We start from the raw sequence: 72089 nt of genomic DNA on the forward strand, positions 1-72089 counted from the left end.
GTGCATAAAATAATTTCTTCCATGAAACCCTAGGTGCAGCAGGATTTATATAGACCCTGTATGCTGCGCAGTACCACATCATTCAACCAATCAAAAAATTTCAATAAATTTTGAAAAAAATTTGATTAGTGGAGTGATGTCATCTGATCACATCAGATAAGAACATCTACCCTCTCTCCTAAGTTGGCGTCAATAATGGATAAGCTCAATCAAGGTGGCGCCAAAGAGTCCAAGTTTATCAGGACTCTTTGGTTCTTATCCATTTGGGGCGCCCACTTAAATCTAATTGGGCTCATGCCATAATCTAATTATGGCACCCAATTCAATTAGTTTTTGGCATGTGGACACTCCACAAAAATTCTCCAATGAGCCCTTTTCAGTTTAAGATCCATATGTCAACTTTTGACAGATGTTTTAAAATAAAATTGGCAGGTGCTAGAAATTAACAGGTGTTGTCTTAAATTCATCTCATAAATTAAGACAAGGCTTTTCTGAGCTGAACAAGCTTCATTTAGACTAAGAAAAACTTTCCTAAGGTTCTCTGGATGAGTCAAATCATATTTGGCTCAGTAGAGACAAAAGATTACACGAGGAGAAAGTTAGGCTCAATCGTGTGCTAGCACGATTTTCTTGAACCTAATTGGATCTAATCCAAATCAATTGAGTTAGCCCAATTGATGACATCCAGACCCTAACCCTTGTTTGTGTGACCCAGTTAGGTTCAATTCTATATGGTAATGAGATATGTCGTGATCTTATCATCGACATCATCAAAACTCCTTTCGATGGATCAGAACTCTTTTGATTCAGATAATTAGAATGATCGATCATCAATATCATTCTAATTGCTCCCAAAATCCATCAGTGACACCTAGCAGTATGTGGTAGCAATCCATCAGAACTGAAGATGAACCTCTCGATGCAACTATCTGTGTGATTAAGTTCCTCTATCATGAGTTCCGACTGAATTAGGGTTAAGGTGAACTCATCAAACCCAACATCAGTCATATGAATTAATCGATCGATCCAAGTCCGATGTAAAACTCCAATGAAAAATTTTTTTCCATTATTTCACTCTGCCATGGCCATGGGCTTAAGGACTCGATCTTTCGATCATCATAGGACTACTCCTCTCATCTACCGAGGTTGATAGATCCCATCTTGGTGCGACCTAGTTCCTACAATGAATATGCTACAGCCAACATACATCTCAGAGTTTCGAATGACTAGGAGATCGAGTTATGGTGTAGTCAAACTATAACACACTCAAGATGAACTGTCGATGCATCTCAGGTCAAAGAACTGGACACACAACTGCAGCATCGAGCTAGTCATCGACGAGAAGGTAGACTTCCTTATGACTGCTTGATATGGTCACGCTCAGTACTCTCGTTCTCAACGAATATTTATACTCTCGCTCCGATGTCTCCATACCATAGACTCAAGACACATTTACTCTAAGAAAGCGATCATACACCAACCTTCCGGATCGATCACCATCCTCGTGATGATCCTATGGTCAGGAGCTGTTTATGAGTTAGTTATGTAAATTCATACCTTAAATTTTTAACTCTTGAAAATATGAATTTACATTCCTACTAACTCAAAGGATGTATCACAGACACAATGTACACAATGTGATAGAAGAATAACCCTTTTATTCATTTATAATCAAAGTTACAGATTTATCCTTAGATCTGTACAGGAATGTGTCAGCCGATCTGGCATCTAGGGCACATATCTAACAATAATTAAATTCTTTAATTTTTTTAATATAATTTAATATGACTTTTTTGATCGATTTTTGTCAACTTCTGGCATCAGAAAGTTGTATATAATATACATGTGATGTCTTATTTCTTACCGGTGGGATAAAAGATATAGAGAGAGAGGAGGAAGGCCATGCAATTGTAGGCTTGATTGAGCAGAGATAATGGCAAGCTCTAGCAGCGGGCTCAACAATGGAGGAAGGGCAAGGACTTAGTGGAGGAGGTTGGGGCAGAGTGAGTGCAGCACCACGATGAAGATGAAGCGAAAGGAGGAGGGTCAGACAATAAGGACCAGGGGATAGGTGGTGTTGGGACTCAATAGTCACCAAGGATGAGGGGGCTTGATTGTCATCGAGAGCGACAGAGGAGGAGTTGGGGGGGTTAGGTCATCTTAAGCATGGAAGAGAAGACTGGATTTCAAATAGGGGTGCAAACGAGTCGAACCACTCGTAAGCTCCTCGAGCTCGACTTGACTCGATTATTATCGAGCGTGAGTCAGATTTGAGTAGTTTGAATAATTTTTTGAGTCAAATTTTTTGAGTCGAGCTTGAGTAGCAAAATGCTCGACTCGAAAGCTCGCGAGTCTACTCGAATTTATATATATTTTTAATAATATTATTTTTATTTATAATATATATATTATTAGTAGATTAAGACTTGATTTCAAGTTCGAACTCAAGCTCAAGTATAGCTCGACTGATATTTGAGTCCAATCAAGTCGATCTCGAATTGTATCTATTTTTCATCGAGTCGAGATCGACTTGAGATATTAAAACTCGATCAATCTTGAGATGAGTTTTGAGTTTGAGTATTTTGAGTTAAGCTCAAGCTTCCAGCTATTTAACTTGGCTTAATTGCACCTTTAGTGCCAAAGATAGGAAGAAGTCTCAAGAGGAGAAGTGGGGGAGCATATGGATTAATTAAAGGTGTTTGATCATTCTTGGTGTCAAAAACTAGATGAAATCTATCGAAAAGGCTACATTAAATCACACTTAGAAATTGAGGGATCTAATTATAGAATTTTAAACTGCAAGGATGGTTTAAAAATATTTGTAAAACTTAGAGAACTGGAAATAATTTATAGTATAAGAGTGACGATGTGGTATGTGGATGATGATGTAGCATGTGGGTAATGATATTCCACTCATCACTAGATAGTTTTGATGTAAAAAATTCTACTATAGCATATGTCTCTGCCATATCATCACCAATGTATTGCACCATCCAAATAAAATTTTCATCCATTATGCCATGTCATCACCTATATGCTAATATTGGTGTCAGTAAGGGAAAGAATGCCACGTGTGCATAGCGTGCATCTTTTCGATGCTAAGAATGGTTGAAAAGACAACATTAAAATACTAATGAAATCCTAAAGACCTAATCAGAGGCTTTTGAAAATATAACTTTACAACCCCCCTCCCCACCCTACACACACAAAAAAAGGAGGGATAGGACTATTAATCTCAAGTAAATTTGGTCATGCAATGAAAGAACGGGGGTCAATGATATCACAAGAAAGCTTTCGAAATTCTTTAAATCAAAGCTTTTTTTTTTGGATAGAACAAAAGGACTATGCCAGAACTAAGATTTGTAATGCATTACACTACCGGAATCATCAAACAAAAACTTTAAAAACTCAGCTAAAAGCATGATTTTTGTTAAAAACTAGTATAATACTGTAAGAATACCAATAAAGTATCAGACTAGAAATCCGATGATGGTAACCATAGCATTTAACTATTCTATCGGTAATAACCATAGTGTCTAACTTATCCAATGGCATCAATCATGCTATCTAACTTAGATTGCAAAAATCATACTGTTAAGTTCAATTTGAGTTTTGGATGCTTGAAAATTATCCCACTTAAGTCCAAGTCAAAATAATCCATCTTACAATATCTAGCATGTTGTTTGACTCCTTGGATGACATAAAGTTTGTCTAATTAGTTTTTTTTTCATATAAACACCCTTGAAATGAGGATTTGTTTTAGGTTGCTTTGCTTTGAAATTATTTGAGTACAATCAAAGTCCATAATGGTCATTGGTCCCTATCAATATTAAGAGGCCTTAAAGCTTTTAAATACCTCACATATCTACTTTAAATTTAATTCATGAAAGCTTTTGTGTTTGGATGCACGTGGATTCTAGGATTGGTGATGGTATTTTCATGGATCATGGTAAGTTGTGGTCATCTTCAAAAGTTCTTGATGAACTTCATGCATCAAAAGGGATCTTGGATAGCAAGATCTAACTATTAATCATCCTAATTAGTCTTTAGGTTGCATTTGATAGTTGACAATCTATCTAAATTATTGACAATTTAATATGATAATTTCAATTACTGCATTTGGTATGCTTTTTAGGTGGTAATCCATATTGCCTCATGGGAAGCAATTTAGATTGCCTTGGGGAGGGATAGCTATCCAGATTACCACTTCTTAGATAATGTTGTAATAAAAATTTTGAACAAAATTATCCTTCAAAAAAATCACACAAAACTCATTGCCTAACCATCCCCTGTCCCCCCAACCCATCTTCGCGTGCGCTCCTAGTCCGCAGCTCCTTAATCTCCCTTTGCTTGTCCGTAGCTCCTCCGTCCTTGTCCCCCACTACCCCCGGTGGCTCCTTCACGTCCGTCCCCATCACCTCCATAGCTCCACACGTGCCCGCCCCCTCTCCACCCCCCCAATGCCCATGGTTCCCCACATCCCCCCGACCTGCCACTTTTCCGTGCTACCACCACATCTATACTACTCCCGCCACTTCTCATCAAAGAAAAAGAAGAGCACCTAGATAAAATTATTGGAGATATTTGAAAATTTGATTTACATTACCAATAATTTAATTATCATACTAAATATGTCAATCAAAATTTTTAGTAATTTTACTACAATATTACCTGTGTGTACCAAATATAGTAATCAATATTACTGATAATTTAATGATGACAATCTATCCTAAAGGCAATCCATATCATCTTCCAAAATTTTCTGACGATGCATCAAATGCAACCTTACATCCATTGTAGATGTTCAATTTATCTATTGCTCAACTTTGTTCTACATTTATTGTGTTGCTTGAATTCACGTTGATACCTTGTGCATGGGCCAAACATATCATCATGAACTATAGTAACTATTTGATATTATCATAATCACAAATCATCAAAATAATAAATCTAGTCCAGAATATACTTATTTAGATAATAAGTATATCATCTTGAAATATAGTAAATTCATGTTGATACCTTGTTGCTTGAAATTCATATTGATACCTTGTGCATGGGCTAAACATATCATCATGAACTATAGTAACTATTTGATATTATCATAAACACAAACCATCAAAATAATAAATCTAGTCCAGAATACACTTATTTAGATAATTTACCGACATTTATTATCTTAATATTATATAATATTTAATTATAATCTAAATTCAGTTGGTGAGAAGAATGCAATATTGGTAAGATAGAATTCATAACTTAAGTTGCAATTGGTTGCGCATGATCAATCGTTTCCAGCCATGATACCAAATATAATTTTATTTTTATAATTAAATTTTTAAGTTGTTTTGAAGTGTTAGGTAACTAAATAGCTGCATTACATCCGGCGAGCTGCATTAACCCGTTAAGCATGCCACTTATCATGTCTTCGCACGTGTGAATGGGCTCAATCAGCATATTAATCCAGGTGGCACGTTTCTCTCACTCCCGAAAGGACATGGGCTGTTGTCGTTTGTTATCCGGGTTCGGATTGTATTTTTCTCACGAAATAACGATTGATCCTCTTTCGCGAATGTAACCGTTGGATTGCACACTCCACAGCTATTAAAGCACGGCGGCTCGTCTCGTCCGCGATCCAACGGTGGATTCGGGCAAAGGAACGTGAATCTTTTCTTTGGGACGGAAGATACACCTCCAACCCCTGCTGTCGGGCCCACTTCTTTTCTCCACTTCGTAGCAAACGAAACTCAAAAAGAAAGAAAAAAAAAAAAAGAAAAAAAGCACCCAGAAATAAAAAATCTTAGTCCAATCCGCGCCTTCGCCTCATCACCAGCAGCGAAGCTACCGTCCACTGCACCATGCTCCCTCTCCATTCCCAACCCTAACCCTAACCCTTACCCTAATCCTTGCCCTCCTCCGTCGTTTGCCATGGACGCCGCTCGACTTCTCACGCCGTGCTTCTCCTCTTCCATGCGATCCCCGTCTTCTCGACCTCTATCCCGTCTCTCGGGCGCCTTCCGAAGCCCCAGGCGGTGCGCTCCATTTCAAGCCAGCCGTCGCCGGAATCTGTGCCTGGCCTGTGCTGCGGAGACCCTGGTCGCCGGATCGCAGAGGGAGGAAGGGAGCTCGCATTCGCTCCGAGGCGAGAAGGGAGTGGAGGGTGGAGATCTCAAGTCTTGGTTGCACGCGCAAGGCTTACCGCCGTGCAAGGTTGTTGTCAAGGAGAGGCCTTCTCATGATGGGAAGCACCGGCCGATACATTATATCGCGGCAAGCGAGGATCTTGAGGTAGCTTGCTTGCATTAGAAAGATGCCTTTTGGTTAGAAATGTGTTATTTTCTTGGATTCTTGGGTGGTAAAATTGGGTTTGTTTGTCAGGCTGGTGATGTAGCATTCTCAGTTCCCAACTCTTTGGTGGTAACTCTGGATAGAGTTCTTGGAAACGAGACAATTGGTAAAGAATCTGTATTTCTTTGATTTTTCTCTATTCATTTAATCACTTTGTTTAGTCCAGTTTCGCAGCAGATGGTTGATAGAACTGAAATTTGCTCAAGAAGCACGGTATTATGTCGCAATTCAATGGTTGATATATTCACACCAATACAATACTTTGTTAACAGATCCTTTCATTGCCTTTATTTCATGACGTGTTCCCAATGTAAAACTTATAAAATGTTTCTGGTTTACAACGGTAAAATATTTATTGCTTGCATGTTCTATACTGACTTTTGTTTTCTGTATTAGATGTCATGTTGTCTTTTGTTTCATCGAGCCTTTCCTTGTACATCTTAGAAACCTCTTCCCTCTAAATATTCGACTCATATTCCTGAATAAAAGCCAAATCTGAGCTACCTCATTACTCCTATTTGCAGTTTTACAAAATTCCCAAGCTCCCTTGCATTGTAAAATTGTCCTGGTACCTCACAACTAGAATCATGGATCTGTTTAACTTTGAGGGCATCAACTAACCAGGATGGTTCTTATATACATATTTTTCTTTGTTTATTATGATCATATGTGTCTTAAGAGAAGAGTGTTGCCTTATAATATGTGAGATCTTGATATCTCGACACGATCATGTGACCATTGATGCGAATTGAGTACCACACTTGTTTTCATTCTATCTAAATGATGGATTCATGACTATTAGCTTACTAAGGATGAGAAATTCATATTTCAACAAATCTTTCCTACTTTTCACGATCAACATCATGACTATGAGCTGAGATCCATCTGTCAAGTTAGGTATTTTCACTTTCACAAGCCAATCCATCATGATCAACTTCTCTTTAAAACCCCACGCCAATTCTCTCCTCCTATGCTTATCGGTCTCTCACCCACGTAGTTCTTGGGAAGATGATTAAAATCAAGATTGGCGAACTCGGTACTGGAAATTGTGTTGGCCAACTGGCGGTGCGGTTTGGTACAGATCTGTACTGGATCAGACCGGCGCGAACCGATATAGAGGAGAAAGGAATCGGGAGGAGGGAAAGAGAGAAAGAGGGGAGGGGGAGGGAGGGAGAGGGTGGCTGGAAGAGACGCTAGCGGTGGCCAAAGGCGGGTCGCTGGCGCATTTGGAGGGCCATCAAGGCCTTTGTTTCCTTTGCCAATCCTCAGCCGAGAGAGAGAGAGAGATAGAGAGAGGGGGGAGGAAAAGAAAAGAAGGGAGGGGAAGCCATCGGAGAGGCTATCGGAGGGCCTCCGGATGGAGCAATCGTGGCCTCCAACATTGCGAGCATGAAAGAGGGGTGATTGCCCCTTGTTTCATAGATTTTTTTTTTTAAACCCTCATTTTTCCGGCTCCACTGTTTTTTAGATTTTTTTAATTACAACGATGAATAATGAAGCCAGTAATCCCATTGTTGACTTCACTGTTTCTTAGAATTTTTTTAAAAGAAATCCTAAAACAGTGAAGTCGGCAATGGGATTACTGGCTTCATTGTTCATCGTCGTAATTAAAAAAACGATGATGAATGAACATGGCTGGTCGTCTTTGTTCCGCAGTTGCAGCTCCGTCTGCGCATTTCCACCGTCTGGTGGCCACGACAGCCATTCGGTACCCTCCAGCAGCATCTCTGCTGGCTAAGCCTCCCTCTGGTATTATCACTCCCTCCTCTCTGTCTCTCGATTAAAAGTCCTATTGGACGACACCGAGACGTGGAGGCCTCTATGACCCTCCAACGGTCTTAGCGGGCCACCGGCGGCCTCTAGCGATGTCGTGCCCTGTCTCCCTCTCCTCCTCTCTCTTTTCCTCTCTTTCCCTCTTTTTCCTTCTCCTTCGGTGTTCCATTTTGCTTTATCGGACTATCCTGGTTTGTCGTCGGAATGGCTCGGAACATCCTGAACCATCCGATTTGGGACGGTTCGGCAAACCTTGATTAAAACAAATTGATGATGATTGACTACTACTCTTTTCTTTCTTTTTTTCTATTTCTCATTTTTTCCCTTTTAAATTTGGGGGTTTAAAATCTCTCCCTCTCTCATTGTTTAGTGACCCCTTTCTCTCTCTCTCACGTTCTTTCCCCCCTCCAAATATTCTCCCCTCTCTCTCATGATATTATAGGCTTCATGGAATGCTTGAAATCCCTAATTCTCCATCTTTCATCTGAGGATAACCACTAAGGCAATAATAGTTGTAACATCAAGCCATGACAAATCTCTAATTAGGAAATATGAGTTGGCTTTGGTTATTGTTTTCTTGTTCATTATACTTAGATAGTCAGGAAAAGATCATATAGATAACATTCTTATCTGCTGACTTTACTTTGCAAAGCTCACATTAATCAACTTCTTGGGTTTGTGCAGCGGAACTGTTAACAACGAACAAGCTTTCAGAATTAGCCTGCCTGGCACTATATCTCATGTATGAGAAAAAACAGGGGAAGAAGTCCTTCTGGTATCCCTTCATTAGGGAGCTTGACCGTCAACGAGGAAGAGGCCAGCTAGCTGTGGAATCACCCCTTCTATGGTCTGAAACTGAACTGGCTTACCTGAACGGCAGTCCTACCAGGGTAATTGTTGTTTGCTGGCTTGAACTATTCATAGTTACCTTCAGTCAGATGTTGAAAATTTGGACAGTGTTGCTTAGAGATTCTATTTTAAGTGACAAAGTTTTACAAAATTAACGCACTGAGAAAATTCCATGATCTTAATGATTTAGGCTGAAGTTCTCGAAAGGGATGAAGGAATAAAGAGAGAGTACAATGAACTTGATACAGTCTGGTTCATGGCTGGTTCATTGTTCCAGGTCTTGTCTCTTTCAAACTTCATGTCTGATGCTTTGATTTGGATTTTGAAACTTGAACTTTTGTCATTCTTAAAATTTTTAGTGCTATGCAGCAATACCCTTTTGACATTCCTACTGAGGCTTTTCCCTTCGAGATTTTCAAGCAGGCATTCGTTGCAGTTCAATCTTGTGTGGTTCATTTGCAGGTATTTGTTGTAAAACACCCATATTCTTTGAAAATATAGGTTCAAACATCACTTTCACATGATATGATGGTATATTTTTGTTTTTTATTTGCTGAAAAGTTTGGATGATTTATCTGGGTGATAGTTAGGTATTCGTGGCCTTAAGCTGTTCAAATGTTTAAAGGTCAAATTCACTAGTTAATCAATCTGAAAAGGAAACTTTATGTAACTAAACTCTTTAAAACCAGTAAATGCATAAAGTTGGTACCTTTATTCTCAAGATGCTTTGACTATTTTCTAGATCACCAAATCCTTAAGTCTGGAGATGGGTGTTGGTGATCGAGTCTGAGATTTCTTTTCTTCTTTCCTGCCCTTTTGTGTGTGGTTGGAGTGAGGTGGGGTTTGGGCGAGGGATGCTACAAGAGTTCAATTTGTATTCCCTTGCATTGTATTACAGAAGAGGTACATGTTTTGGTCATCAGTTTCTTTTCCCAAATAATGGTGCTTGTAATTCCTTATGGAAACTCATGAATATGTACTGCATTTCTGATGGATTTTGAACGTGCGATACTTATTTAGAGTATACTTGCAATGTATAGGATGACTTTACAATTCCTGTACAAAACAGTATACCGACTTTATGTGGAAGAGGTGAACATAATATTCCAGAGCACATATATTTCTGTTATTTGCATAAATCAGATTCTTTGTTATTAAGATCATGTTCAAGTCATAAATTGTAGAAGGGGCTAGATCGGATTGGATTCCAAGATTTTTTTTAATAATTTTTTTTAGAAATTTTTAAATATGAAAGAAATAAAAGGTGAAATATGTATCAACTATAAAGTAGAAGAATGGAGAACAAAAAAAGCATACATATAACAAGTCTAGTTTTCAGCAATATGGGCCCCTATATTGCATATCCGATGAAACAAATATTTTTTGGTTATTATAAAAATTATATGCTATCTGTCAATTTAATTATCCTCACAGGTAGAATATTTTGAAAGAAAACAAGGAAAATTTTTGAACATATGGCTGTAAAAAAATAAAAAAAATGGATCTTGTTTTTAACCCTACAAAGTCCAATTACAGACTTCCTAATTTTACTATTCAAGACTAGTTGATGATATTTGAAAGCTACATAGTCACATAAATTTTTTAAAGTGGACCCAGTTATGTTTTACTCTATCATTATAATAATCAACTTGGATCTCATGATCCAAAAGAATGTGCTACCCATCACATGGATCTAAATCTTGAGATCCTACATGATCTTGATCCAATAATTGGATCCGGATTGTGTAGGGCCATTTTGACCTGGATCATGAGATCTGGCTTGTGAATCATCAGATTTTTAACAACATTTATTGGAAAAGAATCATGTTTAAGTGCATTCTTGTTTTGGGGGCGGGGGGGGGAAGATCCTTTTCGTAGGTCATATATATGAAGGCACAAGGTTTTGACTTACATATACTTTATCATGTAATTTTTCTTGATAAACTGAACGCCGATAAAGGTGAATATCAGAAGAGGCATTAGCAATCAGGAAACTTAAACAAGGGAGACTTCAACAAATATAAGAGAGGCAAGATTTAAAATCAGATAGATACTCGATCATTATGGAGAACTATGGAAGGAACCTAATGGATTTATTAGACACTTTTTTTGTATGTGATCTTGAAGGCTAGGATATGCTTGATGAATGAAAAGTAGAATATTGTCACTATTATGATAAGGAAGACGTCCAATAAAAACTAATAGACTTGGTATTAACTCTATGCCATGTCAGGAGGCTTGGGAAAGGGTAATCTGGAAGAGTAGTTTCAATTATTAGAATTTGATTTTTTATGTTGGGCCATCATGGTCAGCCAATAATGTTGTTATTATTCTCTTTCTTGTTTGCTATGTTGTAGGACCCTGGAATGAGAATTCATCTTCTTCTGCTCATGGATTTGATCTTTCAACTTTATTTTTTTATTTTTTCCAGGTCACTGTTTGCATATTTTGAGGTCTCGTCGAACTAGATAAGATGTCTGTTTTTCATCTTCGAAAGACCTAATCCAGCACATGATATATGCCAGCTACCTTGATTCTATTAATCAGGAGAACTTTAAGGTAGATAATATGCTTAAATAGGTTTATGAATAGCAAGCGATCTGGAGCAGCACTCTTGAGAGTTGAAGATTTGATGAGGTAGTTATTAGACCTATTTTACTGTATGGATAAAAAAACTGGTGAACCAAGAAGGCATGTGAACTCAAGGCTAGATAAATGCAAATGGGGAACATGCGTTGTCTGCATGCATGCATGTTTCGCATGATGAGCTTCATTAACAATAGAGAAATGATAGTATCTCTAACAAAGGAAAAGAGGAAAAGAATATTCAGGATTTCTCCTTTACCTATCTAAATGTCAATCTGCAAATCCTAAATTTGTTCTCATCCTAAAGGGGCTTCTATCTAATGCAATATGACCATAAATTCACTATTTAATAATGATTACTTTCTTGCTAAAAAATAATGACACTTTCTTAAAGACTCTACCTATTTGACACTCATAGAACAGCCTTGGAAGACATTGCAAAACTAAAAATAAGATTTTCATGTCATAAATAAACTTCTAATTAATGCTAAACTGTCCATCCTCAATTGCTTGCCATGATTTTTTTTTTTTTTTTAATAAACAATATGGATTTTGAACTTCATACTGCCTTGCAAAAAAGGGTCCAAGTAATACTTTGTTCTTTGAAGTGGAGGTTGCTTGCATTAAAGGGTTCAATTGTTATTTGGAAGCAGTGAATTGTGAATCTAATGATGATGGAAAGATGTTAACACAAGAGTTAGGAAGTACCCAAGAATTACAAACCCCACCTGTTTCCTGCTTTAGGAGAAAAAAGAGAGATCTAACAGATTATAAATTGTGCTTGAGATCCCAATAAACTGCAGGCATGCTAAACATGACTCTTAGATTTGAATTCAGTCCTAAGGATTTTTTTTTTTTTTAAACTTCATAAGATATTGGAATTTTGTGGCAAAATGTATTTTCTTTAACATACTATCATGCCAACTCACAGTATTTTCTTTTCTTTGGTGGGGGATCAGATAAATTCTGCTTCCTAAAATAGAATCAAATGCTGATGTGTCTTTTTTGTTGGAAACAGAAAGTAAGTTTGGCTCGAAGGTTTGCCCTGGTTCCTTTGGGGCCGCCATTGTTGGCTTACAAGAGCAACTGCAAAGCAATGCTAACTGCTGTCAGTGATGCTGTTCAGTTGGTGGTTGATCGTCCATATAAGGCTGGGGAACCGATTGTTGTATGGTATTCTATTTATATCACCATAAAAGTTGCTTACTCTGCTGGTGGTAGCTTCTGTATCCATAGTTTACTAATGCTTTAAGACACCCACTTTCACATATACATATACAATATATCTTTCATGGACATCTCAAACTTTGTAGATTTTACAGGTGTGGACCACAACCAAATTCAAGGTTGCTTCTCAATTATGGTTTTGTTGATGAAGATAATCCATATGACCGTATAGTCGTTGAGGTGAAATCCAGGTTCATGCACATGTGAGTTTTACATTTTCTCACTTAGTTGGTTTGACTTTCTTTTATTTGTCATTTCTGATAAAGGCATCCCTGAATACGGAAGATCCTCAATACCAAGAAAAGAGAATGGTTGCTCAAAGAAATGGAAAGCTGGCTGTCCAAGTTTTTCATGTATGTGATATAATATTTTACTTCGTCTTATAGTTAGCAGTGAGCATCATAGTATCCACTCTTTTTTTGGTTCTAGGTGTATGTTGGAAGAGAAAAAGAAGCTATATCGGAAATGCTGCCTTATATGAGATTAGGGTATGTTTCAGATCCAGCTGAGATGCATTCGGTTATTTCTTCTCAAGGCCCTGTTTGTCCTGTAAGTCAACAAATCCACCTTTATTTGGTATCATTTTATATGCAGGAGATCTTTTTATCTTTTTTTTCTTCAAATAATAATAAAAAAAGAATGAGTTGGCAATTGCTCCTCCGATGTAGTGTAAAATATCATGACTAGTAATTCCACAATTATCAGGATTATCCTGTTTTTAAGCTTAAGAAAATAAACAATGACATGATTATTTTAATAATGTAATCTTCAATCTTTGTTTCACATATATGTAAGTAAAGTAGCTTTTTGTTTCACTTTTGTTCTTGGGCTTTTAATTTTGCGTTGTTATTGGCCACTTCTACGATAATGTTCTATTGGTATGTGATTCTGTAGCACATTGCACATTACAATATTTAGTCATTTATCACCTCATGTCCATCTTGAAGTATGCCTTCTATAACAATACTAGTTTCCTTGGGATTTTTCAAGGATAAGCAGCTGATTCATTATTTCCTTATTATTCTGCATTGGTCAATGTTGTATTCCCAAATACTGGGCCATGCACAACTTTTTTAGCTTTCAAGATTTGCAGCAGTTTGCTGCTTCGTGGCTACATTTACATTGTTGCATGTGACTAAACTTATCAAGTCATCTACTAATCTGCTCTTTTGTGTAGTTCATTTTCTGCTTCAGATTGGTTGGTAAGCTTCTGCATGCACTATTAGAGTAAATATTCTGAAGCGAGCTTACTTGTTACTATGAGAAGTATTCTGAGGAAGCTCTTTCTCCTGATCTATTGAAACCTTCCAGTAAGTGAGAATCATAGTATTCATGACTCATACAATTTTTTACTACAGGTAAGCCCATGCATGGAGCGAGCAGTGTTGGACCAACTTGTAGGCTACTTTGAGGCTCGGTTGGCAGGCTACCCTACAACCTTAAGTGAGGATGAAAATATGGTAACGGCTATGAGAGTTCACTACTTCTAGTTATATTTTCAATTACAGAATTAATTAGCCATTTGTCATTATATGAATTACCAGTTGAGAGATGGCCATTTGAATCCAAAGAAGCGAGTTGCTGTTCAGCTTGTAAAGTTAGAAAAGAAAATGCTGCACGCTTGTCTTCAGGCTGTATTTGAAGTCATAAATCAATTACCAGATCACACTGTATCTCCCTGCCCGGCTCCTTTTGCTCCTCAATTGAAATAATAGGTACCATTGATGATTTCCTCCTCTCTTCTCATCTATTCTCTTTACATTTAACTCTACTGAATGCAGTTCTTTTTCTTGCAGAACCAACCATCCCCATCACATGTCTAATATGATCATGTAGGCCAAGCAAGTCAGTCATAACAGTTTAGCTTTGATCGGTTGGGTTGCTTGTCAGGTGAACCATTCAGGTTAGCCTAGTGAATGGTGGAACTTCTCAGTTTACCCAATACTTTTGAAAAGGGTTCTTGCATATGTATAGTTTTGGTTTTTCTTTACTTCAAATTCCAACTAATTAAATCTTTACTTTATAAATGATCAATGGCTTATAACATGTTAGCTTTCTGATTTCCATACCTGTTGTGACAACTTGATACTTTGGCTAATGGCAGGACATGCTTTGATTAATACTGTGACAACTCTAGCGACGTATGTTAGTGCTTTATTTAACTAGCTGTTAAGGTTTTTCTCCCATCCTTCTTCAACATTAATAACTGCACCATGAGCCAAGTCTAAAGACTATACCACTTTAGAACATGTATTGCTTATATTTCTGTTTACAACCTATGGTTTTATATGTGGATAAGCTTAAAGTTTTTCTCAAAAAAAAAAAAAAAAAAAAAGAATATCAGATAGAAAGCTTTCATAGGTAATTGAAAAAGCTCACTGAAATAGGTGTGGTTGTTCCCTTGGAATAGTGAAATAAAACGTGTAAAACCAACACTGAATTAGAGGAGGGCATAATATTTGGTCAGATAGGGTGGATAGACTGATAGCAGACTTCTTGGTGCAATATGATTATTGTTCGTTAGTTAAAATTCAAAATTAAGATTATTGATTAACCATGAAGCACGGACACTGTTATGGGGTATGGATATGGGATGATACAAATATGGCGATGCAGCAAATCTTGAAAAAGTAGGATATGATATTACTATGATTCATCAGGGAATACACATAATATATGGATACAACAAATCTTGAAAAATTAGGATGTGATATGACTAGGATACATCAAGGAATATACACACATAATGTATGTGTGTGTATGAGTCTATGGATACATACATAGCATTGACTTTTACAAGCTAATCTTTACTCATTATTCCATAGACCATAATCCATATCTTTTTTAATTCTGAAAAATAGGATACTTAAACACAAGTATCAAACACGTATCCAAGAAATATTCATTATAGGGATAGATGATGTGGACATGGCATGTGATTTGAAGTATCTGTGCTTTCTAGTTTAGGCCTTATTGATCTGAATAGAAGGCAGTGAGGAGTATGCACGAGTTTATAAAGTCCCAGAATTTGACGACTTTAAACTGGATGTATGATGCAACTTGTGCAAGTTCTGAAATCGATATATTTCGGGAGCTTGGCTTGATAAGAGAGGTCAGTGGTTAACTAGTTCAAGAGAGTTTGGCTGTCTGCAGCAAAAAGTGAAAATCTTGTTGAGGTGGAATATTAGGTCTTTATTACATAAGTTGATTAAGAACTATTTCACTTCAGAAGACCTAGATGTAGGTGGTGAGTATACAATGGATTTGGAGTAGCTTCATAGGGATGGCTGGGCATAAGTTTGAAGTGTCGATTCATTCCTAACTATGGATTGCATGTTTAGATTGAAAGTAGGCTGATGTAGCATTGATGGGCCTATTTATGGGCCATAATTACTGTGTTTTTAAAACTTGGAGAGGTATTATATGTGTATTTTGCTGTCCTTTTGCAATTATTTTATGTTGTAGGGGTTTGCCATCTACTTTTTTGATTTTGGTTTGACTGCTGAGATTATCTCATCACATCCATTTGAATCTATTTGGTCCTGCTTTTAGATTTTGGTTTTATTACTAATTCTAAGTTAGGATAAACAGCTAATTGCCAGTGTTGGACCCATCTCCACTATAAATAAGGATGCACGACAGGCTGGTCGGGTGCCTTTGTGGGGGGGGGGGGGGGGCGGGGAGGGGGGTTGTGGTCTGGTCTTAGGCGTGACCCATGTTACTGGATATTTGGCTCAAGCTCAGTCTAGTATAATCAGCCCAACATGTGTAACCAAACTCGGTCACATGAGCAACAAATGAGCTTGATATAAATCAGGTTGCCCAAATTATAGTCGAGACTTGCTTGTCTGGTAACAAACCAAAGATTATAAAGAATCTCTTGAACACCTCTTCAATCATGATTCTCTAATAGGAATTTTTTTTTTTTAATAATTTGTGTGTATCATGTGATTGGAGGGATAATCTGCAAAATGGTATTAACTGTTGCTTATATTATATTGACAAGGTTTAGTATTGTATTTATATTATAGGTGTCATATGTTATAAATATTAGGCCAAGTTGGGTTGGGTTATGGGATTTGCAATCGGTTGGCCCAAGGCCCCAAGCTCTGCCAATGCAAAGTAGGGCCAAAATTTTAGGGCCCAAGTTCAGCCCAATTAATGAAGATATTGGTCACCCATGAAATATGGCTAGGTCAACTGGTCTATGGCTTGGCTTGGTCCTATGTGCATCACTATTTATGTAGAGAGTGGGGCTAGGGCTATGGATATCCCAAACCAGTAGTACTATGGCTAAGGGGATGGTAGTAAGGTACAAAAAATAAAAGGTGGAAAAGATGGCAGAGGAGAGGAAGAAAGAGGGAAGGACAAGGAAAGAGAAAAAAGTAGAAGAATAAGAAAAGAAGAAAGGAAAAGGTGAAAAGACATGCATAATTCGCTTGCCAAAAAGGAAGGTAATCGTGGGTCTTGGTCTTGGGTTTTACTACAAAATATGCTAGGTTCCTCAAAACCAAAATTTATACTTAGGCCCACCTCTTGACTCCGTTTTTTTAATATCACCTAGTTTTGGCAACCATTATCAGAGTGGGGTTTAGATTTCATGCATTTGCTTATTTCCACTCATAGCTCTCGTAGAATAGCACTCGTGTTGGTTAGCAAATATTTGCTCAAAAACAATAAACAATTGTCACAGAATAAACACCTAATCTAGAGATGTATGTCCTTGTGCTCAAAAATAAACACAAATTGAGAGGTACGTACTTTCTACCAAGGTTTTAAATTATGTGAGACAAAGGTGTCTCGGTTTCTCCATAGAACTGGATGTTCTGCTCTCCCATCCCGTCCCGACAGTAGTCTCGGTCATATATCCCTATGGACATTTTCCTTTTCTTTTCCTTTCTTTTTCTTTTCGCTTCCTTTCTATTTTTTCATTTTTCGTCTTCTTTCCTTTCATTTTTTCTTTTCTTTATCTTTCCTTCCTTTCATTCTTTCCTCTTTCTTCTTCTTTCCCTGCGTGGATGGGTTTCGGAGTCCCGAGCCATCCTAATCCTGTTTTTTCACAAGAACGGGATGGAATGACCGGGACGCCCCATGTCTTGTCGGGACGCAAAACCTTGCTTTCTACTTGGTTTAGACCAACCAAAAAAACATACACAAATGTGCACATGATGTTGGACCAGACCATGGCCCGCTCAATCTAGCCCACATTTTAACTAGGTTTGGCTGAAGCTAGGTTACAAATTTCGGACCCAAGTTTGAATTGGACTGAGCTTGGACCAATGGGTTGTAAACCTGATAGCCTGATAGTAACATATCACAACCATAGGACAAATACAATGCTAAATCTTGCCTACATAATAAAACAATATCTAGTCATTGTTTGAGGAATTATCCCTCCAGTGACATGATATGCATAAACCATTGAAAACAATTTTGGTATATAGTCATGATTGAGTAGGTGGATGAGAGGATTCATTATACATTTGTTTGTTACCCAAGAAAGGAAGTTGCAGAGTTAACTTAGCCCAATTTCAGCCTGAGCTCACTTATTCTCATTGTGCTGAACTTGGGTCGTAATGTTGGATTGAACATAGGCCAGGCTAAGCTTGGGCCAAGTACATAGTAACATGGGCTGATCCAGTGACCACCTTGGCTAGGCACAATCCGCCTAATATGCATTCTTATATACAGTAGAATAAGGAATTGCATATGCATAACCAGCACTAAGTCAGGGGAGTAAACAGTTGGGTTGGAGAAATAAACACTTAGATCAAAAATAAACGATGGATCAATATCCACTCCTTGCCTAGCTGTCATCGGGCAAAACTTGAAGCTAATACATTCTTATAGAATGAAGTACATAGTTAATCTGGAGTTGTAGACATTTGTGCTGGCAAATGAATACATACTGAGAGATCCATTTTGCTTGGCTAAGGTCAGCTAAAGAAGGTAAATGAAGAGTAAACATTTAGAGAAGTAGATTGCTACCTCGGAGTAAATAATGGGCCAGTGAAGGACATTTTTGTCAAATAGGCTATCTTGTTGAATGATGGTAGTTGGTGGTTCTAAAATTTTTGAGGGGAGGCTGATCTTATTTTTTTAGGACTACATAGACCTCGCCAATTTGTTTGTATGAAGTAGGGTCAGGACATACTTCTGCCAAAAGAGATACTGCATCTTGAGTCAACTTCTCAGATGGCATGTGCAATATGTGTAACAAATATTGTCTTTGATTTGGATATTCCAAACATTTAAGGATGTGACAGTTGCATAACTTGCACTTACGGTAACCTGATGTATGGATTTTGTTCCTATATATCCAAGATTGTCACAGGCAGCTACCGAGGTGCTTAAGCACTTTGGCAGCAGCATCTCCCAGGCATCTGGCTTTTTCCAAGCCTTCAGGGTGGGTGCCTGTCCATATGCAAAGGGTGGCACCGAGATATGCACCTGGCGACCTATTATTGCTTTTGTTCCCAATGTGGGTCTGGATCAAAATTTATCACTCTAAATTTCTGAATCTCTTGGCATGTTTATTATGAAGTCTGTTTCCTCTTTAGTAACCTGGGGTGCATTTAATGGATCTTGGAGTGAATGGCTTTGTATATTCTATCACATAGACCATCATTTTGACCATGTGTTCTTTTTTTATGTGATTGAATTTTTCTTAGTTTTATTTGATTTTTGGAATGTATTCTTGAAGATATTAATTGACACTAGATCATGTTATGTTGCTTGGAAGCTTTAGATATTTTAGATCATTCAGTAAAAAGGATAATAAGTAAAACTTAAGTAGTTTAGTCAGATATTATGCTATTGCATTGCTCAGGTGGTTAATGACCTTATTGTTTATGAATATGATGTTTTCTGAATGTTTTCTATGAACCGTATGCATGTGTGCATGTGTCGTAATTGGCCCATGCAAGGCTATTTATGCTATTTGCATTAATTTTACAGATTTTTAACTCTAAGCTCCTGCACGGCCACATAAGCATTTAAGAGTGCCACTGCTTAGGACTGCTCAGGTGTTTTGATAAATCTTGCATTTATGGTAATGGAATGGCATGTGCCATATCAGGCAACAATTTTCAAGTTCACTCAAGAAATCGAGTTGAAAGACACTAAATGATTTTGGATTCAGTTGTCTGGTACCCTGATGCTGCAAATTCCCGTTAATTTATAAAATTCATATGTCGTATCTAGACCTTTATAACTCGTTTTCCTTTATGATTATGCATACTAGCTATTTCACTATGCACATAAAACATCATTTATAAGCATTACTACAGAAGCATGGCATTTTTGATACGATACTAGAAGGCACCATAATGCTATCTTCTCTTCTTCTTCATCTCTAACTGCTACTTTTGTTCTTGTTTATTTATTTATTTTTATTTATTTTTTTGAGCTTAGTGCTGACATGCACACTCAAATTACTTCCTTTTATTGTCTGTCTGGGATGCTGTTTGGTATCCTTTTTCCCTGACTGGCAAGGAAGTTGTTCAGCCTGTCATGCCTGTCCGCAGGCATAAAAATCAATATTATTCTTGTGGATTACGGCCTGAATAGCTTCTTTGCTGTTGAGATAAAAAAACAACTTAGTTGCTGCTCGTTTTTCCTGCTGTCCACAGCCGAACTCTTTTTTTCCTGTCCTTGTTCCTCTCTTAATCCAACAACTGCCCCCTTTTTTCTGTTACATGATGGTCATTTTGCTCATTGCTTTGGTGTCCTTCCTGTCCCTATATGTGCATGTAATTGGTGGTATAATTGTATGATATATGCATTCCATGATTGTAGTTATCATGTAATTGGATATCGTAGTTATCATATCATGGTATATTTTTTGTTAGCGCCTATTAGAGAAGGACAAAAAATAAAAATTCAATTGATCTTCTGATTTTCAGAAAATCTGAACACTTGCATCCTTTATATAAAATATTGAAAAATTACAGGAACATTTCCTCAACTTTAGTCCAATTTTATTTACACCTTTGTACTTTAAAAAATATCAAACTAATCTTTCTAGTTATTGATATGTTCTAATGTGGTACTGTCGTCCATTTTAACAAGTGTTAGCTTTCTCTTTTAATAGACGAAAATGTGCTTATGGGTGGGCTTGGAGGAGAACAAGGATGAGAAGAAGTAGATGAGGAGGAAAGGGAGGGAAGAAGGGCCGAATGGGTTGGAAAAAGAGAATGAGGATAAGGAGGAGAAGAGAATGGGGAGAGGGAAGATGAGTTGCTGGCGAAAAGGGGCGGAGGTGGATGGGCTGCCGTAAAAGGAGTGGTTTATGGGCGGCTTATAAGAGGATGAGGAGTAGGATGATAAGGAGGAAGGGAAAGAGGTGGAGGGAGCCTCCATGGAGGAAGATACATGGATAAGGAGAAAAAGGAGGGGGAATGATGGGTTGGTGAAAAGGGGTGTATGTGAAGGGGGTTGTCATAGAGGGGTGGGGTTATGGGTGGGTTTGGAGGAAGAAGAGGATGATGAGGAAGAAAATGAGAAAGAGAAGTGGATAAGGAGAAAGGGGAAGGAAGAGGGGTTGCCGGCTGCAAGAAATGGGTTGGAGGAGGATAAGAAGAAGAGGATGGGGAGAGAAGAGGAGGAAGGTGGAGGAAGCCATTATGGAAACGGAGAAATGGGTGAGGAGGAAGGGGAGAAGAAAGAAGAGGAGGAAGGAGAAAGAGGACACCGGTGATGGAGGAGGAGATCAATCGGAGAGAAAGGAGGGAAGAGGGAGGAGATGAAGATAAGGATATTTTTGTCATTTTATAAAATTCTGTTAATGTAGATAGATGGTTGGAACACATTGCAACATATTGATAACTAGAAGGATTAGTTTGACACTTTTTAAAGTATAAAGGTGTAGATAAAGTTGGACTAAAGTTGATGGAGTGTTCCTGTAATTTTTTTTAAAATATTTAGCTGAAGTTGAATGAGTTATAACAAGCTGTTCCCACTGTAACTTGCAGATGATGTAACATGCTTTATGTTGTGTGATCATTTAATGCATGCTTGATTTGTTTGAGATGGCATGAGGAGAAACTTATAGCTTACAATTTTGCTACTTGAGGTTTCAGTTGTCCAACTCCACCTTTTGATCTGTGGTAGTAATGCCAACCGATAACGCCATACACAGTCCATTTTACAGGTTGCGTGATGTCTGGCGTTGCTGTAAGCTAGAAGATTTGGGTTGTGATTTTATATCTGCGGGTGGATCATCATGCAAGTATTCTGAAGGAAACCATCGGGAACTCTTCTGCAGTTCATTGACGGTACATAATTCAAAAGTAAACCTAGGTCACATCTTTTCTCAATTTGCCCAGTGATACGTTTTTGATTTAGTTTCTCTTGCTTCCAAATGTTTGCTAACTTGTACATGAACAAATAATGAGGCAAAAAAAAAAAAAAAGAAGAGAAAAAAGAGTTGCATCTTGATGGGTGACTAATTTGCCTTGAAATCTTGAGGAATGGTGTTCGACATAGCTTTTCATCATTCTGACTAGTTATTTGCCTACCGAGCTGCCACAATTTATGTGATGTGATGGCCTTTGGATTTGTAAATTTGTCCGTTTGTTATATTCTGACGACTCTGCTTTGTTATCCAAGAAATTGAAAGAAAGGATTTCTAGTAGAACAGAGGTCCAAGAAGTTTCCTTGCTTGGTGAGCTTAGAACAGTGAATGGTTCAACCTGTCTGGATGATGCTTGAATCCATCATCAGCGGGGTAACTCCTCATCAGCTGGAAAATGAGTAGGAATTGAAGAGGCGAGGTGCAGCTGTAATGCCCCCTTTAGATTTTAGGGATTATGGATGCCACGCTGAGAGAGGTGATTTACCTTTTCCCAGAAAATTTGAGATTAAATATCTCCAAATTGTTCAGCCTTTTCATGACCCTTCTCGTTTTCCGCTTGGAGGGGATTTAGCGTGCCAGCAAGTTCGCAATTCTTCAAAATTTGACCTACAAAATAATTTCTTGCGAACAAGCAAGCCATCCTAATTTGCATAACTAAGCATCATCTCTCAAGTTCAATGGAAGAGAGGAGGGAACTAATTTAAGAATTAAATAAAGGTTTTGACCTCTTGTTTTTCTATCAAACAAAGAAAATGCTAACAATGGGAAAAAAAAAAAAAATCTTATGTTTCTCTTGCTTTTGTAGTAACTTAACGGCATTTGAACTATGGTCTTTAGCACCCGAGCAAGCAAAAGATGCATTGTTCAATCCGTTGAGATTCCAGAGGGTATGTCGGCACCTCTACACATGTTCGTACAAGATGGGAAGTTTTTACTTTGGCTTGAAAAGGAGGGAAAAAATCGTCAATAGAATAATATACTTTTAAAGATTGCTTTGCTAGTTATTAATGCAATGAAACAAACAAATCTGAAGCTGAAGGTTGACTTGCCACCAATGTCAATTAATTGGTTTCAACTTCAAGGCATCTAAGCATTCTCATATTCTCTCCCCCTCTGAATTAGGAAGAGAGCAGAGTTAGACCCCAGGTTACTGAAATCCGGACTTGTTTTTATCTAGTTCAGTGCTGACCATTAGATATCCTCGGTCCGGCTGGAACGGACCTCTAGTGAAGATGGGTTGGCTAAGGCAATGGTTGTCCATGATTCTTGCGATTCCAATATTTTCAGGATTTGAAAATTTTGGGGCCTTCATGGTTCTGATCTTCCAATAAGTCTCTTTGCTCTCCAACTGGCACATTTGTGGAGGACGAAATTGAATACCAAATGGCTTCGGAAATTCATAGGCCCTTTGAACATAATTAAGCAGCAGATTTGCCGTCCGTGTTTTTGTTTAATTCATCTTGGCATCACGCATAGGCATTGCATGGAGCAGAGGAGGACAACATGCCTTGTGCTGGATAATTGCATGCTATCTTCACTGCAGAAAATATTGAAGGAAAATAAGGTTAAGAAAGCAAAAGAAAACATCCTTCAGACGGCAACCTTATGCTCAACATACTCCATCTGATGCACAAACGCCTGTGTCCTCTAGGAATTCAAGCTCAGTTCATAACAGGTAACATCAAACGGAAACCCAGTCATAACAGGTCAGAAGCTCTGAAGATCTTTTTCCTTTATAGTTAAAATGTCGGTGGAAGATAGGATGAAGCAACAAGAGTTACCACGGCTTTTCAGAAAACCATCAACTTCTAAAGAACCCACACTACTCTCGTAATTGAACTGTTTCACTACAAGGCAGTTTTCTTTCTTTTTTCCCCTTTTTTTTGAGAAGAATGCTATGATGCAGTCTTTAAGTGCTCTTTTATGCCTGGATGATTGTTGAATACAGCACAGCTTTGAATCCCTTCTATACTATGATGGAAATAATATGGTAAACAGACCCAGCACAATATATAGTACCTTGGAATGAATGAAAGAATGTTTTCACAAGGTCAACTCAACAATTCTTTCAAGCTAATGCACACCATGGGCAAGGGCGGGGACTTGAATGCCCTAAACCATTTTACTCTGACAGTCTACCCCTCGAGTTAGATAAAGACAAACTTGATTTAACTCAAAGTAGGCAAACACAAGACTAACCAAAAGCCATATAGAATGAGTATGATGTCATGTTTCTAGTTCATACAAACTTTACAGTGAATAAGCTCACAAAGACGTCAACTGGCGCAAGTTCTTAAGAGGCTCATTCATAAGCAACAGAAAGATGAGTAACTCAACTACATCTGCTCATTTTCCACACCCTCTCTAGTGCCAATCTGTTAACTATGACTCTGACAGGATGCTATTCAGCCTGGATGCGATCTTTGCTGTTTTGTAATCATCCCTTAGTTGAATAAATCTGGAAATGGAGGCAATAAGAGTAAAATCAGTGCAAAGATGACCATTTCCTTTGGCCAACAGGGAGTATTGAGCTGCTAAAAAAGGGATGGTTACAGAGGATAATGGTATATACCTTAGCGCATCTTTCCTGATGCTTGGGGTTCCCTCAAACAAGGATGCTAGGCTTTCAGGCGCCACAATAAAGACATTGGCCATGCTGAAAACAATAATATGTTAGCTCATCTATTCACTGACAGAGAGAAAAAGAACAGGCAATAAGCACATACATGCCCAAAAGTTCGAATTTTTCATCAATGGAAGGTGCATTAAAGCTGCGAACAAATTCTCCGTACTCCGTAATGTCACGCTTCAGTCGCAGCCCACCACTGCATGTAAGCACAAATAAAGGTGAACTGCTGAAAGTGGCAAGGCAAGATAATTAAAGCTTCAGAGCTTCTAACATGTGTTAAAGATTTCAATATGGTATACAGGATTGTTTTCCCCTTCTCCTTGGCCAATGAAGCTAGAGGGTCACAATATGTTAAAAACTACCATAAACAGACATAAGGTCCTGAAAAGAAATGCTTTATAAAATCGGAAAAATGTGGAAAGTTTTGATGGTAAAATTGGTTCATTTGAGGATAGATTGTCAGCAACTATAGTTCTCTGATAGATCAGCGAAAATCTTTGAGACTGAATCTGGACTCAATAGCCAATGACAATAGTTAACTACGTGTTAAATATATCCTTGAGTCTGCAAGTTGGTCATGTTCATACAAATGCTTAAAGCAGTTGCCCTTGAACCAAATGTATGAGAGTACCATCTAGCTTTTATGAACATGCAGGCTTTAAGGAATTCAATTAGAATCGAATTGACATATCCATATTGGACTGCAAGGATTACACTAGCAATTTATCTTGGTATATTACTGTGCTGTTGCTAGATTGTGTGCAGACCATGAAAACTAAGTTATCCTTGTATTAGTACTTTGTATGCGGTTCCACTTAATGCACTTTGCTAGATCCAGCTGAAAGCTAGCATACTTAATGCAGCCATAACTTCTGTAAATTGCAGATGATTTTTTGGCCAAGGAAATAGATTAGCGACATGCAACAAAAGTTTGGGCTCTAGGAAGAGGGAGGGCAAAAAAGATTGTGGTAGTTCAAACAGAACTAGGGTGGAAACAAACCCCAAGAACCCGCACTATAATAGCAGAGATACTAGAATTTCACACGTGCAATGCACAGATGAAAAAAATATGGAAAGCTGTGATTTACATATGTACATACTATAGGGAGCTGGGGACAAGGTTTTGGAGTCCAGCCTGACATGCTGGACTCCAAGCTTTCGCATCATAATTAATAGATAGATAGATGGGGACAAACCTGGAGATTCTGCAGTATAATAGTAGAGATACTAGTATGAATGGCTGTGATTTACCCAAGCAAAGGCAAACCAAGGCTTTCATCTCAGCGTGGTGGAATCTCCACCATTTTGTCAGAGAAGGGGTGGAGAGTGGTACAAGGTTTTGGAGTCCAGCCAGCCTGGCACCCATACATACATATAAAACTGTGTAAAAGAGGTACAATTCTATTATGTTTTTTGGTCATTCAATGAGATTTGCTTCAGCAAAGACTTCAATTCGCTCATCACACATTCATTAGGTTCTTTATGTCTCACAATAAATTATAAAACATGGTACAACATGCAATCTTAAGCATCACACAACATGGTGCCTGGCACGTGCTACACCATTAGGTGGTGAAGAGAAAGATGATGTAGCAAAACCAAGTCGCACACCCACATTAAAGAGATGAAGTCTCACTCTCTCAGAAAAAGTAATTTGGGGGGTAAAAATAGATTAGCATACATGTATTAGGATTGTAGAGCACTTTCTTCGTTAGGACTTCGAGATTTCTTAAACCTACATGACTCATAACCACCCCATTATTTCAGATTATTCCAGAGTCCTCTTAACTACCCCATTATTTTTTCCCTGAGTAAGATGTCAGACCCTTCTTCATTATGTCTCTTTTCCACTCCCTCCTCAGCCAGCTCTCTATAGAGAGTCCAACTACATAAGGGCATCCAGTAACAAAAAGAAGCTCAATAATGAAAGATCTTGTTAAATAATAAAGAACAAATCGTTATGATGGATTAGTGTACATACATGCACATTCAGATATTAGCTCCAACAGTACAGTTTCTAGTGCATGTTCACAAAATTTCACCCTCTTGACAAAGAGAGATGAGATCAAATCTTAGAGTGAATCAGGAATATCATGTAAAAGATTATATTCCCCTGAAAAGAAGCTACAGAATAAGATGCAAATAATCTAAGGTAGGAAAGTGAAATTATAGAACATAATCAAGTAGATATTACAATAAACCATGAAATGCCTAAAAAGAAACATGATGGATCATAACAGGGAATAAACAACCATTGTTTTTGAGTCGAAACATTAAAGGGGGAGAGTATAACCTAAAGCATATCAACAATGATGTAGGAAGTAGCTACATAAGTTATAAAGGTTATGAAAACAAGCAAAAGAATGCGGAGGCCATTAAAAAAAAAAAAAAAATCAAACCACATCAATAAATGAAAAATAACATGAAAAACCAGGAAGTGAGGATGAAGCAAATGTAGAGCTAGACACAACTTATGATGACCATTATAATCAGTTGGTTCAACATATGGTAAAGATGGGAAGTTCAGAAGCTCAGAGACAAGCAGTACAGACTGCTGAACACATGCATGCCCAGTGTTGGTACTATCTTGACCTTGCCAGCAAAGTCGGCACTTAACCATATCCTTGGTTATTTACAAATCCATTTAAATTTCAACAAGAGAAACACAAAAAACATACATTTAACCATCAATCAAGGGAAAAATCCAGCATACTGTAAGAATGTCCTTCTGATGTTTGTGCATGCTTGTGTGCATGTGTTACAATAAGTAGGAATGATTACCTTGGATTAAATGTGAACTTCTGCCAATGATTTAGCAGCCCCTTGTGCAAGCGATTCCCCTAAAATTACATACTCCATCTTATTATAACTTGACCAATAAATACCAGGGAATCAAATCATGAATTAATAAAAACAAATCTAAAATTATAAACGCAAAAAGTGCTAATGGAGAAAGTATGCTGGTCAGACAATAATAATATAGAACAAAGTTGTTCTATCACTCATAAGGAGCATCATGTAACCTGAGTAGATTTTCTACGCATGTGGGTGTAACATTTCTTCTATATATATAATCTACATAAGCATGAATTATGTGTCATATGTACTTGCGAAATAACCTTCCCAAGTGGCTAGGAGTAGCATCACAAAAATACTGATGCAAGATCCAAATAGAAGGGAGGTTGTTCCTCAAAGTTTTCAACTAAATCCCATTTGCAAAACATTTTCCTTTCAAACAAACAAAAAGGGGAGGTAGATGTCACACAATCACATATGACACATGAATGTGCCCAGATACAAAAACAGAGACAGGCAAATGCATTCTAAGGCGGATGCACCCACAAACACAGAGACAGATGCTTTTGCACCCACATGCGCGCGCGCGCCATGCACACAGAGAGAGGGGGGTGAGAGAAAGAGAGAAAGAGAGAGAGAGAGAGAATTGATTACGTAAACCTTATACAAGAGCAATAACAAAATCTTTCAAGTTAGTAACCCATAAATATAGGCCCATAAGGAAGCCTGTAAGGACTAACATATGCTTTGATAAGGGTGTGTCTGTCTCCAAAGTGTTAGAAGTGTCTGAACTTGAATTCTAGGAGCTTAAGTTCGCAGAACTGTTCTCTAATGTTTATCTTGGAAGAAATCACACACAGCATGTAAACATCTAGGCATTAAAACTACCATTAAATTATTCTCTGTAACAACTGTTATTCAAATACTGCCTAAATGGTCCCTTAACAAGGGAAGAATGCAGGGAGGGCATTTAAGCAGCATTAAATGCCTTGCTCACCCATATGGAACTTGAGTTGAGAAGGCCCCATTCTGAAGTCAAGTTTGGTGTTTTAGCATAGGTCGGAACCAAGTACCTCACCTTGGCTGAGTTATATGCAAACAAATGCCTGGAAATGACCACTTCTGATCAAGATTCCATTAGGGCTACTTACATAGAAACAAACAAACAAAGCACAAGGATATAATTTATCATAAATCAGATAGTGAAGTAGCATGCTTCTCTTAGATGGTCAAATCAATAGAAGCCAAGGAAACATAAAAGACCTGGAGTATTCAAGAGGTAGACAAACTTACAAGTTCGGTCAAAAATGATTGTTTGTTGAGACCTTCTAGAGCAGTGAATGCAACCTCAAGCACACGAGATAGGTAGGCTACAACTCTGAAGATTTCCAACAGAAACTTGCATATTAGTTATTATTGTGCTTATGTCACCTTGTACAGAGTTATGCAATATAAACATAATTGTACCTTACACAAGCATTTGTTGGTCGATGATCAGGAGGATTTCCATCATCAGGAGAACGATAATCTGTAGGCTTCTGTTCTGAAGACAGCAAGCGCTCAACCTGCAAGGAAGATTACCATAAGCCTAAAAAATATGTCACATATAAAAGCTTGTTCATGGGCCATCAAAATCTACTAACAGAGCTACTCTATTGACACTTATGAAATGTGCGAGAGCTGGGCATGTCTATGTAATACCCCTCCAAGTTTAAAGATCTGTTAGTTGTTTTTGAGGGGGTATCACATAGCAGCAAAATCATCTTATAAATTATAACAAAAACATACATAGCCACAAAAAGTGAAACTAAAGATCAAGTTTTCAGGGTTTCAATGATTTTATCAGACTAAGCACACAAAAATAGGTACTCTGGTGAGCAAATCAACACTGGATGATTTCAATTTATTATTACAACATCTAGTTCCCCACTGCCCCATCAAAATGCACGACTTTATGCATGAAGACAATGCTTTGGCACACATGGCTCAAGATTTGTTAAACACCAAGTATTCAAGGTACTCATCTCACAAAGTTGACTGCAAGATTTTTCTAACATAGGATGACGGAACTTCCAAGTTGCAGTAACCATAAAACTCTAAAAGTTAGACATAGAATGAATAGTGTTAGGTCCTTCAGTGTATGCAAACATCCCAGTCTTGATCGAGCATGTTGTCCTAATTGAGAAATTATTTGATCAGAGTTGTATGCTATGACAAAGAAATGAAGAAACTGGGTACTTCAATAGACTACTCAATAAGGAGGAAAACTATCAAGATTCAGACCTCAGCCATTACAGTGTCGATGCACTGCAGAAGTCCCTTATGAGCAGCACCCTCAACACTGGACACAGCCGTGCCCATCTCTTCACAAGAAGCCGCATGAGCACCATCCACAGGAAGCAAGAGACGAGAAATAGTATTGGAAAAATACTGATGAAACAAAAGAGACATTAACAGTGATAATCTAGCAACCAACTCAGGATAACTAATCAACATTGTTTAGAAAGGGTTACTTGTTGAAGTATTGCCACACTACTAGCACATCGTTGTACAGCAATCATGAAAGATCTAATACTACTTTCACCAGCAGCAGCAGCAGCTTCTGCCTACAAATCATTCACAAAGCACTAGTCTTACTCCAAACTCAGACATAAAATAATTCATCATTCTATGGCACAGCATCAAAATGTAAACCAGTGACTGTTAGATGCTCGATACACAAAAAAGGTCAAAATTTAAAGAGTAGTGGAATTATCATACAGCAGAAGCAGCTGCTGCAGCCACTCGTTTACTGACACTTGTTCCGATAACAAATCTATCTCTCAGTGCTGCAGCCTCATTCAAACTCTCTCTGGCACGCTCAAGACCTTCAGTTAAATATTGGCTTATCTGTACAAGATTCAGCAGGGTAATCGTTACAAAAGTAAACAGGGCAGTGCAGTATAAAACATACCCCTTATATAATACTTGAACTTACTTGATCAAGCAAGCAAGTAAACACCAATCTTACATTAGTTGCAAGGGAAGCAGGCTGTAGAAAACAAAATTTGAGCATTAGTTTCTAAGTGGAACAACAAGGAAACAACATGATGTTTCCAAGACACAATCTGAGCACGAACAGCTTATTGAGGAAAGAAAATATTAGTACATACCATCATAAGCAAGGAGACATCATAACAATATGATGTTTCTGAAGGCCTATGCACTTACACAAATAAACTTTCTTAAAATCAATTACAATATAATTTAACAAGGTTAACAGCAGAAAATCCTCTGTTTCCAAAAAAAAAAAAAAATTGTGAAAGGATGAACAATGATATGAAATTATGTGTTGGCACTTCTATTTAAAATTTATGAAGTGTTTAAGACATGCTGCCTTCATTTCTTAATCATGATTAACCATTTTTACCATGCTAGAAACACCATAGAGCACAAGCTTTTAGTTCACCCCAAGTATATTAGTAAATACGTTGCTGTACATGATCTAAAAATGTGATTAAATTAGGACTATAAATGGTTGAGTGGGATTTGTTCATGTGAAGTTGCAACCATAAAGAATTAAGAGGCTCCAGACCTGTAATGAGAAAGCGAATGGACCAGGCAGCTACCATAGAAAAGAAGGGGCTCAACCAAAAGGCAAAGAGAATATGGTTTGGGGGTTGTGTAGGGAGGGACTAGGAAGGGAGAGAGGAAGAGGATATCATGTGGACAGGTTGGCCTTTTGGCAAATGACGGTTTTAATGACGATTTTCTTTTCTTTTTTCCCCCTCTTTGTTGTCTCCGGAATGGCTATGAAAATGGTTTCTACTTCCTACATGCACCCTTCCTCTCTTCTTAAACATGTATGCATTCATGCTGAATTTCAGGTTACCATTGTTGAGTTGGCCGGATAGGAACCCAGCACAAAATTAGACCATACCAGGAAATCTAACTGGATCCAAGAAGGAACCAAAAGTTCTTCAAGCCCAGGTGCTCAAGTTACAAATATGTTCATCATTTAACTATTGAGTTGGGTCAAGATTTGAGAATTCATTTTCCCTTTCAATTTTAGTTGGGCTTGTCAAGCTTCAATTTCAGCAGTTCTGCTCCGAGTTTAACACTAAAGTTAACAGTGTATATAAGTAAAATTTATAAAGTATATTGGTGATTTAGTGTTGTGATATATTATATATCATTTACTCTTTGAACTTTATTTGTTTGAAAATTTATAACTTTTAGCAAATATGAATCTTTTCAGTGCCCGGTGCGTTCACAAACTTCTTATTCATCAACTTCTACATAGAATTCACAAATGTATGGGATTTGGACTTCCCCCTCATTTTAAAGGTTTGGTCACTAAAACCTGTAGTTATAATAAAATGCCATATTTACTTTATACAAAAGAGAAGTCATTACTATGAATGATGGTGTCCTTTATTTAGTTGTTTGTATTAGTCTTTACAATAAGGGCCTTTTGGCTCTTTTCAAAGGTGTTGGCACATCAAGGTTTATATTATTATCTATTCCTTGTTTAACCTAAGAAAAAAAAATGATGCCTACGAAAATTAACACCATATGAACTATATACACAAAAAAAAAAGGAATAACCTATATGATAAGAAACATCAAAAAACATTAAAAAAAATCCATGACTAGCTTCAGTCAGTTTTAGCCAAAAGTGGCCAAAACCACTAAAACCAGCCAGTCTCAGCTGAAACAAATCGAAACAAACAAAACTAACAGACATGGGGAGTTGAGGATCAGTTTTAGCAAGGTCTCAACACAATAAAAAACCTTTCTCACCAACAAAACAGATTGGTTATGGTGTAACTTAAAACCTTGGGTTGAATACATCACTGACAAACCTAATTTGTGCTATCCTTTCTCAATTTAGAGGAACATATCCTCATCTTTGAACCTAGGAAGCTAAAAAATATAATTGATTACATGCCAGCATTTAAATAGTAACAAGCTCTCTTACAAACTAGACAAATGTTTCATTCGCTTTATCAAGGTAAAAAAGGAACTTGTTTTTCAGGAAAGGAAATTACTCTGTTATTATAGAGAAACTGTAATACAAAATTCATGAGTTCCAAGCAATATAAATAGGGGCTGGAAAATCCAAAACAACTGATAAAAGGAATCTCATATTGATAAATTAACTTCAGTGAAAATAAAGGAAGAGTAAATGAGGTTTCATCATCACTGGCAATATCCCTCACATCATCAAAAATAAAGCAAGCATCCATCATAACCTAAACATATAGCTTTATTTAATGCCTTTTTCTACTAAAAGGGGTAGCAGAAATGATTTGCAAGTTTTTTCAAAAGATGTCAATGACCTTTCTTTACTTCCATGTTTGAGGTTTCCAGCACTTATAACTTGAATAGTGCCACAAAATATCATGATAACAATATCAAACTAGTTGAACAAAACCAAAAGGTCCTGCGTTACCAAAAGCTACTATGAGATTTGACCTTAAGCCCTGTTGAATGAGGATGCCACCTAAAATTTGCAATTAGAAAATGCAACTTCAGTGAATATAATTTTGCTTCAATTCTCATCTCTAGCCTAGTTGAAGTCCACTCATCCTTGCACACGTCAGAAAAAGAAAATGGAGAAAGAAATTATGTCCCAATAAAGTTCATTTTAGCTCCAGGTTCATAATTTCCTCTTCCTATCTTTCCAAATACCTCACATCACAGCAAAAACATAAGGTTCCAAAGCTCTCGCTTTATGAGTTCACTAAGTTCCCACCAACAAACAAAATGAGTCAAAATGTCACATGAAAACACACAACAATGCTGACCAAAGTATAAACACTTCTAGAACCTCAAAACTAAGATGATTTAATAGCTTGCTGTTTTTTAATACGTAAGAGAAGTAAATGTATTGAATGAATTAAAAAGGTTTTGGTTTTGAAAAGTATCGCCAATAAGAATCATAAGATGTTCTCTTAAGATGTTTTTTCTTACTTGATGATCATAAGAACTCTATAAACCACCATAACATACAAATGATGGGGAAAAGAAGATGAGGAGCGGGAAATATCCATCCTCTCAAACTTGCAAAAAACATCTAATCTGCCTTTGAGGAAGCATTCCCCTTCTGCACCTCAGGAAAAAAATTATTTTTATGGTTAAACTCCACTCAGCATTGCTGTTAACTTTCTCAAAGGACTTGATCAGAAACCCTCATTGAAGACAAATATCCAAAGGTGTGGAAAAGATTAAAGTCATTTCCTAAAAAAAGGAAAGAAAAAAAAAAGATTCAAGCCAAGATAGATCTAGATCCCCATCACACCTATGACAGCAACACATTATTTGTCCACGAAACTTCAATAGCCTTCCAGATAAGGAACCAAAATACTATTTGTTTTTTTTTTTTTTAAAAATTATAAGTCTCATCCACTTAGGAAAAGTGTCAAATTACATGCAAATTGACTCTGAATTGATGAGACATTTTTGCTTCTCCCACCCACTCCAAGGTACTTTAGTCATTAAGAAGCATTGTCTATAAGGGCTTGAGATTAGTGAAGTGATTTAAAATGTGGAGTTGATGACAGCAATTTTCAACACCTCCACACACCTGCTCATATAATTGCCTCTTCAATTATTAGTTTGCCCTTCATCCTCTTTGTAAAATCCCAAATATCAAAAAGAAAAGACATGAACGGTATGAGACCACTATGCAATATGAGAAAATAGCCTAATAATGTGAGCACTTTCACATGCAGTTCCTCTGAAATACCTTTTGACAATTGAATTTTAACACCATTGTCAAAATTCCAAAAATGAACAAAGATTCAAATAATAATGCTTCACAACCTCGAGAATTGGATACTCTCAATCAAAGTGCAAGAGAAGCCCTCGAAAGTGACCTAAGAACACCAAGATCTTGCCTCCCTGTGAGTCTAACCAACATTTCCCTCATCAGAACAAAAAGAATGCAAACAAGAAAATTAACTTGCCTCAAACCTCCCTTAAGTATATATAGTAACTTCTTTCCAAAGACATCAATTAGTAAAGTTAATCAAACATTCCACTGAATGACAACAACATTCTTAAGAGAATGTGGTTATGGCTATGTACTCCCTTGCATTACATTTTCTCTTAGCACTTACACAACTATACCTACAATAGTCATGTGCACCCCTTTAGGCAAAAGGGGGATGACCCCTCGCATGAGGGGAAAAAAAAAAAAAAAAAAAAAAAAAAAATATATATATATATATATATATATATATATATATATATATATATATATATTCCATCACTAGCTTTAAGCAGGTATTCTAGATATCACCTTGCACATAACATAAAGCCCTTTCTATTCCCCACTCTCCTGTTAATCAAGGTAGTGAAAGTAAAGTTCACTTTCTAACAACTCAATCCTGTAAAATAGACTCATTACAAAGTTCCGGCAAGTTCTCTTTAATGAACCGCCCAGATCCTTAAGGGAAAAAAAAGAACTTGAACCATTGAATGCCTGATGTTGACTCAAAATCAAACAGCACTTCCTTTTACCTCCTGCCTTTCATGAAGTTGCTTTAAATTCCTGAGCATCAAAGAGAATTCAGCACCATCAAGGATGGTCTAGTTGATTCTAGATTCACTGTAGAGCCGTAAATTTCATCTATGATTTCACTAAAATGAAGACTATTATAAACATATTTTGAACAATATCTCATGAAATCAAAGATCAGCTTCAGAGCCTGATCATACTTAAGCATTATGTAGTTGCTAACTTTTATTCCACTTGAACAAAAAGAAAAAGGTAGCCACTTGAATTTTCAAAAGAAAATAAAATTCATCATTTTCTCAATTGCCATCAATTGGCCTGAGGGTTATCAACTAGCTATTCTAATGAAAATACCCAAATGTATGAGCAATAAACTAGCTCTAACCTGGGAGGAAAATAAAGTGCATCTAGATATTGCCTCCTCGTTCCAACGGACAAATTCTGTTACTATAGTAACAGATATCTGTTGTTGTGTAGATGGATTTAAACCTGCTTTTGAACGCGAGATAGTCCCAGTTGATTCAGATTGTTGCTGGGCTTCAGCACGCAGCTCCTCCATCTGTGAAAAAAAATATCATACTAAGTATCAGATCAATGCATCCCCTATTACCTTCTAATAGTCAAAGCTAAAAATCTCGCTTCAAAAAGAGATTAAAATTGAGAGCTGACTTGCGAATATCCATAAATGACATAAAACCTTTGACTGATAAAGCTGTCTGAGAGATGCCTGCTCATGCTCAGGAAAATCATCTTTGTGGCCAAGAAACAGGGACTCTGTGAGACCTGAAGAGCAGGCCAGAAAATTCTTCATTAATTTTTCAGATAAAAGTTAACCACAACAAGGAGAGAAAAATTAATCAGTTACAGATATATGCACACGGACGAGGCACAGCCTCACATGTGCACACATATATGCCTGCAGATGCATTTGTGTCTGTCAGGGTCCATTATTTCGATACTAGGTACCATACCGGTACCTAACCAGTATGATATGGCACCATACCATACTGTACAGACACTGAGTATGCAAATTTGTACTGGTTCAGAATTGGTGCAACAATTTTATGTTTTCTTTTCTTTTCTTTTTATTTTTTTTCGTTTTTGAGGAGTAAGCCAGGTTTATGGATTTTAGAAGGAAAGAAGAAAAAGGAAAAAAGGAAGGAAACAAGATGAAAAGGAAAGAGGGAAGAAGAAGAAGAAGAAGGAAAGAAAATAGGAGAGAAGAAAAGGAAAGATATATGCACATAAAGAGACCATCACACAAACATGGATATCTAATCATGGACAATAGATCTTCCAATAATAACTATTCCGATTCCTTCTTGAGATTGGATTAGTTAACTGCAAGGTTCGCTGTACCGGTACTGAACGGCATGCCGGTAGCGGACCGGTACGGTACCGGTACCGGTACCGTACCAACACAGTATGCCTAGGCATACCGGTCCGGTACCGGTACACAATATTTTTTTTTATTTTCAAATTTTTTTTTGGATTTTTGAAGTTAATAATTGATAAATACAACCTCAATATGGCATTATATTGCGTATTATTGACATATTTGGGTTCAATTTGGAGTTAGATTGCAGTACAAAGACTCTTGATCCAAAATTTCAAATATATATTTATTTACATTATATTTCAACTATGTCATCTTAAAACTAAAGAAAAAATATATAAAATACACATTAAAATGTATCTAAATATTTAAGTACAAAGCACAATAACTGATATACGAACTTTAAGATGTACTCTGCATTTAATTTTTTGTCGAGTGTCTGTGACGCTCGTAGATGCCTGGATCATCAACATAGTCTGAAGGGATATCAGTCCAACCCTCTAGCCAAGCTGCACCGTACTCTCGAATATTCATTATCCCATAAGGCATCCTCTCTGGATTGTAAGACATCTCAGACCTCTCGCTAAAATTCTGACTCTGAGAAGTATCCTCGAGATGATGGTACGGTTGTGGAGGAGCCCATCCAAATATGCCAGTAGCAAAATCTGATCCGTAAGATGCTCCAGACTGCATAGGGTAGTAATCACTAGAAAATGATGCCTCGGATGCACCATATGCATATGGATCATAAGGTGGCTGTGGATAATAAGATCCATAATGCGAGGATGATCCAGATACATCCATGGACCCTACTCCACGTGCAAGATCGTCCGCAGTATATATATATAATTAAAATATATGCAAGTATAACAAAACATGATAGTTTAATGATAATTAAAATAATTATATATAATTTTAAAATAATTTTAATAATTATTTTAAAACTTATAAATTCAAAATAAATATGTTATACGCTTCAAATAATATTTTTAAATTAACTAAAATATAACACTATTTTTATATTTTTTTTATTTTATAATTATTTTTTTTAATTTAAATAATTAAAAAAAAATAATTTCAAATATTTTAAAAAAATTTTGAGATTAGATTTAAGTAGCTTGAATCATTCTAAACATGATTTCCAAACTCTGATTTTTTTTCCTTAAATTTTTTTTTTAAATTTTAAATGAATAAATATATAAAAATAATTAAAAAATATATAATTAATGAAAATTAACAATTTTGATGTCATCGTGTAGATCTTCCAAAGATCTATCACATATAATTAAATCATACCAAAATCATAAGATTTTGGCATGATTTTCTCTTATTTTTATTTTACCTCATTTTTATCCTATTTCTAACAACAAAAACAAAAAAAGAAAATTTACCAACAAAATAACAGATTATCTTACCTCCGGTCAAAGATCAGCCTCTTCTCAAATCACTCCTCCAATTTCACGAAATTTTGCCTTCTTTTCTAATTTTTTGAAGGTCTCAACGATTAAGTTGCCCACGGCCATGGGTGTTCTCTGAGAACTCTCAAAGAACATCGAAGGTCTGGTGCTTATTAAAGCACCAGGCCCTCCCCCCATATGAAGTGGGCCACGCCCATTTCTCTCCTCCCTCCCTCCCCCCAACCACATAAAAAGGCCCCCACCTTCCCCCCTCTCCCCCTCCCCCCTCCCCCATGTGAAATGGTCCCCTGGGCGGTACGGTTCGGTTCACCCTGAACCGACGGCAAACCGAGCTATACCGCCCGGTTCCGGGCGGTATGGGCCGCCTGGTTCGGTGCGATTCGGGGTCGTTTTCCGAAAAACAGGTCCGAACCGGACCGGTAAGGGACCGGTCTGGCTCGGTACGCCTCGTATCGGGCGGTTCAGCCCGGTACGGCGAACCCTAGTTAACCGTGTCATTATGGGGATAAAGTTATGGATCAATTAACATCAATTGGTCAGTGGATTTCCTCCAGGAAGTAGCTTGAGAAATGATTGATCAAGAGGTATGATTTAAAGAAAATGATTTAAGGAAATAATGTATGAGCTGATTAATTCCATCTTTAACAATTCATCATCTTGTTCATTACCATATAATGAATCATGTATAAAATTATCTAAATCAAGTGAAACAGCATTACTTAAAACTTGTTGTCCTTATCTGTCACTATCAACTGTCTACTGAACTACAGTCTGAGAACTAATTAATGGATTGGGCTTCTTGAGAGAGTTGGAAGGAATGGAGAATTCCATCATAGATTGGATCATCATGGTACAAAATTCAGGGTGTTTGCTTTGAATGCTTTAATGGTTTCAGATTTAGTCATGCATCAATGTAAGATTTATTTGATGTTAGGATATAAATGTAATAATTTGATGTTGTGCATGAACGAGACCAATCTAGTTAATTTTCAAATGTACAATTTAGGATCATGGCCAATTTATAGGCTTATCAGCTTGGCTCAAGTTCTAGTTTAAACTAATACGATGGATAAGGTAAAGTCATTTTGTTTCAAATCTCAAAATATATTAAAACAATCTGAGTTATCTCCAAGACAAGTACAAATTTTGTTGGATGTAGAACTGCTCTGGTATGATATTGGGATACAACATATTTAACATGATCCGACTGTTATAAAATTTGGCTAAGCTCCTATTAAGAAAGAAAAGAAGGGATAAGAAAAAGAAAGAAAGAAAGGAAGAGAAGAAGAAGAAGAAGAAAAATGAAAGAAAGAAACAAAGGAAGGGAGAAGAAAAAGAAAGGAGAGAAGGCAGAAAGGTAAAAAAAGGATACAAAGAAAGAAAGGGAGAAGAAAAAGAAAGGTAGGAAAGAAAGAAGGAAAAAGGAATGGAAAAGTAAGTAAAGAGGGAAGGAAAAAAGGCCAAGAGTTCCAAACCAAGCTGAAATGAGCAGAACCACCCACTTCTACTCAGTTCAGAGCAATTTAAGCCGCCTTACTGAGCCAAGACACCAAACTGTCCGAGTAACTGATCGTTTCAGGTCTGTACATCCCCAACTAGGCAGTTCGGGACAGTTCTGCTTACTCTCTCTGTTATATAATTGTTTAGTTCTCATATTCTCCAGATGGATGGACCATGCAAACAGACAACACACATGGCACTCTCTCACACATCACACAAGCACTTTCACATGCATGCATGCACAATGTCCATTCTCTGTACATATAATGGAAACAGCCCAAGATATGGCCCTAGCACACTATAATGCAATCAGCCATTCTAGAAAATCAAAAAAGAAAAGAGCAAATATGCTTCGTCAAATAAAGCAAATGAGAGAATCCTTCTAACAAATATCTTCCAGTAAAAGAAAAGGCATATGATAAACAGTTGCTAAATGGAAGCCATCTAAGCGGGAATCTACAAGCATAACACTGCAGGATATTAAGTGATTTAGATGCTACATGGAAAGTTGGAAACACCAAACCTGTTATCACTCCAACACCTTCCTTGTATAAGAATCAAAAGAATAGAAAATAATTGATAATTGAATTTCAGCAAATATTGAGGTAGATGAAGATGATATCATAAAAGTGAGAGGATGAAGAGGAGAGCATCAGACTACCGTCAAGATGAGAAATGAACCATCTTTTCTATTCCCCCCTTAGATGTTTTAATCTGTACCATAAAACTAGCAATTCTCTAGATACCAAAACAGAATGGAAAAATAGTAAAAGGACTCAAAATAAGCAAGCTACGCTCATATAGATCAACTTCTAACAATCATGTCAACCATGACTTGGTACCATATGATTAATCTGATGTTTTACAGCACCCATGTGCATCCTTGTTGCAGCATACCATCTCCTCCTAAGGCATCTCATGTATTCCTAAGGCATCTCACATATGGTTCACTTTGAACCACTTTTTTCCTTCCAGTCCAAACGATCAAGATTAATAGAAACAATGTCCCTCAGCTGAAGTCCCTTCCCTAGCTAAGACATTCTTGCCCCAGTCAAAATCCCTTAAAATGGTCCAGCCTCACCAAAGCTTATAGGCTTGCCTCTTCGTTTTCCCAATTTACAGTGTGTAAGCTCAACCTGGGGGTTAATTCTTTGGTTTTTCTGTCTAGTGCATTTTGATCTTCATGCATTCTTCCACCTGTCTGCAATATGTCCTGGATAGTTACTAGCTACGCACAAATTAACACTTTAAAAGAAATTTAATGTTTAACTATTATCTTTATGAAGTATACGTAGCAAAAATATTAGAAAATATTTTCATAACTATGAAAAGCAAAAAATCCAAAAGCTAATAATAATATTTTGTTCAGATAAAAAGAATGAGGCAACTATTTGAATGGACATCAATTTTTGAATGAAGATTGAAGATGAAGATGCTGATGAACTGAAAACATAGTGCAGTACTAAAATAATAATATTTACCTTCAACATCCAAGTCACCACAGCCCACAGATTGTAACTCTTTAGCAAGTTCCTGGGTCTTCTCATATGCCACCGCCAAAATTCTTAAATACTGCACCCTCAATTCAAACAGCAACAGAAATAAATATCGAATGAAATGCCTAATGTTTCTTAAAGATTAAAAAAATTATCAACATAGCTTACCGATAGAAGGCCACCTTGTTCAACAGGAGGTAGGTTCACAAGAGATGGTTTTACCAATAGCCTGTCGAGAATTGCTGTTACTCTCTGCTCTAGAACTCGCTGAAATGCAATGTAAAATATATGTTCTGCACATCAGTTATTTCACAGAATCTTGATGCGATTTCCAGTACAAAAGTGAAAAGAAACAATTTTTCTCCGACATGCCTGCACAAGAATGGACATGACATCATTGGGAGATGGGAAGACAGCCAATATAGTTGCCACCTCTTTCCGCACAGTCTCTGCAAGGAAAGCACATAAGTATCAGTCCACAAGAAGACTTTAAACTAGTCATTCTCAAGTTCAACAAAAGAGATCACTCAGAACCTGTGATTTCTTTGTATAATGTAGAAAGACCACGTGAAATATTGCTAGGCCCTGCTTGCAAACCCTGATCCCCAAGAACCAACTTGATATCTGCGTTCATGACCTCCACATCAATAAACATTGGTCGTGATGCTACATAATGTTGCATGGCACTGGTACCCCTGTTAAACTGCATTTGCAAACAAACTTCTAAGAAAAAAGCTCACAAAAGAACTGCAATATTCTCCCAACCACCAAAAAGCATCTCTATATGTAAAGCTGTTCATATATAAGAGACATTTTTCATGCTCATGGAAAGTCAAAAGGAAGTAAAAGACAGAAGAAACATGGAGAGAGCCAATTCTGAAATGTCAATTAGGACGGGCATATATTAGTGATATTCAACCATATTAGCATTTCAAAGGGTATTATAAGCACCAACAACAAGCAGCAGCAGCATCAATATACTACAGATTGCTAAACATAATAAATTGTAAGTTGTTTCCTAGTCTGGAGAAAAATAAGATAGCCAACATGGTTTCAACTTTCAAATAAACAGTATCAGTATAGTCATCCATTCATTACCATGTTGCTCCAATGCAAATTGGATCTAGAGAGAGTAAAATTTTAACAACATAGCTTGTTCAAGAAATGTCTCAGTGTCAGTGTTTCAAAAACTTGAGTTCTTTTGACCCTTCTAGTCCAGCTGATTTGTCAAACACTCGAACCCCACTAGTAGCAAGTGCACACTCTCTTAGTTTTAACCTGTCATAGCAGTGAATGACCCCTCCAACTCTATAAACTTGATGACATAAAAGCAGTGAAACATATCAAAAACCCATGCACAGTAATATGCTATTATCTAATCTTTGTTCTCCAAATTTCCTTGCTATCAATGCCCTTCACTTATTTTGGTAGTTTGTTTTTTCGTGTAAATTTGGAATTCTACTGTATAGGTTCATTTTCTAACTAAAATAATTTCTAGAAAGCCTCATGACAAAGATTAAAAAATGAATCTGTTCCTCATTTGCAAGTGCTAATATAAACCAAAATTATACAGAAATAATTCTTTTGAGGAAGGTAAGTAGGTAACCATAGAGAGTTCATCTAGTTTTTATTAACTATAGCTGGACATATACATCTAAATTCATATGGCCATGAAACATGTTTTGGTAGGGTCTTAACCCACTCTAGGCTATTGATCCTGCTCGTTCAACTGCTCTTGAATGCTCCAATCCCGACTGATAGAAAATCATATATTACCATTATACTTTCTAGTTTCTACTTTTCTGGTCCACCTTGATTCAGGTATTTCCTGTCTACTGTTTTAAAGTTTCAAAACCCATACGGCAAGTACTTTTAGATTATACATAAGAAATCATATATTTTTAAAATTATATAAGCCATTAAGTGAATGTTTTAAATTTAAAAATAGCAAAGCAAATATTGTTCTACTTCTGGTTGCTAGTGCTCCACAGGATTTCTAATAGCATACAACCTTGGTTCCTACAAGAGTATTCCACACTGAGTCATAGGCTACATCCAATAAGCATGGGCCCTATGTGGGTCTACAAGCAATCCCAGATTGTTATAATCAGTCATGGTTCACTCCTGACAGTTTGTATATCCCTCAATATTGTACTTCCTCTATCGAAAGCAACGTTTTAATAGGCCCACAAAAGAGCTCCATCCATGCCACTCTTTGGTCTCGCCCCAGCTCTCTGTCAAGCTGTGGAAGAAATCTACACCCTTTGCATCTGATCATGTCATCTCAAACAATCTTTCTTCATTTTATATCACATAGGTGCAACTTCTGAGCCCCTTCTTTTTTCTTCGAGATAGCCCATCCTATACCATCACATTCTCCACCTCAACATTCAAATCTTTGTTATCTTCACCTTCTTCTTCCTTTATTGCAAATTGTAAATTCAACAATATCTTTCAACCAATTTTAGTATGCAATAGATATGCCTTTAAAATCTTATCAACATGTGGATCTCAACATCCAAGAAACACATTACTTTTCAAACGCACCATCTCAATTCTATTAACATTGCAATTGTCTGCAAGCATCTTCACGCTGAGTACTAAACCTAATCCTATGAAAATGATCACACTGAATGCTGAACTATGTATACTTCACCATGTTTATTTTTTCATTCCAAGTACATTTTCTATTGACCAGTACTTTGCATTCAAACAAACATCAAAACATAATTTTTCTTTAGAACTATAGGAAATGAAATAAAAATTCTCTCTTTTTGTTTTTATGAAAATATTTTTCTTTAGTAGCATGAAATAGAAAGAACACGGGCATCCAAAGAGGAAAAGAAGATGCAAGTATACATGGCAACAAATAATATGATGAACTTGTCTGGCAAAAATTATCAGAAAAAATCCATAGGTAACTAAAACACACGATTTATCACATTGAAAGAATGAATATATTGAAGTTTCTGTGTATAGTATCTCCAAGACAGTTGTATTTGTCAAGGTCTGAAAACGTACATCGAAAGTACGCATGCATGCATGCATGCTAGATAGTGATGTCAATGGGTAACACTTGATCAGATACTACATTGCTCCAAATCTAAGGCTGAAAAAATATAGGATTTTAACCTGAGCTAGTCAAGAACATCTATTTGATGATCCAAGACCAGTAAGAACAATAGAATCTGAAACCTAAATCTGCATCCATTAACTTCATGAACAAATTTGGACCTTATGTATATTTTCTTCATATTCATTATAAAATCGTTCATATATGCCTATCTACATAAGTATCATTTATCATTAACCAAGTTATATGCAATCAGCATCTGATGGCAATATCCATGAATCTCAATCCGACAATTTAAGGTCAGGGATCTGATACATTGGACCACAAGCCAAATATAATTCAGGCTATGATCAGTTAGGTTATCAAGACCCATTGGCTCCTACTTGAAAGTATAACCCAAACTCTTAGCAGATGTTTAGAAAATTAAGGATGCATTATACAACCAATCAATTGTGAACTCATAATGCATGCACAGACAAATGAATGCAAGAAGCTCCACTTGGATTGCATGCTTGAAAATTTTCAAACATCATGTGAATTATATGCATGATGCATTGCATGACTGCCAATGACTCCATGCAAGGTCTGCTGATACCGACACATATCAATCATAGCGTACCACAACGATAAGGTACCACTACTAAGGTTTGATTCAGTATACGAGTCAAACTAATTCATACCTATTCAAAATGAGCGGAATCACCCCATACCACCCAAAATCAGGGTGTATATGGTACCATACCGAGCCATACTACCAATAAGAAAAATGGGGTCGGGATTTGTTTCAGTAAAGAGTGCGTACCGTAAATACCACAACCATACCATACGAAACCAATAACATACCAGTATGATACCCAGTACGGAGATTGCAAACCTTGCATATATGTTTAATAGGTTAAGGCTTGTTGGCTGTGTCATGCATAAACTATCATTGTCAATCAATGGGTATACAGGTACCCAAAAATGGGGAAAAAGATACAGCCTTAGCAGAGTTTTCAGTGAATCACAGGTTTTAATTAGAAAGATAATCTGTCAAAAAGATGCAACAATGTCACACGTACCAAAATATGAGAGTAAAACTCATATTTTAGAAGAAAATGATTATTAATTTATTATAGATACTTTAACATATATATCTTATTCTCTGGCAGTAGGCAAGTGAAGAACTCTTCACGTTGGTAGCCAATAACATTCTTCAAACAAGAATTTCTTATTCAACAGTCCAAGACCATTTTCAGAATCATATCAGGTTGAAGTTCCTTGATATTATTTTTTTTCTTCTTTAAAATTTTCATTTAGAAGAAAGGAAACCTCGGGTAGTGTTTTCTCTTCCTCTTTATTCCTGATTTTTTTTCTTTACTACAATCAATGGGCATTCTGATTTTGATTCTAACAACTAGAATTGATGAAGGTTCCACAAAGCTCCCTGTCTATGTTTGTGATACATTTTAACACACCTAGAAATATAATATAATACAATATAATGAAGTATCACACACTGTTATCAAATAAACATGAAAGAATGAACTCATTGCCTTCTCCCGTCTTTCTTTTTTGTTTTTAATTTAACCATCCACTTTGTGAAAGATTTCTGTCATCCCGTTCCTTTTCTCGAACCAAAAATGCCAAGAATCTGTTCTCCAATTATTAATAATATAGGCAATCTACTACATAACCCATATAACTTGAAATTATAGCTACCTACCTGAGACAAAATTTTAGCACATTCTGCCATTATAGATAATTCTCGCCTCTGTGATGCTGCATCAAACCGAGCCAACAATCTATTCTCCAACTCTAAAGAATCAGACAACTAGTTAGAAATGTGTATGAACATGGCAGTTCAGGTGAAGGAAAGAAACTTTCCGGATATCATTTTCAACCAAGCCTACCATTGCAATAGTCTTGAAGATTTGCAGCTGCAACTTCAAGACCCCTGCTTGGAGCCGCCGCACCCACTGCTGATGACATGCCCTGTTTTCCAACATCCTCCTCAGCAAAAGCCCCTAATAATAAGAAAGGAAGTGATAGTAGCAGTTAAGAACAGACAATTGTTGATGCTAAAAGATAAAAGAAATCAGTCAACTTTGTATAAAGAATTATGTAAATACATATAGAATTTACAATCAACTATATCCAACAGTTAAGTATGCACATGGTAAAGGTAATTATGTCAGCATAAATCATTAGCCATCACCATTTACACCTGCATGCCTTTGAGAAGAAGGTGTGTGGCTGTGTGCACAATCTTTCACTTGATGAGTTAAAAATTGCTTATGGCAAAGAAATAACTGTGCAACTGCAGACTTGCAGTCTAACAGAATACAATTGACTGTTTGCTGTTCAAAATATAACTACATGGGAAGGAAACACAGCTGCCATGATATCTTTATATAAAGTAGTAACTTAGCAAGTAACAACAATGCAACCACAAACTTGCAGAAAAGCAGAACTTGTCGCATGACAAAAGTGGGCCTAGAATAACAAGGAGTTCCAGAGGCCATTTCAAATAACCAATAAGGTGCTCTAAGCCTCTAACATAATACTTCAGTTTTTTTTTTTTTCCACAAAATTATCCAATTATCCTTTTTATGTAGGTGTATGCATCTCCTTTACCATACCATATCTATGTGACTTCAGCACATCACTTATCCAAACTAGTCTTCAGACCAGCAACAAAGGTTTTTAAGTCAATAATCCACTTAATTTTATAAGAAAGTGATTTTAAGATCAGCTGATGTGGTATAGACATCTGCAAACTGAACCAGCAACTGCCCCAGTATAAAGAGGACCTTTTACTTGGACCAAAATGGTTGGAAAATATAATGAAAAGAAAATAAGACCTAAGAGGTCTTGGTTAGAAATTGTGAAAAGCGAGTGGAGAAATCGTATGTTGACTAGAATTTCCCTGTTGATTATGATCCGGGTTTCTGTTATAACGATGCAAAATATGACCTAGTTTCTTACTATCTATGCATAATGCTACCCTTGAAAATGAACTGATTGCTTGCATTTGTTCAATCACATGAATGTTATCCTGACTTACAATTGATCATTAAGCCTTTTCGGGGGGAAAAAATTAATTAAACATTAAGAAAGGTGAACAAATCTTCTCAGACCAGGGACTTCTCAGACAAGGCATAGTATCATCCCCCCGTCCCCTTTTTTCCATGGTAGTCTAAGTACAGCAAATCACCAACTATGGGCCCTGAAAACCTATACTTTACCTTTCTGTATGCCACAATCTGAAAAAAAAAAAAATCATCTGATGCCACTAATAATAGGATCATAAACATCTAGCATGGCCCATGCCAATATTCACAAAAAGTCATTAAAAAAAAAACTGACAAAGGAAAAGATTAATGTCGGTTTTTCTACATAGAACACTGCCTACTATGGGACCACTTGATGCATAAGTAGGAAATTCTTAGAATTTGATGCCCACCCTCCTATCATATAGCTGCTCCTCCCAACACCCACATTCCTCCCTTGATCCATGCACGTGTCACAGGAAGCCACATCCTCAGACAGTCGCTTGGTCAAGAAGAAGAAAGAAGGGAAAGGATGAAGAAGAAAAGAAGATAAGAAGAAATCTACCTCCTCCCAAACAGCCACTTGCTTTCCTCAATCTCTACACTAGTGGCAGCAGCCACTTAGGAAGAAGAACGAAAAGGGTGAAGATAGAGAAGGAGATCAAGAAGAAGAATAAGAGGGAAGGGCCTCTTCATGGCAAGGACAACTTCCAAGCAGAATCCTCTCAGCCTTCCATAATATCAGTCATATGCTGAGAGCTGAGAAACTGACCTATAAAGAAACATTAATCTTCTCAATCTCCCTCTCTCTTCAACAATTTATAGTTTAATTAATTTATAGCAAAAGGAAGGATTTGTCATCAAATAAAAACAATTTCTTGTAATTACTAAATGCATCTTCTAAAATGGTAACTTCTTTTCAGGGTAGCACCCTTGGCAGCAGGAGTCTTCCATTTAGGGTGGCAGACCCGCTGCTGGATCTCCTTGGAAACCCATCCCTGAAACCACCTTCTAAGTGCTTTCTTATTAAAATTTTAAAAGACCTGCATCCCTGTACCTGCACCTGAGCTGCTTCCAGTAATTAAGGTAGCAACCACATATTAATGGGCATGTTCATAACAAGACATAAAATAAGCTGACAGCTTGAGTTTTTTTTTTTCTCCTTTTTCCTTATAGTTAATAGCTGAGGATGGGCACTCAGAGTTAATGCAAAAGTCATAACTGACAAAGCATTCAATGTCAAAATACTTAATGATAAGTGGGGAAAAGAAAATGGTTTAGGCAATTTGAATTTAGTACACATAAGCTATATAACAGATAAACATGATACAAGTTTACATGAACAGCACCAGAATGTTTTTTAAAGAAAGTAGGTAACTTAGAGACCAAACAAAGAAACTTATTTCCATTTGATAAGAACACTGGCTTACGCAATTTCTGTGCAATTGAAGCAGCCTCAGCAACACGACTGTCATCAGAAAACAGAGGTGAAAGTTCCATAAGGTCACCAGGGCTGCTGTTGAATTCCATCAAGTACTGCAATTATTTTATCATAATTTGGCAGAAGCCATAGAGTCAGTGGAAACACAGCAAAAAAATTACAGCCCAAATAAACATCAGCCTCAGATAACTACAATTACCTACCTTAATAAGCTCTATTGTTTGATTGGCAGTTTCTCTCTGGGAATCTGCACTCTGTCAAGCAAACAATGTAACTTATTAAATTCACGAAACCTAACATATTGTAATTTAACAAAAAAAAAAAAAGAAATCTCATTTAATGCATGTAGAGAAATCAGAGATTGGTAAAAATGAAGTAAAAGCTGCACACAACACTTTACCTGCAAATGATCCCCAATCTTCGCAGCAGTCTGACCCACACTAGCAATCCGGGTATCCAGTCTTGCAAAGCTATCAAATAAGCCATCTACACCTTTTTCCAGCTGAAGAGGACAGTAGGATAACAACAAATGAGCAACTCCTCATTTAACAGTATATTTCTGAATTTCCCCCTTTTTCTTTTTTTCTTTTATTTCTTTCTTGCTCTTTCATCCTTTTTCTTTCAGGGGGAGTCTTCAGATGAGGCTTAACCATTACGGCCTTACCCCTTTATTATTCTATCTTTTTAATGAAACAGTGGTGACTTACTGTTTTCTTTGAAAAAAAACAAAGAAAGAAAGGGAAAAGCAGTTTTTAGAAAAAAAATACAAAGCATTAGAGAACAATGATGAACCAATCATTTTGAGGTCTGCAACCCCTGCTCTCCAATGCTGCCAATAGAAAAGAAGAAAATTTTGTACTTGAGAGTTGAGACTATGCATTTGCCAAGAGTAAAGCAAGCATATTTCAATGTTATGGACCATGGAGACATTCATTACAGTATGAAAATCTCATGAACCACAATCCTTCCTCAAAGATTTGACAATCACCCAGTGATAGATTTGTATTTTAATTGCATCAGCTGCCTTGTAAACAGTTGATCATAAAAGCAGCCATAACAGGTGGTAATTAAGAAGGAAGGTATACGATGGAATAACTAAGAAAAATAATCCATGATGTAAAAAGATTTGCATGTAGTTCTATAGAAGTCTAAAACAAAATATAATAGAAACTTCTTACTGAGTCTTGAAGGCTATGGTGATCTTAGCAGGAACTATCCTGTGCAGAACAAACCGTTTCTAATTCATTAATTTGTTTAGATCACAGGTGCACCAGCACCATAAAAGACCAATATTAAAGTTTCAGCAGCCTGTAAGGTATCTTTCTCCTATTTCATGAATGAGGTGACATCCACCTCATGACCTCGAGGATGAGGTTGTAAACAAACTGAATTACATCCTATAGGAAAGAAGAATAACCTAATAAGCAATATGATGCACATTAAGACAACATATCATAGCAACTTAAGTAGTTCTCAGAGAAATTAAAAAAAATGAGTTTCCCTTGTCTGTGCTAAAGGTAACAGTATAATGTTGGAGTGAACAAACAAGATCTTGCTTCTAATAATCTCAAGCTGCAAGATCAAGATTCCAAATGACATCTGAAACCCAAGGAAAAAGTCCAGAAAAATAGCAAACATAGCATTGATACAAAAGAATGAAAATAAATTAGGATGCCAATTTAATCTAACTCTAACCCTACCAGCCTCCAGAATGCATCATACCAGCATACATTTCTCTTATACAATTGATGATGATTATATACACACACACACACATATGCATATATACACATATATGCACACATATGCGTATGTACACATATATGCATATATGTGTGTGTGTGTGTGTGTGTGTGTGTGTATTTCTCACCCCAATCTGATTTATTTAGAATTTCTGCTTCAAACACATATGCAATTTCCTATGCCAAGAGAGGCCTTTCCTCTTTGTACTTTTTTTTTTTAATGAACAGGGAAAGTATCGAAATTTGCTCCGCAATTGCAGTAGCTTAGACTAAACAATTGATATTGTCAGATTCATGATTTAATATATGAAACAAGTTCCATATGAGGACTCATTTTTTGACTAAAGTTGTCATGAATTAACACTAGGCAGCACCCATTCATTGAGTGTCATAATTCAATTGAAAGATGTCAAGTTGAGCTGTTTATTAATCTATCAAACTTCCATATATTATACTTTGATCTGCAAGGGCAACCCCATATAGATGAAACTAGGCTATTATAGTTAAGGTAAATTTCTAAGAAGAATAAGAAGAGGAGGAGGTAGAAAGAAAAAGAGGGGAGTTTTACCTTCTGAAGAGAAGGTAGAAAGAAAAGGAGGGAGTTTTATCTTATGAACATGCAGGTGAATATTGATTTAGAAATCATCTTCCAGAAGAACATTCGCGCACGTGCGCACAGAGACAGAGAGAGAGAGAGAGAGAGAGAGAGAGAGAGAGAGACATTCTAGCTACATGTGCATTTAGCACCAAATTTGAAGTGTGCAGATCCAACATCAAAAGGTGGCCTGGACCGATACAACAGTATGATGGTGCAACACATAGGGCATTTAGGTGATTTTTGTCTGCATGTAGGAGTGTCAAACAAACAGAGCAGCTCAAACTCAACTGAAAAGTTCGAATCAAGCTCGATTTGAAGCTAAACAAATCAAGATTGAACCATCAAAGAAAGCTCAAAATTAATTTTAAGCTGAGCAAAAAATCAACCCTATTCAGCAAGCTGAGCTCGATAAGGCTCAAATGTATTTATACTGTACAATGTATATTGTATGTATAATGGCCATCTGCTTAATGCTTGAATCAATAAATTGTTAATTCAGGCTTGAACCAAGATTGAAATCAAGCTTTAATTCAAGCTTTAACTGAGTTGATTCAAGCTTGAAATTCATTGCAGATCAACCAAGGATTATCAAGCTATTCAGATCAGTTTGAAACTAAGCTCGAATTGAGCTTGAAATAATGGTAAATAAATCAAGCTTGATACTGTGATTCAAGCTTGAAATTAATTTCAAACCAAGTGTGATCGGACCCAAGTTCGATGGAGCTCCATGCATTTACATCCTTACCTACATGCATATGTAGGTTGACCACCATTCAGTAAGCCAATGTCTATTCTTGTCAAGTGACATACATAAATTGCAAATAGCATATGCCACAATCCTTCGTCGGCATTAGCAAACAATATATCTATGGCCCATATAAAGAGATAAGAAACTAATCTTTCATATAGGCCACAGTAATTGGAAACTGACACCATCACTCTCCGATACGTCTTCCATGACCCCAAATACTTCATGTCCTTTTTCTTAATGTCATATAAAACTTTATAATATACTTTCTCCAATTCCCTTTCTTTAAATATTTTCATCAATTGCTCAAAGAGTATCCTGTCACTTTTATTATTTTCCATACTCGTCGTCGTTGTTACACCGTATCACAAATCCTTAAACTTCTCTAGCATTATAAGGCAGAATGCTTGCACCCATAAGCATGCTTCTCCTTTCCAATTCAACATGCATTTCCTTTCAACTCAACAAGTCAATGCATTGATATCATCCCTTACAAGCAGGTTGTGATCCGTTCTTAATCTGATGTTTGCAAAGCATTTACCCAAAATGCCACTAAAAAATTGGATTATACCCTAATCGTATAAGAACCACAATTCTATACCAACCTCGGTCAGGGTTTTGCGGTGCTTAGCATCTTGGATGGCAACATCTTTCTTTAGATTTTGGAGCCTTGCGTCAATCTTCATTCCAAAACAAAGAAAAAGCTTTAGAACAATCAAGAATAAAAAAGAATGAATAATTGCTGATTCTTAATGTAACAGACACCGGAGTCCCACCTGGCGTCGGAGATCAACCAACTCCTTGCAGGAATCCTTGAACACAGCGAGGAGTTCATCCACCGCCGGAAACATCGGAGGCGACGACCCCTGCAGGCCCCGCAGATTTCCATTCGGCAGAACCTCCTGCCCACCAACTCCATCTACTGAATCCGAATCATCGTCCTTGAACTCCGGGAGCAGCTCGTTCACCAAGTTCCCAAACAACGCATCAAAAGAGAAATTCCCCTACAAAATCAAAGCAAACAAGAACAAAAACCTCAAATCCAGCCAAAAGAAAGATCCCGACAAGGTTATAAACACCAGAAAGAAGAGAAAGGAATCACCTTGAAGTCCTCGACGTCGAAAAGAAGAGGGAGAGAAGCAGCAGACGAAGTCTTTTGTGATACCATGGCTTCTTTACATCTATTCCAAGTTCATCACAAAATTAGGAGATCCAAGACACAAAAGATCCGATCCAGAGATTACGTACGAAATGGGAGAAGCGATTCAATTGGAGGCAGTGGATAGAAGCATCGGGTAGGGTTATAGAACACGAGATCTGAAATCACTTGCGATAGGAGATCGGATGATTAGAGGGGTGGGCTGCGGGCGCTCGCCGGCGAGAAAAAGCTTCGATTTTTCAAGGTCCGGCTGGTTGATGGATCTTGGAAAGGAGGGGGAGAGAATGAATATATTTGTGGAAGGCGGGCCGAACGAGAGCGATCTACCCAGGTTGGCCCAAGGCTTTTTTTATCTTGGCGCAGTTAACGATTTTCGGTTATTGATACCTAATCTAATCTAATCTAATCTAACCTAATATATATAATATAAAATAGAGCAATCGTATTAGTAGATCTTTATTTGACACATGGATAAAAAATTTATACCACATGGAGCGAGCCGCATGGGAGCGACATCTTAACAAGAGGGTAAGAAATGGAGGAGAAGGGGAGGTGATGGCAGTGGATGCATTAGCTTTAAGATCCTCCTAGGCAGATTGGGCGGCCGCAGCGGCCGCTGCAGTGGGGTCGAAGTGGGTGCTGTGGGAATGAAGACCGTTCTTCTCTCTTTTGATAGCAGTGGCGGTGAGCAGCTGGACTTAAACTGCTTCATAGTGGAAGAGGTGACGGATGGAGAGATGGGGTTTCCAATAACTCCACTGAAAGAGGTGATGGCAGTGGATGAGGACTGCACCTCTCCAGAAAAATACTGCGTGAGTCTCTAAGCTTCCCTATTCGGCTGCTTAAACTCCTTAATTCTAGAAAATAAAACTACAAAAAAATTATATAAATAATACTAAAATCAAGGAGGGAAAAAAAGAAACAAAACCTCATTTAGAGCAATCGAAGGTCAATCTGACGAATACCTTGCATGTCGATCGAGATCCCCCAAAATCGACGGTGAGTGTCGGTGGAGAAGAGATCCCAAAGGATTGCTAACGGAGAACAGAGAGAGAAGGAGACCGGAAGCAGAGAGGTAAGTAAAAGAAGGAAAAAATAATGAGCTCTTAGGAAGCGATGCAAATGTGGTTTCCAACCGAACGGCCATACTTTTTTATCTAGAAGAACATGATTGCACCAATATTTCACACACCCACTTTCATGCCCTCGAACAAACTGGGACCTGATATGGTGGGGGCCGGTTTACAATAAGAGTGGGTGGATATTGATGGTGTTTTGCCAATTATAAGATGGGCAACATTATACTTTTATAAATTATTACAATATAATAATGAGAAAATAGCTCTGACCTCCATCCGATCAGTAAACCACATCACTCTATCATCTTTCAAGTCATTTGCGGCCAAGTTAAAGCAGGCCATGCGATCGCCGCCCTTATCTGGCGGATCTACCACCGTCCGTCCTCCTATTCGTGGGTTCTCATCCATCCTACGTCAGTGATTCGTAATAGTAATTTATACTATCTTTTTGATCGATGGACTGAGATGGTATGGTGGATTTAATTAAAAAAAAAATTTAGTAAAAATAGAAAACTTAAAAATATAAATAATACACATAATATCAATGAAAATAGAGAAAAGACGGAAAAAATTTAAGGGTAAGACAACCTCTCCATCGTGGTTTTTGGTCGGATCATGCAGTCTTGCTTTGGGATCGAGATCAAGTGAAGCCGAGAGAGCGCAATAGATATAAGATAGATCAGCAGTAGTTTCAGCTCCAGAAAGAAAATAAAACGGCAAGCAGAAAATTCCAAGAGAGAAGGTGGTTTTCCTTGGGACTTTCTTTGTTCTGAAAGAAAAGATGAGATTTTAAGAGAGAGATGGAGAGAGGGAAAATCGAGGGGGAAGGTGGTGTTTCTTTTGGTCCTTTTGTTTCAGAAGAGAGGGTGGATTTTGAGACATTGGAAGGGAGGGAGGGGGTTGTTGAGGGAGGGGTGGTCTATGTGGCTAAAGGAGTCCTAGCTAGAGGAGTCCCACCTAGCTAGGACTCTTGAGATCCAAAAAAATTAGAGGAAGAATGGAAGAAAACATAAGAAAAATCGACAAAGACAGAGGAAAGATGGAAAAATTTAAGGGTGAGACCTTTTCATGATATTTTTTTTTTCTTTTCATTTCCTTATCTTTTTCTGAGATCAATGGAAAGGGGTTTCTCCCTCCGAAGAATTAGAATTAGAGAAAATTAAAAAAAAAATTATCTGACCTTCTTACATATTAATATAGATAATAAAAAAATATCGAAATCAAAATAAAAAAGAAATAATATTTTTTATTAAATTTAATAAATTATTAATAAATAATTAGATTTTGATTAGATTTTTTAATGAAAGATGTAGAATTTTATGTGAGTTGGTCCCATAAGATTTTGAGATCTTTTGAGTATGTTCGAGCCTGCATTTCATGCCATCACCGATATTGAACGTTTTCCTTCAATTTATCATCGTAATGTGCAGCACATAAAACTCATTCAAACTAGAATAACGAAGAATTACGCATTTACATGTGTGATCGTATCCCATGCATCGCATGGAGTTCTAAGCTAGTTTTTAATAAAATTTAAAATTAAATGGATATTGCCTATTTGATAATCTAGGCTCCATTTGAGATTCTCATTGCTTTTTAAAAAAAATAAAATAAAAATAAAAATTTTATTATTTTCAGATTTTTGATAATTCAAAAATATAAATTTTTGTAAAAAAAAGAGGAGCTACTCAATCGTGTTAAGGTGAAGAGGTAGCACCAGTAGAAATCGATGAATAGCTTTTGAGCATTATCAATGGCCTTTTGCTCGAGATGCTCGCTAAAAATCTTGAGGATGGAGTGAGTCTAGACAACGTCGAAGATAGATGGCCATGGCAAACTTTGACTATGATCACTTAAGTAGCTACAAGGTCATTGTCATTGGCAAAAAGCTTATCGAGGGCATAGAGGAAGGTATAGTGAGGTAGAAGGTAAGGGAAAGGTGGTTAGTTCGATGATGGATGCCAATGGCGAATTCGATCCAATTATCGGCTACGTAGGGAGTTAATGTGCTTGACGATATTTTCGAAGTAAACATGAGGAGGTCATATGGAGATCATGGAGAGACCAAGTGGAGGGGATGAGAGAGGGGTGAAATCCATCCTTTAAAAAAGAAAGTGAATATTTTTTACTTTCATTTTTTTTATAAATAATAAAAATTATTTTCCACTTTTCTATAAATAATAAAAGTTATTTAAAAAATTATAAATAAAATAACGAAACATATTTTCTATATTGATTCCATATCCTATTTTTTTAGAAAAGAATAAAAACTAGACATGCCCTTTTTTTTGATAAAATAGAAAAAAATCTAATTTTAGTTTTTTGAGACATGCAACTAGTTCCTAAAAATATAGTAATTAGAAAATATGGTTTCAACTTTTTGAAAGCTGACATTTGTCTACTATAACTTTTATCACCCACCACAAAGCCACCATAATTAATTGCCACCTCTACTAACCACTAATCATCACTAGCCACCACTTGCTGTCATTGGTATTATTGTCGACTACTATCAGTTGGTCACTGCATGTAGCAACATCATCATCATTGTTGGCCACAATCCGTCATCAATTATCATAGCCACTAGCAAATCATCGACCCTTGCACACCACCAACCACCATCCACTGCCACCATCGATCACCAATGATGCTGTAATGCCAACAAATAATTAGAAAACTTGTAATGATGTATCTTTAGGTTTATTGCTGCAAGTCTTTAGACTGACGTCGATTATCCACTAACATAGAGTTCAGATCTGATTTGATGACATTTTCTCCTTCACGAACATGCAATAAAAGTCCATGCTCATCGAAAATCCTCTAGTATGAACCGTTCGATGCTTAAGTTAGTCAGAACTTGAGACAGAGGAGAAGAAAGAAAGAGAGAGATATAGGAGAGCAAAAAAATGCATGCACTATTCTCTTTTTGTCTTACTTATCTTAAGGTCCCATCATTATCTGCTTATATAGAGATAAAGCGGTAGGCCGTTATGTTTGAATTGGTATGTCGTTAGGCTCTAATTTGATAGAATGTCGGACCTTAATCTGGTAGGCCATTAGGATAGAGAATATGCCTACTAACCTACAAATCATGATTGTTAGTCTGGGTGTTATACATGAATTCTGTCTACGCTCCAAAAATCACAGTCATGCGATATTATAGGAGATTCCATCAGATCGACCTTATCGTTAAGTGGGCCAATAGCTTAAGGTCAACGTTGTACTAAGTGGAGATGCAAACGAGTCGAGCTGCTTGCGAGCTACTTGAGCTTGACTCAAGTTCAAGCTTGACTTGACTTGATTATTATCGACCTTGAGTAACTTGAATAATTTTTCGAGTTGAGCTCAAGTAGCAGAATACTCGGCTTAAAAGCTTGTGAGCCTACTTGAATTTACATATATTTTTAATAATATTATTTTTATTTATAATATATATATTATATATATTATTAGTAAGTTAAGGCTTGATTTTGAGCTCGAACTTGAGCTCAAGTATAGCACGATTAACATTCAAGTCGAATCGAGTCGATTTTAAGCTTTACCTATTTTTCATTAAGCTGAGCTCGAGTTTGGAATATTAAGGCTTGGTCGAGCTTGAGCCGAGTTTCGAGCCTGACTGAGTATTTTTAGTCGAGTCAATCTCGAGCTTCTAGCTACTTAACTTAGTTCGGCTTGATTACACCTTTAGCACCAAAGTGCTACCTCGGTGTGAAATAGGGGCTGATCAAGAATGTATGAGATCATAATCCTCAGGATGGTGTTATCTGATGTATGGGTCATTCTCGATGAGATGGAGTTAGCATTCATTAGATTGGCCTCTACTCGTTAAGAAGGTCGATTGTCATCCGATGTCATAGACTTACTGTTATTTCTTTTTGGAACTACATTGTGATCCAAGTCAGCTCATCCCAAGCTGAAGTACTTTGGTGGGTGAAAAATGACTCACACCCTAACACTTGCCCCCCACTCTCGAGTTCAAAGTGACTTGCTGACTTTGGATGATGGGAGTAGTTTGTTGGAGAGTTATTTTTTAACCATCGGGGATGTTCAAGAAGGATTGACCTTGGGCTGATGCTAGGGACTCGTGCCACTATTACCATATAGAATGTTTCAGGCTCTAATTCTTATGGTGACTCTTTAGGTGAAGCGCCATAATTATGAAAGTGTAAAAATTAGGGTAGTATATCGGGATCATTTAAAAAATTTGATACTGAGGATCCCTCGATTACTAGCACATTCTATCTAGAGTTGATAAATGGCAGGGCACATGTTTTCGATAATCGCTACGGACTACTATGACAGTTAGTGGTTGACATGTGTCAACATCTCGGATGGATGCGTTGAACTATTAGATTGATCCAGACTATTGATATCACTATAAATATTGACCCCTGCTACTGTACTTCCACCTTTGATTAGTTCTTTGCCTATTACTCTAACTTTTATGCTGCTAGAAGGATTCTCCATCACCACTCGCCCTTCCCAAAGCTTCTAATCATCATTTTCAAGGCCACCATCCAACTATCCAATAGGCTTCTCTCTTTTTTCCTAATTTTCCTATAGCTTCTAGGCTTTTTCCTATAGCTTCTAGGCTTTCTCCTTCTTGGCCTTTTATTTAGTTCTTTTTCCTGCTTTCGTTCTCATTCTGTTTGTATTTTTCTTCCTTTTTCTACTATTCTTCAATCTGGATGGCTTTTGACTGTAGTAAGATCTAAGGTGAAAGCTGTCAAGCTGATCGAGCTTCTCGATCGGTCCCTCGAGTTGGATCCGAGGTGAAACCTCAGACCGTTACCACTTTGGATCCTCCAACTTGGTCTGAATCCTCTGGCTCAGATGTTTTTGAGCATAGATAGAGCATTGAAAGGTCTATTTTTATTGAGTCCGATCTGAAAAGCGTTCAAACTCAGTATCATTTCTTAGATCGATTCTAGCGGAGCTGTCTGGTTGGAATAACCGGATTACTAATGCTCCTAATAGACGCCTTAGGATCTATGAGGAGTTTCTTCGAGCTGGATTTTAGTTCTCTCTACCTCTTTATTGCTAACCTTCTTGATTTCTATCTTGTTTCTACTCAGATCAATCTGAATAGCATTTAGGTTATCATTGTTTTTATTCTTCTTTATTGTCTTATCAAGATCGAGTGAGGTGCTCACTCTTCTGAGTATTCTTCACCTTGAAGAGGCACCCTCGTAGTAAGGGCTAGTGTACTTCACCCCCTATGGAGGCTACTAGTTCATCAAGGGGCTACCTTGCCCCATCCATGGCTAGAAAAGCTTTTTTTTTTTCATCTTTTTTGACCTTCCGTGGGGCTTCAATTGGTACTGGAGGCATCCATAGACCTCCTAGAATAAGCATGCTGAGCCACTCTCTGAAGATAAGAAGCATTTTCACAAATTACGTCATATGAAGATACTACCATTAAAGGAGCTCCTAACCGAACAGGCTCTATACGATGTCAGATTTAGCTCAGTTAGTCCTCGAGGTACAACTGATCTATCTGACTTTAAATTTTTGTTTTGGCTTTGTTCTTGTATTTGGTAGGATGCTAACTCTTTATTTGTTATTGTAGCAATGAGATCGATCTTTGATTGTTGAGATCTACCTTGAAGAAGAGGTCAAGCTCTTTCGATGATGAGGCCTCATAGTTAAGAAAGAAGCAGAGGGTGGCTTCTCCTCTGCTCGAGCTAACATCAATCCTAAAAACCTCCAACACCGAGCTATTAGAGACTGACGATGAGCTAGAGGTTGTCGCTATGGTGCCTCTGAGGTTGGCTCCATCTGCCTCCCAAAGATGGGCCAGATGGAGCCAAGCTCGGAGTCTGACAACCCATCGTGGCCCTTCTCCCCTTTCGACATTGGTTCCAGCACTGAAAGCTGCACCACCTTCATTTACCCCAAGCTCTTCTACAGCACGAGCCAAGGCTAGGCCCTCCTCATTTGGGATCGAGGGGGAGCTCATGGCTCTAACAAAGGTGATCTGAAGATCTGATTCTAGACTTCTGGATGCTTAGCTCACTCGAGAGCCAATGCAGATGACTCTCCCATCGATAAAGTGGTTGATGAGCAAATCCTATCATATTGAGGAGGTGGTAAGCTTGAGCTTTTCATGGCTCCTTATAGTAAGTTCTCTACTTTTTTTCTAACCTCCATTACTTGATATTTTATTCTTTTTCTATTTTGTAGCTTATCCATAATTTCGTCAGACTCAACAAAGAAATTTTGAGCTTTTGCGACTTGAAAAGAGAGTTGGAGGATGGGGCTCAATCTATCGAGAGTCGAGCCTAGGCCATCGAGGAGAGAGATTCTCAGGCCTTATCCAAGCTCCAGTACATCTGCAATGAGATGGGGGTCCTCAAGTGAAAGATCGCCTACAAGAGGGTTGTGGCTGACATCCAGCAGGAGAAGGTTGTTAAATTGGAGAGGGAGTTGGCGGCAACTGTGGTGGCTTGGATGGCGGCAATGGTGACTCAAAAGGCGGTTGATGAGGAGCTCGCAACAAGCAAGGAGAGGGCAATCAAGAAGAGATCATTGGCTATTATCGCGGCCAAGCTCCAGGTCATGGAGGAGTTCAAGGCCTCAAAGGTATTCGAGGTGGAGATCGCAAAAGGCTCGACCTCAACTTTCATCATGGGCTTCAATTTCTGCAAACTGCACATGGTCTGGCTCTTCCTTGAAATTGATGTCAATCACCTAGATCCTGAGGAGATCCAAGATGAGGTTGAGGAAGATGGTGCAAATGTTGGTGCCACTTTCTTGGTGGCACTCAGGGTAGATGAGGTAGAGGATAGGAGAGTAGGCATTGCCCTTATCTCGATGGCACCAATAGAGATGAATTTGAAAGATGTGGCCAAGGAGGGTGATGCCAATAGTGGCTCTACTTCAGTAGCTAAGCTAGCCACTGAGCCCATTACTGTAATTGATTCTTCTGCAAATCATCAACTATGAATCGTAACATTGAGTTGGCCTAATGGTACCGATCATCCAAGTGGGGCCAATCATCCCTGGATATGTAGAAATCATAATTTTTTGGATGTATAACTAGGCAACTCTGGATCAAAGTAGGACCCAACAGCTGAGAATCCTCTCCAAGGTGGTCTCTGAGATCGAAGTTAAGGTCGAAGCTTCTTAATTTTGTATTATTTTATTCTCTTTTTGTACTTCAAACTTGTAACTGAAGTAGCTGCAATGGAAGCCATTTAATGAAATGAATTTTATTTTTTACTTCATTTTCTTTCATACAGTTCAAGTCTTTGAGATCGTAGTTGAATCTACAGCTCGTAGGTGAAGCAGGTTTCAGTCCGGAATACAACAAAAAGTCTAGTTTAGCCTTTTAGAACTGGTTGTCGAGATAATTGAAGTAGGAGTAGAACTGAAATCTAATTTAGCCTTTTGGGCATAGTCATCAAAGTAGCCCTTGTTCGATTTTCCTGTGATGGGCCTTCTAGCCAAGGTTAGGGCCTTTGCATAGTTGTGAGTTGCTTTGAAGCATTACGTAGATCTGAGGTCAGATTCGAGATTGTCATCGATCAAGTCAAATTCAAAATTGATTCTCGACTAGAACCTTTGAGGTCATCAGTCTTTGAGCTTAAGTTTGGAGGTCCCAACTTGGGTTGAGATATCTCCTTATATCGGTGTTAGCCAAATACGTATTCGGAGGTCCTAACCAGAGCCGAGATATCTTTGAGAAGTTGATCTACTGAACCAGTCGAGGAGGTCCAAGCCAAAGCTCGGGTATCTCCAATGCCGATGTTGGTCGAGCATGTATCCAAGGTCCTAGCCGAAGCTGCAACATCTTCAAGAGGTCGATCTATTGACCTAGTCAAGAAGGTTCAAGCCAAAGCCCAAGTGTCTCCATATAGTAGATGCATCTTCTGTCTTTTGCTTAAATGTGCTAGCTAAGGGCCAGGATGTCTCTAAATCGGTTTAATCTGATCTTAGGTACTTGAAAAATTTTTGCAAAAAAGAATTGAGAAGAATAATTTATATTTTATTAATTTTTCAATAATACAAGCTCAAAAGCTTATTAATGGTACATCCCTAGGTTCTTGATATTTCAAGTTTAGAGAATGGTCTTGCCGTCGAGCTCTTCTAGTCTGTAGGCTCCTAGTTCAATGATGTCTGTGATTCGATATAGATATTCCTAGTTTGGAGATAGCTTGCCTTGTTCAGTAGGTTTGAATACTTTAGCTCATCAAATTATGAGGTCCTCAAGTCAGAAGACTTCCAATTTGACTTTGATATTGTGGTATCGGGCTATATATCTATTGTTGGCATGAAGTCATTTTGATCTAAGCTCACTCTTTTATTTTTTCTAGCAGATCAAGATTTGCTCACAACTAACCAAAATTAGCTTGCTCATTATAACTCTCCACTCAAGTCGATAAAAGATTGATCTTGATTAGGATGACCACTTTAGTGTTGAAGATAAGGCTAAAAAATATTTCTCTAGTCAGGACTCAGGGGGTTGTTCGGTAAGCCCAGATGATCCTATAGAGCTCCTCTACCTATAGCCCTTTGGCTTGTTTAGCCTTATCTTCAGATCCTACAAAATAGTTCGGTTAGTTATTTCAGCATCTTCATTAGATTGCAGGTGTTCGATCAATGTGAGCTTGTGGTGAATGTGGAGCTTTGATAGAACTTCTTGAACTTCAGATCATCAAATTATCGTTTATTGTCAATGATGAAAGCTTAGAAAAATCCAAATCAGCAAATGATTGACTTTCAAATGAAGTCATAGATCTTCTTCTCAGTGATTTGTACAAGAGACTCAGCTTCGACCCATTTCATAAAATAGTCGATGATGATGATGAGGAACTTTCTTGATTCGATCGCTTATGGAAAAAGATCGAGAATGTTGATTCTTCACTAGGCAAATGGCTGAGGCGTGGAGATTGGCGTGAGCTCGGTTGAAGTTCAGCATTGAATGTTAGCATATATCTGGTATTGGTTGCATTTTCTAACGAGCTCGATAGTATTTTGCTATAGAGTTGATCAGTAGTAGCCTTGTCGGAGTACTTTATAGTCCCACGATCTATTTTCGAGATGATTTTCGTAGATTTCTTCATGTACCTTTTGAAGAGCATAATCAGCTTTAGAGGGTCGAAGGCATTTGAGTAGAGGCAACAAGTATGATCTTTTGTATAGCTTTCTTTCAAGGAGAACATACTAAGGAGCCTACTGCTTGATCTTCCAAGCCTCGATGGGGTTTGTAAGGAGGACACCACCGATATGGTAGCTCACGAGCAGATCCATCCAGTTTGATACATGATTGACCTACAGGATTATAAACTATTTCTCAATGCTGGATTTCTCCAAGTGCTCGAAAAGAACTCTTCGATTGAGGTCAGGGTGTCCCGAAGTATCTAATCGGGATAGCATGTCGGCCCTGGTATTTTCATTCCTCAATATTTGCTGAATTTTAAATTTTTTGAAAGTCAAGGACAACTCCTTGAGACTTTGTAAGTACTTAACCATTGTTGATTCTCGAGCTTCATACTTTCCTCATACGTGGCCAACAATTAACTAAAAATCGATGAAGACCCTGAGCCATTCCACTCCAACCTCCTTGGCGATGCTAAAACCGATGATTAGCGCCTCATATTTGATTGTGTTATTTAAGACGTTGAAATCAAACTGAAGTGCATACTTGGTCACATCTCCATCTGGACTAGTGAGAATGATCCCGACTCTATTGCCTTGAGAATTGAAAGCTCCACCGATGTGCATTAAGGACTGTTGACCTCTTCTTCAGATATCTTCGGGGTTGATTTCTCATTTGGGTTAGTATTTTCAATAATGAAGTCAGCCAGGACTTCGACTTTCATAGCAGATCGGAGTCAATAATCAATGTCGAACTCATTAAGCTCGATCACCCATTTTATCATTTTCTTCAAGATGTCGAGCTTTTGTAGGACAGCTTTCAGTGACTGGTCGATCAAGACAACCACTAAATGAGCCTAAAAGTAAGGTCGAAGTCATCGTGCCGAGGTGACAAGGGCAAAAATGATTTTCTTTGCTCTGGAGTACTTGGTCTCCGCATCTTATAACACCTTGCTCACATAGTAGATTGGCTTCTAGATCTTTTTTTCTTCTTAGATTAGCACTAAACTCAAATAAAAGGTGAGATGGCCAAATATAGGTACAAAACTTTATCTATGTTCAGTTTGGATAGTAGTGGGGGAGATCCGAGGTAGTGTTTGATGCTCTCGGATGTAGCTCGACATTCTTCCATCCAGTCAAAGTCCTTTGCTTGACGTAGAACTTTGAAGGAGGGGAGACATCTTTCGGCTAACTTCAAGACAAATCGGCTAAGGGTGGCTATCCTCTCCATGAGACATTACATGTCCCTTTTAGAGGTCAGGTGCTTTATTTCCAGGATAACTCAAAATTTTTTTGGGTTTGCCTCGATCCCATGCTGCATCATCATGAACCTTAGAAATTTTTTTGAAGTGGCTCTGAAGGCGCACTTTGTTGGATTGGGCTTCATTCAATGCTACCTTAGCTCTTCGAAGGCTTTCTTCAAGTCAGCTATATATCGATGTGCTTCGACACTCTTCACCAGTATATCATTGGCATACACCTCTATGTTGTGGTTGATCTAATTTTTAAACATCTTATTGATGAGGTGCTGATATGTTGCACATATATTTTTAAAATCAAATGATGTTATCCTGTAATAAAATCTTCATCGATGATGAATGTCATTTTTTTTCATCTTTGAGCATCATCCGGATCTGGTTATATCCAAAGAAAGCATCCATCAAGCTTAGGAGCTTATGTCCTGAGACAGCATCTACAAATTGATCACTCTATGATAGCAAAAAATTATCCTTCGAGCCAGTTTTATTAAGTTGGTATAGTCGATGCATATCCTCTACTCGTCATTGACTTTTTTCATCATCACCATATTCACCAACCAATCAAGATAGTGGGCTTTTAGGATAACACTCACCGTCAGAAGTTTATTTACTCCCTCATCTATCATTCACTGTTGATCTGGCATGAATTTCCTCTTCTTTTGCCGAAGTGGACGATGCCCAGAGTTCACATTCAACTTATGAACAATAATATTAGGAATACCCAGCATGTCAGCAGCTGACCAAGCGAAGATGTCAATTTTGGCCTATAGGAACTGTAGCAAGCGAGCTAGCAAATCCATCGACAGCATCATCCCGATCTAGATCGTCCTACTCGACTCCTCTTTTCTGAGTGGTATAGAATTCAGTTGTTTGATAGATTCATCAGGCCTTGTTGAGCTCCTCTTGAGGATCACAGAGACTCCATGGACTTCTTTCTTTTTATTGAAACCATGATGAAGCACAATGGGCTAGCATCAGGTCTTCTCAAATTTCATTGACCCCATTCCTCATTGAAAATCACACCAAGAGGTGATAGGTGGACATTATCACTCGAAGCATATTAAACTTGGACCTATCGATAATGGCATTGTAAACAGATGGGTCTCGAACCACCAAGATTAGTTACACGGTGGTTTGACGAGATTTTTTTTGCTATAACAGGTAAAGTTATTTCTTTTTCGATCAGGACAGAATCTCTAAAGAACCGAATGAGGGGTAAATTGATTTATCTCAGCTGATCAATTGATAATTTCATCCTCTAGAAAGTATCATAAAATAAAACATCAGCTGAGCTTTCATTATCAATAAGAATCTTTTCACATCATAGTTTGCTATTGTAATAGAGACGATGACAGCATCGTTATGAGGAGTTTGAACTCGTCAGATATTCTCATCAGAGAAAGTGATTATATCGCTCATATGTTGCCTTTCTAGCATCGAGCTCTCAGCTCGGCCCTCTACCCCTACCCTTGATAAATCTTGAGATCATATTGATGATGCCAGTCATTGGTTGGTTATTGTTGTTCTTCTCTTTAGACTAATGCTCAGGAGCCTGCTTGATCATTTGATTTTTTCAATGTTGGATGTATTTCTCAAGATACCCCTTTGGATTAGAGCTTGGATCTCATTCTTCAGCTGGTGGTAGTCTTTGATGTCATGGCCAATGTTATGATAGAATCGGCAATACTTCCTCCAATTCCATCTGTTGGTGGGGCTTTCATTGATTATGGTTGACGAAGATATTTTTCTCCCTCGATCTCCATAAGGATCTAAGATCAAGATGTAATCAAGGAGTGTAGATGTTGAACCAACGAGGTGGGCTCATCAGCCTCGGGTTCTTTGGCTGATAGGACTCGGCTTTGCCATAGATTCCTCATATCCTCCCAGAGGCATTTCTTTTTCCCTCCTTACCTCCTTCGGATTGCCGGCAAATAACCACTACTTCCTTGGCCTACACATACTTTTGAGCATGGACAAGGAGGTTTGTGTAGTGGTTCGAAAAGTTTTTATCGAGAAGAGGAGATGATTGTTTCAGAGCCTCATCTTGAGAGCTGACATTGCAACCGCTTCATCGAGGTTACGGACTTCCAATGTGACCACATTGAAGTACACCACATAATCATGTAATGACTCCCCATCCTTCTGTTGGATCAAGAAAAGGTGGTCGGAGTTCATTGATCGAGGTTGATTGCTGCCAAAGTGTATGACAAATTGCCTCCCAAGTTGTTTGAAAGAATGAATGATCTCCGATTGGAGGTTGGAGTAGGATGCTTGTGCTGACTTTCTAAGCATGATCGAAAAGCAAGATAGAGGAGGGCATCTAAAGCCTCTTAGAGCATCATGAAGATCCTATAGCCCTTGAGATGGTCTAACGAATCTGAAGAGCTGTTGTATGGTTCCACATGTGGCACTTTGAACTGAATGAGATCAGTTCCTCGAGTATCTTTTGAGAAAAATACAGGCACGAGCTAAAGTTGAGGAAGTTGTCATGCTTCCAATCTCCCTCCCAAAATGTTTTGAGTCTTCACTCAATCTCCTAAATCATATGCTCGAGATCCTCCTCTCGCTCGGATCTACTAGGGCATGGAGAATACCCCAGAGTCAAGTCTTCTCTCAAAGACTCACAGGTTTGCCATGTCGATCCATTCTCCTGGGGCTTTCTCAAAGTGATGCGGATTGGTGAGTGGCTAGTTCAAAGTGATGTGTGCGCTGTGAGATCATCCTCAGGTTCATAGGATGGGATCGACAACTATGTTGTGATGGAGCAACTTGATGAGCCAGTTCTTGCTAGCTTTGCTTCTTCGAGGCTTGTTGGAGCTGTTGCATGACAATGGTCAACATCTGAATTTATTGGATCAAGACATCGAACTACTACGATTCTGCCACTATAATGGGCTGAGATGGACCCACTGTTAGGGGCTTTGCGTTCCTCTGGTTCCATCATGAGGACTAGTGGCGGGAGGCAATGGAGGTGTTCTATATCCAGATTCTCATAATTTATTCCTTCTTTTCTTCAAAAATTGGATGACAAAGCCCTTCCTCCAATGTCAGTCTATTGCTACAAGACTCCAGACTGACATCGATCACTCGCTGACATGGGGCTTGGATCTGGCTTGAGGGTGCTTCCTCCTTCATAAACCTGTAATAAAAGTCCATGCTCACCCATGATGCTCTGATGGAGACCTTCCGATGATTAAGTTAGTCGGAGCTTAAACAGAGAGAAGAAAGAGGTAGAGAGATGGGAGAACAAGAGAGTGCATGAATTATTCTCTTTTTGGCTTGCTTAGCTAGGATCCCTCGTTACATCTTTATATAGAAATAGAGTCGTGGGCTATTATGCCTAAATCTAATAGGCCGTTAGGTCCTAATTTAATAGATTGTCAGGCCTTAATCTACCAGACTGTTAGGATAGAGAATCTACCCATTAATCTGCAAATCATGGTTGTTAGTCGTCGGTATTATACATGGATTCTATTCATATTTCATAAATCGTAGAGGATCATGTGATATCATGGAAGATTTCATTGGATCAACCTTATCGTTGAGTGGGCTGATGGCTTGAGGTCGATGTTGCATCAGAGTGCCACCTCGATATGAAATTAGGATCGATCGAGTATGTATGAGATCGTAATCCTCAAAATAGTGTTATTTGATGTATGGGTTGGTTCTCGATGAGATGGAGTTGGCATGCATCAAATTGGCCTCCATCCGATGAGAAGATTGATTGTCGTTCGGGGTCGTTGACTTGCTACTATTTCTTCTTGGCCTAAAACTATATTGTGATCTAAGTCAGCTTGTCCTAAGCTGACCTCCTATCCATCTTAAAATTACATTACTTACTAGTGGCACTTATTTTCTTTTTTTGGTATGATTAGATTTCTGACATATATCTCTAAAATAAATTGGGCCTTTCTTTCTGTAGCTGGACTGTCAAAAAAAAAGACTTTCAAATTCAATTTTTAAAAATTATCGGACTCTATCGCCTCATATGCATTGCATATCTCTAGATGCTAGCTCCTAGGAGTGATATTATATATTTTTTTATACTAACAAATATAATACTATTTATCTTCACTTGACATATTTGAAAGAAATATAGTAATGTAGCTTATATCGTATATGATTATGTCCAATACATGCACTCGACTCTCTCGTATATTAAAAAGAAATGGTGTGCTTATAAGTTCACACCCAATGAGACAAAACAAAGCTTTTCTTGTAGTTTTAAACTATAATCATTTTCATTATTTCACTTGATTTTATTTTCTGTATAAAAAAATTTGAGTGTTTTTCAAGTTCCAGCACTTGTATTGGGAGATGAAATAGTAAGTCCATGATTTCAAAATTACCCATCCAATAATCATACTATTTATCCATTATTATAAAAAAAAACTCATACTATTTCATACAGGAATAAAATATATAAAATTGTCTTACATACATGTCTTTTCATATCATTTCAAAACTTTATAATTTTTAAAATAATTCATAAAAAATGGTGAATAAAATATTTATTGAGTATTCAACTAATTTATAAATGATTCATGCATAATTTGTGTATGATTTTTTTACAAAAATAATATTTTTTAAAAATAAATTATCAAAATACTGTCCAATAAAAAGTCATCCTATCATACGATGACTTTATGTACTGACTCGATAAAATTATTATCATGTGGAGGGTAAGTGGTGACTTAGAGTCATCCTGTCTTAGGGCAACTATTAAAGTCACCTTATGATAGGACGCTTCAATAGGTTGTCCTGTAGTAGAGCGACTAAATGAGTAGTCCTACCATAGGACGGCTCATTAACGGGCTGTAACATCATCATGACCTTCTTCTCCCCTTCTCCCATTATTTCTTCATGCTAGGGTTCCAACTACTGCGTAGCTCATCTCCCTCAGCTCCTCTCTCTCTCTCTCTCGTGCCCCCTTTTGGCCAATGTCCATCCGCAAGCTCTCTCAGCTCCTCTCCCTCAGTCGTGGGCTTGCATCGTTGACGACATCGAGCATGACACAGACCCCAAAGGTATTTTCTCATTGACAATCCTAGTATTTTCTCAAGTTATATGTGTTTCTATGGCCTTGAAGGAGAAGAATCATACTTGAAAGTGTTCATCTTAGAGGGGAAAGAACATTGTGCTTTCTCAAATGTGCAGCCTAAAAATAGTAAAGGAGTGTCATAATAGTATGAATGGGTTATCTATAACTTTTCCATAACTAATATACATATTCCAAGATCAAATTTGAACTTGTGCAAGCTAACTCATATTAGGCACAGTGGTACAAATTTGCACTTCTTCCTTTTGATAGTGCCAGCCACACTTCTTGACTGTGCCCTCTTTAGGTGATTTGATATGCATTTTCATTCCTTCATCTACACATAATCCAAACCCAAACTAGAATCTTTAGTGATATATGGCTTTCTAAGTCATGGATTGCTTTAAGATATTGTGTATCCAACCATATATTTTGGTGCAGTCCCTTGACCTCACTGCATTTCTTATATGCAACTATATATGCATTTAGGCAACAAAAGCACTGAAATGAAGTCCCCTTAGGAATGCATTCTCATGTCTCCTTTTTATTTTCCTCTTTCTGAATCATATATACTATATTTTATATTCAAATTTCTATTTATGTATGTATATTCATCATTCCCATATTTATTTCTATTAGCTGCAGAGTATGTCCAGTCGAAACCATCAGGCCAACTGAAGCAAAGTATGGTTATATCCTCTTATTAAGTGAAAAATCAAACCTACTTGAGAAAAACCAAGTATTTTTGTTTGGTAGTTTCATTAATTCTATGAAAAATACTTGCAATGTATATTTCCAGCAAAATCAAAGTAAGCTAGGTACCTAAGTTATATATTTCGTATTCAATGATATCACTCTACATAAAAAAATGGTGCAATCAATTGAAAGCTTGACTTACACAAATTGCACATGCAAGCTTGACTTATACAAATTAAAATTAAGAAATTAGTCTACATCATAATCAAGATTCTATCTAGCAAAATAATGTTCGTCCAGACTTTTTCTAATTTGTCTACTTCAATGTGTGTAGAGAATTTGATTATAATATCAGTGTTAAGTACTCCCTCCTACTAAATAGTAGACTTCAAGTGAAAAGAACACAATGTAGTGGCTGGTTGTATTCCTAATAAAAATATGAGTCCAATCAAATATGAGTAGGTTATCTAAATCAAGATTCAATAATAAGATGAATGTCAATCCTTGTACCTTAGAAAAGTTGTAATTTTTTTTTTCATCAATCTCATCACATTTTTGAAATCTCTAGGCATCTGTATATCATTCTGATTTTTATTTTAAAAAATATGAGATGATGATATTGTATAAAAAATCTACAAATAATGCCTTACAATTTTATATGTTCATGTGGCTTTATTTCTCACAATATTTTTTGAAAAATAGATCCAAGATTTGTCACTGTTATCTTCTATTGGGATGGGAGGATCAATCATGACATTAACAATGAATATTATGATGGTGGAAGGATATGAATGGCCATGATGGATCATAATACAACATATCAAAAATTTGTACGAGTCTGCTATGCTATCACTGAATGGAACCCCAATCAATATGAAATTTTTTTAATATATAGATTTCTGATTCATACTACTGGACAGTATTTAACTGTACCTATTGAAGATGATCAGACCACATACACCGTCTTGTGTATCCCATCATAGAAGATTTTTTTGATGGTTGAAATTTTTATTGAGCCAACAGTGGTAGGAGTTTTGGGTGCTGGTGAACAACATGTGAGTGTATCTCAGCCTATATCTGCCTCATTTATATAATTGGATATGGGGAGATCTCTACTGGATGCACCTTTAATGGTCGATGAAGCTGGACATGAATATAGAGGCACATTTGTATATATGATTAGTGGACCAACAACATCTGTAACTAATAGTTCTCAATACATGGTAGGGGCAGAGGCTACGTATCAATATGAGAATAACATCGCATTTGATGATGTGGAGGCTAGTCCTAGTTATGTGGCAGCAACCATGGAGTATGTGGAGCATGAATCTAATAACTCTATACCACTTAATCAGCTGCATACATGCCATATCCGGGTTGGTGGATTAGAAACCATAACGACCGATACAACTTTATTCAAAAATGAAGTCACTATTAGTTATGATCCTAATCCTACTGATGATGAAGATGAAGATGATGATGTGGAGTCTGATGGTAGTGATAGTGAGGAGTCCAGTACGAAAGATGATGTCTTAGCACACAAGACATCTCTTATTTTTGAATTTGGGTTGGTTGATGCATTCGATGATGATAAAGTTGCATCTCATGGAGTGTTGCCAGAACATCCATTCTTTGATGAAAATGAAGAGGTAAGAAAGAAAATGATATTCATATTGAAAGAATAGGTTCAATGCATCATGAAACAATATGCCATCCACACCCACCATCCTTTCAAAGCCATCAAGTCAGATAGGATTAAATAGAACGTCATCTGTAAACAATCTGATAATCATAGCTGGCATCTCTACGCATTCTATCAGATCATGATGCAACGATGAGAGATTACAGTGTATAAAGGGCCACATATGTGCTTGAATATAGATATGATGCAAAATCATCCACAGCTTGGTACATGCATGATTGTCAATATCATTAGAGGATCAGTTAAGACAGAGATATTCATATCCATATTAGTTTGTCAGGCTTACATACTCGATACATGATAATGCGAGACATCTTACAGAAAGACATGGATGGCTAAACAACTTATTATTAGCGAGCTGTTTGGAGATTGGATAGTCCTACAACATATTGGGTTCTTAGCTAACTGTAGTTTGTTGTGCCAATAAGGAGCCTGTGGTGGATTTTGTAAAAATTCCTATAATAGAGCCGAATATAGGGTGTTCCACGAAAATTTTTAGGCATTCAGGACTTCCAGTTCTATGATCTACAGATTAGTATCAACATAACGCATCTATTCTATTGATATAAGGGTACTCTTATAATAGCCATAGGGAGAGATAAAAATGGAAGT

General features: G+C 37.5%; 2 protein-coding genes across 2 annotated transcripts; one reads left to right on the forward strand and one right to left on the reverse strand.

The window, feature by feature from the left end:
- Nucleotides 1–5799: 5799 nt before the first annotated feature.
- Nucleotides 5800–14495, forward strand: LOC105051380 (uncharacterized). Its single transcript, XM_010931786.4, has 11 exons — nucleotides 5800–6285; nucleotides 6376–6451; nucleotides 8803–9008; nucleotides 9158–9244; nucleotides 9337–9429; nucleotides 12572–12726; nucleotides 12876–12960; nucleotides 13047–13133; nucleotides 13210–13329; nucleotides 14139–14240; nucleotides 14325–14495. Exons 1-11 carry the CDS (start codon nucleotides 5926–5928, stop codon nucleotides 14490–14492), a joined length of 1539 nt encoding a protein of 512 aa, XP_010930088.1. The 5' UTR covers nucleotides 5800–5925; the 3' UTR covers nucleotides 14493–14495.
- Nucleotides 14496–24330: 9835 nt separating this feature from the next.
- Nucleotides 24331–52849, reverse strand: LOC105051379 (exocyst complex component 5). Its single transcript, XM_010931785.4, has 24 exons — nucleotides 52548–52849; nucleotides 52222–52449; nucleotides 52051–52125; nucleotides 48758–48859; nucleotides 48561–48611; nucleotides 48347–48452; nucleotides 45777–45890; nucleotides 45590–45681; nucleotides 41346–41514; nucleotides 41184–41260; nucleotides 40980–41078; nucleotides 40797–40887; nucleotides 35759–35844; nucleotides 35447–35620; nucleotides 30538–30591; nucleotides 30321–30449; nucleotides 30074–30166; nucleotides 29844–29990; nucleotides 29028–29125; nucleotides 28854–28938; nucleotides 27546–27604; nucleotides 24862–24960; nucleotides 24708–24791; nucleotides 24331–24593 (listed from the first exon to the last, which is right to left on the reverse strand). The coding sequence occupies exons 1-24, from the start codon at nucleotides 52611–52613 to the stop codon at nucleotides 24518–24520; spliced, it is 2454 nt and encodes an 817-aa protein (XP_010930087.1). The 5' UTR covers nucleotides 52614–52849; the 3' UTR covers nucleotides 24331–24517.
- Nucleotides 52850–72089: the final 19240 nt, after the last annotated feature.

The sequence above is a fragment of the Elaeis guineensis genome, chromosome 9 (assembly GCF_000442705.2).
Source record: "Elaeis guineensis isolate ETL-2024a chromosome 9, EG11, whole genome shotgun sequence".
Lineage (NCBI taxonomy): Eukaryota > Viridiplantae > Streptophyta > Magnoliopsida > Arecales > Arecaceae > Elaeis > Elaeis guineensis.

What these genes read in the sequence shown, in the direction of transcription:
- LOC105051380 (XM_010931786.4), top strand. Translation starts at nt 5,926, where the DNA reads ATGGACGCCGCTCGACTTCTCACGCCGTGCTTCTCCTCTTCCATGCGA. An exon ending in CGGCAAGCGAGGATCTTGAG is followed by an intron (nt 6,286 to 6,375) that starts GTAGCTTGCTTG and finishes TTTGTTTGTCAG; the next exon opens with GCTGGTGATGTAGCATTCTC. An exon ending in TGAACGGCAGTCCTACCAGG is followed by an intron (nt 9,009 to 9,157) that starts GTAATTGTTGTT and finishes TTAATGATTTAG; the next exon opens with GCTGAAGTTCTCGAAAGGGA.
- LOC105051379 (XM_010931785.4), bottom strand. Translation starts at nt 52,613, where the DNA reads ATGGTATCACAAAAGACTTCGTCTGCTGCTTCTCTCCCTCTTCTTTTC. An exon ending in AGATTGGGGATCATTTGCAG is followed by an intron (nt 48,612 to 48,757) that starts GTAAAGTGTTGT and finishes TTTGCTTGACAG; the next exon opens with AGTGCAGATTCCCAGAGAGA. An exon ending in GCACTTTATTTTCCTCCCAG is followed by an intron (nt 30,592 to 35,446) that starts GTTAGAGCTAGT and finishes TGTTTTCTACAG; the next exon opens with CCTGCTTCCCTTGCAACTAA.